Source organism: Petromyzon marinus, chromosome 56 (genome assembly GCF_048934315.1).
Source record: "Petromyzon marinus isolate PM22_M1 ecotype Great Lakes invasive population chromosome 56, UKy_Petmar_22M1.pri1.0, whole genome shotgun sequence".
Taxonomy (NCBI): domain Eukaryota; kingdom Metazoa; phylum Chordata; class Hyperoartia; order Petromyzontiformes; family Petromyzontidae; genus Petromyzon; species Petromyzon marinus.
In genome coordinates, this window is record NC_133722.1 from 7,101,824 (window position 1) to 7,173,912 (window position 72,089).

At 51.3% G+C, this 72,089-nt stretch overlaps 1 protein-coding gene across 1 annotated transcript; it reads right to left on the reverse strand.

Annotated features, from left to right (window-relative positions):
- Positions 1-6,326: 6,326 nt before the first annotated feature.
- On the reverse strand, positions 6,327-50,054 carry EFTUD2 (elongation factor Tu GTP binding domain containing 2). The gene is made up of 28 exons (XM_032975640.2): positions 49,842-50,054; positions 47,106-47,238; positions 42,950-43,109; positions 42,550-42,628; positions 36,501-36,576; positions 34,077-34,142; positions 32,153-32,188; positions 30,733-30,823; positions 29,850-29,932; positions 28,425-28,591; positions 28,090-28,217; positions 27,471-27,534; positions 25,329-25,419; positions 24,602-24,737; positions 24,077-24,204; positions 23,288-23,481; positions 22,450-22,561; positions 21,103-21,243; positions 20,329-20,430; positions 19,411-19,493; positions 18,927-19,013; positions 17,818-17,944; positions 16,000-16,087; positions 15,267-15,385; positions 14,521-14,615; positions 12,606-12,759; positions 9,485-9,592; positions 6,327-7,287 (listed from the first exon to the last, which is right to left on the reverse strand). The coding sequence occupies exons 2-28, from the start codon at positions 47,211-47,213 to the stop codon at positions 7,192-7,194; spliced, it is 2,919 nt and encodes a 972-aa protein (XP_032831531.1). The 5' UTR covers positions 47,214-47,238; positions 49,842-50,054; the 3' UTR covers positions 6,327-7,191.
- Between the last annotated feature and the right edge of the window lie 22,035 nt (positions 50,055-72,089).

The following is a 72,089-nucleotide window of genomic DNA, read 5'->3' on the forward strand; positions in this document are numbered from 1 at the left end:
TCAATGGCCAGGGTCAACGGCGGCACCACGTGGTGTATTCCGCACAATATGCCCGACTGTGAGGGCGGGCACAAGCCGGCGTGAGTAGGTGAAACGTTGAGTTTTATAAGGGCACCACGGGGTGACCAGCCACTCCCCACCCAGCTCCACCCCTCCACCCCCCACCCAGCCCCACCCTCGCCACCCAGCCCCTCCCCACCCTCCCCTCCCTCCCCACCCTCCCCTCCCTCCCCTCCCTCCCCACCCAGCCCCTCCCTCCCCACCGAGCCCCTCCCCTCCTATTTTTGGATGCACGACGGACGGACACAATGATCCCCTGTGGGCTGGTGTATCGAGGAGGTTCCCACCAGTATAACAGCACCAGCAGCAGCGCCTGCTGTTGCATCGATGACCGCTGTTATTTTCCTTGAGTCTTCATTTGAATCGATTGGCGGTGACCATCGTGACCCGGGGGTGCCAAAACCTCCATAACTCCGAAACCAGAAGGCCTATGAAGACGGGAGATGTCACTGAGCCCGATACGCACGCCAAATACGGAAAAAAAACACGCACGCAAAACACCCATATAAAAGGGGGGCTGCTGGGGGATTTGTGCGTGGCAACGGCTGTTTATCGCTTGTTTTGAAAGTACATCGGGATGCTGGTCTGGCCATTCCCCGGCACGTTCTGCTTCTTACGGGGGCGGCCACCCTCCTTGTCTTTGGGAGCGAGACCACTTGGGAGGCAATGGCACATCGGGCGCTCTCTCTTGGTACGGCCGGCGGTCACGGTCGTGCTGGCGGGATCGACATCGTCGTCTTCGTCATCATCGCTCCCAGCGTCGCCCTCCGGCAAGACAGGCTGGTGGCACCAGCGATGCTCCCAGAAAAAAAAAAACCTTAAAACTATGCCCGGCCCAGCAATATTTTTGCGGTGACCCGGTCTACCGCCAATGGATTCATTTGTTGCGCTAGAAAGTAAAAGTTACGTTCGTAACGCATGAGAGAGAACCCCCATGAACGTCCACGATCGGAAGATGATGATTTCAAAGAGACGTATGCATGCTGAACCTCTTTCGCACCGTACATAGCCAACCGTGTTAATCGGAGCTGCGGTGCACGTACGTGTGTAAAAAGTTATTTCGCACCGTGCGTAACAAACCATTGCTAATCGGAGGTGCGGTGTGTGTACATGTGTTGAACTTCTGTCGCACCATACGTGACCAACCGTTGATATATAAATCGGAGGTGCGGTGTGTGTACATGTGTTGAACTTCTGTCGCACCATACGTGACCAACCGTTGATATATAAATCGGAGGTGCGGTGTGTGTACGTGTGTTGAACTTCTTTCACACCGTACGTAGCCAACCGTAGCTAATCGGAGGTGCGGTGTATGTACGTGTGGTTGAACTTCTTTCACACCGTACGTAGCCAACCGTTGCTAATCGGAGGTGCGCGGGCAGGACGGTAGTAAACTAAACACAACAAAAAAGCAGAGAGAAGGACTGGGTTAAGTGGATTGAGCATCGACAGAGGATGTGATGCGAGGAGAAAGCGGTTGGATTTGGTTTAAATATAAATAAAAAAAGAAAATCATAACAATAAAGTCAAAATATAATTGGGCGGCGAGGACGAGGATTTAATTCAACTGAAAACGCCGTCAAAAAGTCGGCGAAGGTAAAACGCAACTTGAAGAGACAAACGGACCGAGGCCACTACAACCGCAGGGTGTAAATCACAACTTGTATTCAGAGATAATCACGTCCTCTGATTAAAAAAAAACAGGTTACAGATGTCGTCCGGTACGAAACAACAACCACAATTATTTATCCAGCAAAGCCCTCACTCAGTCTCACGAGTTGAGTGTGGGGGGGGGGAGCGGTGGCTCACGGCCAACACCCAGTGACGATTAACTGAACCGGTCCACGGCCTCCTCCCCTAGGTCGACTCGGCCTCAAATGAGTAGCTTGTGCGGCGTGTAAACATCGCCACTGAGGAGACAAAGGCGGCCGGGCGTGGTGCTGGCCACCCACCCCCTCGTGTGCCGTGCCAGCCCTTATAGGTGCTTGCTAACAGCACTTGCCCCTACAATGTTAAGGCTACACGGGGGGAGGGGGATCTTTACCTTTGTGATATACACGTGGCAGGGTGGTGACGCAAGCGTGAGGATGTTCATGGCCAAGTTCCATTGCTTGACTTCGTGTGGCAGGAGAGCAGAGAAGCAGCACGGAGAGGACCCACCAGGCTGGATAGGGGAGGTTCGGGGGAGGTGGGGGGAGGTTCGGGGGAGGTGGTGGGAGGTTCGGGAGAGGTGGGGGGAGGTTCGGGGAGGTTCGGGGAGGTGGGGGGAGGTTCGGGGAGGTGGGGGGAGGTTTGGGGAGGTGGGGGGAGGTTCGGGGGAGGTGGGGGGAGGTTCGGGGGTAGATTTGGGGGGTGACCATGCAATGCCATCTCCCCGGCCACTTCGCAGCGACCTCCACACGCCTACAACACCTGGCCAGCCTACCCACTGCGACCTCTCAGAATCAAACTCCCCCTCCTCCTTATAGTCCCACATCTGACGAGAACGGGCATATGCTATGATTCGGAGTACGCTATAACATTGTTTTACTGAACACGGGAATTTGCTTGGACCTGAGCTAACTCATCTCTCGCTGTGCTAATGTACAGGGAGGCCCCCACAGATTAGGACACATCGGGTTATATTATAATGAATCTTAACAACTCACATGGGGAGTTTATTTGAACACATCTTTAATAATGTTAAAGATGCGTGCATGAATTCTCTTGAAATTACTGTAGGACTTTTTTTTTGTTCAAAGATCACAGGGCGTGATTTTTGAACGTTCGTATAATTAGAACTGCTTTGTGTATTCAGTTTCTTGTGCTTCCCCGCACCTACGATTAGCACGTACGGTGCTAAAGAAATTCAACATACATACACCTCACCTCCGATTAGCACGGTCGGCGAAGTACGGTGCGAAAGAAGTTCCACACAGGACAATGATGCTTCGTCTCCGTTCAGAATTCTTGGTCAGGCTTTGTAAACGACTGCTTTGAGGTGACCCCAGCAGGAATGAGATACTGATAATGGACACAATATGAACTTAAAAGTATAAGCAATGACAATGTTTTAATGCCAGTGTTAACGTTCAATGAAATAACCGTTCGTGTATGCTGACTTTTGGGCCACCATGTATATTATATATTCTTGTGGAGCCGATGGTTGCAGTATTAAAATACTTTATGAAGATGTGTATGACGCACGCACTGTTTATCTTAACCCATCGAGTAAAGCAACGGTTACTCCGGCATCGATGTCTTGAAACAACAAAATATTTGTCGCATCCGCTTTAAAACGTAACATTGTGTCAAAGCTAAGGCCGTTACCCGTACTAGAGGTTTTCTGGGTTAGATCGCGTAAATAGACGTGTCGTGAAACCCGCCACCACCCGACACAGCCGATCAGTAAGGTTCGCCACGTAAACGGAACGTGCCAATTCGTTACTAGTACAGCACATTGGCCACGTTCTGTTTATGTGCCAACCCTTACTAATTGGCTTAGTCCGGTGGTGGCGGGTTTAAGGACACATTGATATTTACGCGATCTAACCCAAAAAAAAACCTCTTATTATGGATAATATTGGTCAGGGGTGGAGCCAGGATTTCAGGCCGGGGTGACATTCAACAAATTTCAATTTCAAGAATGATTTAGAGAGAGTCAGGCTGTTGAACTAGACGCCATCGGTTTGGCGACACGCTCTGACAACGCAGTTGCACGGAGTCCGCCAGACCGAGTGTCGTACACTTACACGCAGAATGTCACCCCTGTCACCGCCCCTGGCTCCGCCCCTGATATTGGTCACGAGCCTCCTGCTACTGCGAGGTGTTAAACTAGCTAAGGCCGTTTTGTGGCATTTCATTAAACCGCTATTTAATAATAAAAAAAATATATAAAACACGTGTAAAATTACCGTACAACAAAATGGTGCCTTGATATTTAAATCGACACACAGGTCAACCCCTGGGTTTTCAAACACCAGCGAGACCCCCCCCCCCCACCCTTCTGGTAAGAACCCTCGGGAGAAACGCAAGACCCCGTGGCAGAGGGGGCAAGAATCCGAGAAAGCCCCAAGCAGCCTAGGCACAGGACCCACTCAACGACAGTCCGCACACGGGGGGGGCAAAGTCCCTCGGCTTCGCATCGCTCGCGGCGGCAGTGTTCACTCTGCGGCAGTGTTCACTCTGCGGCAGTGTTCACTCTGCGGCAGTGTTCACTCTGCGGCAGTGTTCACTCTGCGGCAGTGTTCACTCTGCGGCAGTGTTCACTCTGCGGCAGTGTTCACTCTGCGACGCGTTCTCGCGAATGGGTTCTTTTTGTTCCCCCCATTCGGGGGACACTTTTCGCACAACGCGGAGCGCGCACCGTTATAACATGGACCGTTATAACATGGACCGTTATAACACGGAACGCGCACCGTTATAACTTGCACCGTTATAACTTGCGCCGTTATAACTTGCACCGTTATAACACGGAGCGCGCACCGTTACAACGTGCACCGTTACAACTTGCACCGTTATAACTTGCACCGTTACAACTTGCACCGTTACAACTTGCACCGTTACAACTTGCACCGTTACAACTTGCACCGTTACAACTTGCACCGTTACAACTTGCACCGTTATAACTTGCACCGTCACAACTTGCACCGTCACAACTTGCACCGTTACAACTTGCACCGTCACAACTTTCACCGTTACAACTTGCACCGTTACAACTTGCACCGTTATAACTTGCACCGTTACAACTTGCACCGTTACAACTTGCACCGTTACAACTTGCACCGTTACAACTTGCACCGTTACAACTTGCACCGTTATAACAGTAATGCAGTTGCGGCGTACGCAGCTATTTGTCCCGCCGTCTCACTGTGCGGTGTGCGTAGTAGTGGTAGTATTACGTCGTTCCACGTTGCACGAAAAGCCTTCCCGAACGTTAGAACCCCGTTCTCGCCAAGGCGTGTTGTGGCGTGAACACTGAGCGTTGTGGCGTGAACACTGAGCGTTGTGGCGTGAACACTGAGCGTTAAGCGAGTTAACTTGGCGCACGCGGGAAAACGTGCCAGCATTGGGTCGTCGAAGAACTCGCCGATGCAGCGCACGTCAAGAAAATAAAGCAAGCGGGGCAGGCAGAAATAACGGCCCTTGATATTCATTCAAAGGTGGAACCACACCGCCCGTTTGAACAGCACGAGTTAAAACGTTCAAACTGTTGAGACGGGTTAAATTTCGATTTAAAGCTTTCGTGACTGCAAGGATTCATCTTCTTTGGTTCTTTCGGTAAAGTCACGCGGAATGAGAATAAAATAAAATAAAATTCTCACGACGTTTCGGCCGCAGGTTTGTTCCTTTCACCTGAAGGCCACTTGTGTTGTGGCGGAAACGTCGTGAGAATTTCATTGTTTTATTTTATTATTTTATTCTCATTCTACGTGACTTTACCGAAAGAACCAAAGAAGATGTTAAGACGGGATCAACAAAGAGGAGGCGAAGGTTCCAGCACATCCGTTTCTCAAAAAGAGAATGCATTTTTAATTGCGTAAAAAAACAACGTCCAACGAATGTCACCTTCACAAACCTCAACTGGCGGAGACGACCCCACCCCCCCCCCCCCCCGGCGTCAAGTGCGGTCGCGGCCCAAGCCGGCGTGCCGGTGCGCCCGCCCGCCCACGGGGTGCCAGAACGTTAATAAAAGACCGTCGCGCGAGGCCGAGCCGATGACCGCGCCACAATCCCCTGGTTCGATACCCCCCGCTCGCGAGGAAGTAACGCCGGGGACGCACGCACGCACGCGCGCGCGTGTGTGTGTGTGTGTGTAAACGCACACGTGTAGCGGTTAGCGCGCTGCGCGCTGAACCCGGGTTCGATTCCCGCTCACGGCCAACGCCAGTGACGATTATCTGAACCGTTCACCGGGCCTCCACTATGTCGACTCGGCCTCAAATGAGTACCTGGTGCGGTGTGTTAAACATCGCCACTGGGGAGACGAAGGAGGTCGGGCGTGGCGCTGGCCACCCACCACCTCGTGTGCCGTTCCGGCCTTCATAGGTGCTGCTCGCTAACAGCACTTGCCCCGACAGTCTGTTAAAAGGCTACACGGGGGATCATTGTGCAAACGCAGCGGCCATTTGTATTCACGGTGACAGCCTCCCGATGTTTGGTCCACGATGCTGGGCAGTCGAATCGATCGCTCCGCGTAGCAGTTTTGTCGTTCGGGCCACGAAGTCCGACGTTTCGCTCCGCGCGCCGGGCACTTTTTCGAGAAACCGACACCACGCAAGAACGACTAAAAACGAAACAATTTTTATTTTCCCAGGCGAGGCCCGCTGAGCTACAATAGCTCTTCTTGCAGAAGCGGCCTGACGATCACAAATGGCAGCTCAACAACAAAGTGGCTTATCGTCATCGTGTGGAAAATTATCGCGGCCAAATTATCTAAACGCATGATGTCTGAGCGCACGTCGATTCTAAATGGGGAGGGAAAAACTGCAGGACCCGGAGACAAAAAAATTTCACGCGACCAGGGGGAGAGAGAGAGAGAGACACGCAAACTCCAAATACACAGCAGGTGTCTGGGTCGGGATCGAACTCACGACCCCCTGTATACAAGGCGAGGTAGTCAACATCTCCTAGCCACCATGATGATGATGATGAGAGAGAAGCAAACTCCAAATATACAGCAGCAGCAGGCGTCAGGGTCGGGATCGAACCCACGACCTCCTGCACACCGGGCGAGGTCGTTAACATCTCCTAGCCACCGCGGTGCCCACAACACGCGATACAACACAGCCCCCCCAAAATCAACAATCGGAGGGGGCTAAACCTACGCTCACCTTGTGGATCTATTTCACTGCGGTTGCTGCTTTGCGCGATCGAGCGAAACGATGACGGACTGGAATCAGAGGCTACATACGGGGGGGGGGTGGGGGGGGTTGGTTCACCGCATGACGAGCTAATTTGCATCGCCGAATGACCACGTGACATCGGCTCCGGTAACGACACACACCGATTTACAAGTGAGCGACCGTTGCCGTGGAAAAAAACGAGTCGGGCGGAAAGAGGGGCGGGGGGGGTGGGTGGGTTTGGCGGATGACGCGGGGCGCACGCACGTTGAACGTCTCTCGCACCGCACGTAGGCCTGCCCACGGCCAATCACATCGGGTAGTTGAACATGACGTCCTGTTTGGCCAGCTCCAGCAACATGGGGTCGTCGAAGAACTTGCTGATGCTTACGTCCTCGCTCAGCCCCTGCGGAACGGGGGGACGGGGGGCGCGCCGCGGGGCACAGTGATTACAGTAGTGGTTACAGCAGTGGCTAGAGCAGTGATTACAGTAGTGGTTACAGCAGTGGCTAGACCAGTGGCTAGAGCAGTGGTTACAGTAGTGGTTACAGCAGTGGCTAGACCAGTGGCTAGAGCAGTGGCTAGAGCAGTGGCTAGAGCAGTGGCTAGAGCAGTGGCTAGAGCAGTGGCTAGACCAGTGGCTAGAGCAGTGGCTAGAGCAGTGGCTAGAGCAGTGGCTAGAGCAGTGGCTAGAGCAGTGGCTAGAGCAGTGGTTACAGCAGTGGCTAGAGCAGTGGCTAGAGCAGTGGCTAGAGCAGTGGCTAGAGCAGTGGCTAGACCAGTGGCTAGAGCAGTGGCTAGAGCAGTGGCTAGAGCAGTGGCTAGAGCAGTGGCTAGAGCAGTGGCTAGAGCAGTGGTTACAGCAGTGGCTAGAGCAGTGGCTAGAGCAGTGGCTAGACCAGTGGCTAGACCAGTGGCTAGAGCAGTGGCTAGAGCAGTGGCTAGAGCAGTGGCTAGAGCAGTGGCTAGACCAGTGGCTAGACCAGTGGCTAGAGCAGTGGCTAGACCAGTGGCTAGAGCAGTGGCTAGACCAGTGGCTAGAGCAGTGGCTAGAGCAGTGGCTAGAGCAGTGGCTAGAGCAGTGGCTAGAGCAGTGGCTAGAGCAGTGGCTAGACCAGTGGCTAGACCAGTGACTAGAGCAGTGGCTAAAGCAGTGGCTAGAGCAGTGACTAGAGCAGTGGCTAGAGCAGTGGCTAGACCAGTGACTAGAGCAGTGGCTAGAGCAGTGGCTAGAGCAGTGGCTAGAGCAGTGGCTAAAGCAGTGGCTAGAGCAGTGACTAGAGCAGTGGCTAGAGCAGTGGCTAGAGCAGTGGCTAGAGCAGTGGCTAGAGCAGTGGCTAGAGCAGTGGCTAGAGCAGTGGCTAGAGCAGTGGCTAGAGCAGTGGCTAGAGCAGTGGCTAGAGCAGTGGTTACAGCAGTGGCTAGAGCAGTGGCTAGAGCAGTGGCTAGAGCAGTGGCTAGAGCAGTGGCTAGAGCAGTGGCTAGAGCAGTGGCTAGAGCAGTGGCTAGAGCAGTGACTAGAGCAGTGGCTAGAGCAGTGGCTAGAGCAGTGGCTAGAGCAGTGGCTAGAGCAGTGGCTAGAGCAGTGACTAGAGCAGTGGCTAGAGTAGTGGCTAGAGCAGTGGCTAGAGCAGTGGCTAGAGCAGTGGCTAGAGCAGTGGCTAGAGCAGTGGCTAAAGCAGTGGCTAGAGCAGTGGCTAGAGCAGTGGCTAGAGCAGTGGCTAGAGCAGTGGCTAGAGTAGTGGCTAGAGCAGTGGCTAGAGCAGTGGCTAGAGCAGTGGCTAGAGCAGTGGCTAGAGCAGTGGCTAGAGCAGTGGCTAGAACAGTGGCTAGAGCAGTGGCTAGAGCAGTGGCTAGAGCAGTGGCTAGACCAGTGGCTAGAGCAGTGGTTCCTCTACTGAACCGGCGTGTCGTTTGTGCCACCAACCCCGCCTGGGGGGTGTGAGATGCCCCTTTCCGGGGGGGGGTTAGCGAGACATGGCCACATTTTTTTCAGAAGGTAAATCACCGAAAACACAAATTGGTGGGAGGGGATTTGGGCACCAGTTCAACCTCCTGGCGCGGCAGGTTGATACAAACGAGCCTACCTCTCCCTCGAGGAAGAGTAGGCCACATAGCCCTCGAGAAGCCCTTCAGCCAGCGGTGGCGTGCGCAAGCAATTGCAGTCCTGCCCATTTACCCGATCAAGGACACTCAGCTGTAAGCGTAGACCAGTGTTGTTCATTACAAGGGCCCGGGGGCTCACTAGCGGCCCCTGGTGGCCTTTAGTGCGGCCCCTGACGTGTGGCCCTACCCCCCCCCCACTCCCGACAATAAACAGCGACAACACACCACCACCCCATCATCGTGCTGCTGTCACAAACCCCGCAATGGTTTCAAATGGTGTGGCGGCCCTCCTCACTCGCACTGATGATGTGTCTCATCGGCGAAAGCGCCCCCCACCCCGCCACTCCCCCCCCCCCCCCCCCCACCTTTTGAAAGCGTAAGTGAAGACCGCCGGCGTAGACAGCTGCGTGAATTAAGACGCCCAACGTCCTCCTAATTGTTAGGCGGCGATGGAAAAAAATAAAACCCAGGAGACGCTCGCTGGCGCCCGCGCGTACCTTTCGGCGACGGGTCTTGATCATGAATTCCCTGGCGAGGTGAGGCGCCGGCTGTGGCTCCAGCGGACGGATCACGATGCTCTTGTCCAAGGGATCTCCCGGCACGATCTTCGCGTGTGCAAAAAAAAAAAATCAACGACAAAACACTTGGCGCCGAGTTTGACGCGTAGGCCTTTCGCGACCCAATATTATTCATAATGAAGGTTTTTTTTTTGGGGGGGGGGGGGGGGGGTGGGGGGTTTAGATCGCGCAAGTACAAATGTGTCGTTCGGCCAGAATTCTGGCAAAATCGCCAGATGTAATTACCAGCGAAACGTCACAGTATTCAAATTGTAAATGTTGTGGATTCACTCTCCTAACACACCGGTGGGCTGGAACTCAGGGGCGGAGCCAGGATTTCAGGCCGGGGTGACATTCAACAAATTTTAATATCAAGAATGATTTAGAGAGAGTCAGGCTGTTGAACTTAGACGCCATCGGTTGGCGACACGCTCTGACGATGCAGTTGCACGGAGTTCGCCAGACCGAGTGTCGTACACTTACACGCAGAATGTCGCCCCTGTCACCCCCCCTGGCTCCGCCCCTGGCTGAACTAGTAACTAATTGGCACGTTGACGTGACAAACCTTACTGGTTGGCTGTCAGGTGGTGGTGGTGGTGGGTTAACGACACATTTATACTTACGCGATACAACCAAAAAAGCGTTATGATCGACTTGGTGCTTACCTACTTAACTGGCCATTAAATAAGACATCAGTTCATCGATAAAAAATAAAGTAGGGGGTTTCCCCTCGATGTATGCGGCGGTAGTAGTTAGTAGTAGTAGATGCGTTCCAAAAGAAGACAGCTACCTGGCAAGTAGCGCACACAGTACATACACAGTACACATACACAGTACACAGCAGTACACACACAGTACATACAGCAGCACACACAGCAGTACACAGCAGTACACACACAGTGCACACACAGTACACAGTACACATACACAGTACACATACACAGTACACACAGCAGTACACACACAGTACATACAGCAGCACACACACAGTACACATACACAGTACGTACAGCAGCACACACAGAGTACACACAGCAGCACACACAGAGTACACACAGCAGTGCACACAGTACACACAGCAGTGCACACACAGCACACACAGTACACAGCAGTACACACACAGTACACATACACAGCAGCACGCACACAGTACATACAGCAGCACACACACAGTACACAGCAGTACACACACAGTACACATACACAGTACACACACAGTACACATACACAGTACATACAGCAGCACACACACAGTACACAGCAGCACACACACAGTACACATACACAGTACATACAGCAGCACACACACAGTACACAGCAGTACATATAGCAGTACACACACAGTACATACACAGTACACACAGCAGCACACACACAGTACATACAGCAGCACACACAGTACACATACATGGTATACACACAGTACACATACACAGTACATACAGCAGCACACACACAGTACACAGCAGAACACACACAGTACACATACACAGTACACACAGCAGCACACACACAGTACATACAGCAGCACACACAGTACACAGCAGTACACACACAGTACACACACAGTACACACACAGTACACACAGTGCGCACACAGTACACACATCAGTGCACACACAGCACACACAGTACACACAGCAGTGCATACGCACAGTACACACAGCAGCACACACACAGTACACATACACAGTACATACAGCAGCACACACAGTACACATACACAGTACATACAGCAGCACACACAGTACACATACACAGTACATACAGCAGCACACACACAGTACATACACAGTACATACAGCAGCACACACAGTACATACAGCAGCACACACACAGTACACAGCAGTACACACACAGTACACATACACAGTACATACAGCAGCACACACACAGTACACAGCAGTACACATACACAGTACATACAGCAGCACACACACAGTACACATACACAGTACATACAGCAGCACACACACAGTACATACAGCAGCACACACACAGTACACAGCAGCACACACACAGTACACATACACAGTACATACAGCAGCACACACACAGTACATACATCAGCACACACAGTACACAGCAGTACACACACACAGTACACATACACAGTACACACAGCAGTACGCACAGCAATTACACACAGACCACATGGTACACACACAGTGTAAACACGGTACGCACAAAGTATAAGCTCTACACACACAGTACACATACAGTACACACACAGTACACGCAGTACACATACATAGAACATAGAGTAAACACGGTACACAGAGTACAAGCATTACACACACCGTACACACACGCACGGTTCACATGCAGTACACACAGTACGCAGTGTTGTCCCACATCCTGCAATTTTTTGGAATTACGTCAAGGGAATATTTAATGTCCACTGTGAAACAGACGGTGTGCATTCCAGCTGAATGCACAAACAGCGAGAACCAAGGCAGCTTGCTGGCAGTAACCTATTTTCACACGGTGGTGTGTCATTTTCCGTTGGTGTTCACAAATCCGACCAAAGCTGTTGTATGTGTATATATGTTGAACTTCTTCGCAACCGTACGTAGCCAACCGTGATAATTCGGAGGTGCGGGGGAAGGACAACAAACTAAACACAAAAAGCAGTTCCAAAGAAAGTGAGTTCTCAATCCCGATTATTTAAGTGCACAGCTCCGAAAATCGGAGGAGCGTTCCAGACGGCCGCAGAAGCGCATCTGAAAGCGCAGCGCGATGCGGTGACCGCCGTCTTTGTTCGATGGCCGAGCCAAAATCCGCTGCCGCCGCCGCCGCCGCCGCTGCTGCCGCGAGGACGACCGGAGTGTCACGTGACGGGTTTTTATTGCTCCTTGACGAGATCGGCGAGGTACCGTGGTTCACAACTTTTGCGCGCAATGAGCGCGCAAAGATTTTTTTTTGTTTGTCGAGCACGCTTGTCATCGTAATAACTTGGGGGACGTGAAATCGACGGTGAGGTAGGGACCTCCAAAGCGGAGCAGTGCAGCGACGGCGGGGGAACGCGTTGCGACACGCGCTGACGCGGCACGGCCGTTACCTGCCAGTGGTGGAACACGGACAGGCAGAAGGCCTGCCCCTGCGTGTGCGTCCGAAGGTCGGTCTCGAACCCGAACGAGTCGATGGCGGGGATGAAAGCCTTGATGGTGTAGAGCGGCGAGCCGGGGATGGGCGCGTCCTGCGTCACGTGGCCTCTGCGCGCAGGCGGGCAAAACGAAACGGGCGTTTTAACCTCCTGACCGCGGTCGCCCTGGATCACGCGGGGTTGGGGAGGGGGGAGGTACTATGGTGTTCCTTGAGTGGAGCGAGCGGCATTGCTACTCTCGAGCCCGGGCCGCCCCCCCCCGCCAAGCGACGTCACAGAAATATATCGAGCAAGCGACGAATGAGAAGGCCTGTGTCGTTGGGTTTTAGCGGGAGGTGTTGTTGTTGTTGCACGCCCCCCCCCCCTCCCCACCCCCATGTGAAAACGAGTTATTGTGCCAACCCTCCACACCCAGGGGAGATCCCGATGGAATGCGGTTTTCATTTAAACTCTCAATTCAATTAAAGCGATAACTTTCACGACGACGGGAAAACCAATCGCCCGGCTGCACACGGCGGAGGCTCATCAATAAACAAAGCGAAGCACGCTGAGGCACGGCAGCGATCACAAGGCGTGACCACCACCTCCGATCCACACAGTAGATAGGTCGCCACGGTGGCAAGATGTCACTACCTCGCCTGGTATACAGGAGGTTGTGGTTTTGATTCCGACCCTTTAGTTCACTTTATTTTTAAGTACCCTGTGAGCTATGTCGGGTTGTATATTTGGAGTCTGCGTGTCTCTCTCTCTCCCCGTGGTGGCGTGGATTTTTCTCCGGGTCCTCTGGTCTTTTCCCCTCCACATTTAGAATCAACATCACCACGCGTTTTTGACTATTTGGCTGCTAAAAATTCGCACGTGACAAGCCACTTCGTTGAGCTATCATTTGCGGCACAAGTCGCCTTTGCAAAAAGAGCCTTACCGGGTAAAAACATTTTTTTTATATATATAGATAGCTTGTATTTTTAGAAAGGATATGATCTGTGTCTATATCGTGCACCAAGCTCTCGCTCTCTCCGTGCGAGGAAAGGCGACGGAGCCCATCGCATCGTTTCAATCGTACTAAATCTTTTAATTGTCGTGCCACCGTCCAAACGCGTCGCAAACGCTGGCCGGCCAGACGTCCTTGTAAGAGGGGGGGCCGGCGGGAGTACTCCACGCGACCTGCCCATCGCCCAAACCGTGGCGTACCCACTCCTCCCGCTGGGGGGGAACCGAGGGAGGAGGACGAGGCGGGGAGGGGATGGATGGAGGGACGGAGGGGTATTTAATGGAGAAACTTGCGTCGTTCTTTCAACTGCCTGCCGCTCCCCGAGAGATTAATTTAAATTCGACGAACTCTGGATTGCAAGTCCACGGCAGCAACCCGCACCAGGTTGGTACACAGACACACACGTGTGTGTGTGTGTGTGCGTATATAAAATGAAGATTGCAATTTAAAACACAGGGTGTGGGGGGGGGAGGGTGCCACCAGCCCCTTCCCTGTACCACCTGATGCTACGTACGTATACATGTTGAACTCTTTTCGCACCGTACGTAGCCAACCGTGCTAATTGGAGGTGCGGGGGAAGGACAGCAAACTAAACAGAAAAAGCAGTTCGAAATTAACACTGCCATGAAAACATTTGAATAATTTATTAAGGTAATAATTCATGTATTGTCATTATGTAAAAAAAAAAAACTTAATTTTAAAGATGACATTCAATAATGGAAATAAAATCGACTAAAGACGACCGTCTGCGCCAAAGAATCACGCGCGCATCAGTGCGAACGGGAAGTCAGTTTTTTTGTTAACGTTCGTTAAAATAAACGTGGCAACACCGCGTCCCGAACTTCTGGGCCGCCACGCTACGCCGCGGTGAGAACATGCCTTCGCCGAGCCAGCACTGTGTAGACGGCAGACACGCAGTCGGCCGGGGCCTGCACCTCCACGAAGTAGTAGGGCTCCATGAGACGCGGCGTCGCCTGCAAACAAGACGCGGCGGGTGAACCGCGGGTTACAGGGCCCACCCAACGCGCGCGGGTTATCGCACTTCAAACTCGCGCACGTGACCTGCATGGGTGTTGAGCTTCTCTGGACACCGTTACGTAGCCAACCGTGCTAATCGGAGGTGCGGGGGGGGGGGAAGGACAACAAAACTAACACACGCAAAGTAGTTAGAAATAAATGAGTTTTCAATCGAGATGATTTCCAAGTGCATGGCTCCCAGGGGATTCCTAATATCGGAATGAAGAGAGCGTTCCAGACGGCCGCAGCAGCGGTGCTTTCGCAGAACACGGCGCGGGTTGTAATAATCATAATACTTTGCTTGATACGGCGTCATTCGTGCTAATAAGCATGCCACAACGCTGTAACGTTAATTATACATGAGGGTCAAATCCTGTGTGCGGCCACTATCAAGCAAAATTAAAACCCGGCTACGACCAAGTGAAATAAAAAAATGAATCAACAAATGAAGAAACAGCACCAGATAAAAAAAAAAAGCGCAAACGACGATAGCAGCAGCAGCAGCAGCAGCAAGCCGCGCCGACCGTCGTGCGGAGGACAGCGTCCAACGTCAAGTTGGCGCGGACGACTTATTCGGCAGGGGAGGGGACACACGCGCGGGCACGCACCATGAGGAACGCCGAGTAGACAACCCGGCGCGCCGTCGGGATGATCTGACCGCCGCCCCGGTGCAGCGGCTCGTTGGCGATGACCGCATCCAGGATCTTAAACTTCACGTTGCGGATCGCTGAGCGCCGGACAAAACACGCGCACGAGCAGCACGCGGCACCGCGTTAGCATCGCTCCCTTCGCAGCCGCCGGCTGCTCCTTTGGTCGTCCGCTCCGACCCGAAGGGCTGTTTCACGCGTAGCGTTACGGTTCAAGCAAAGCGTGAGTAAAAAAAACAAGCACTTAAAAAATTGATAACGAAAAAAACCCCACCAATGCATGGCTAAAGAAACTGGTCACCGATTAATTTATTTACATTTGTTGCCGTCCCAAAAACCAGCGGCTCATCTTTGCCACGCACAAAACGAAAGAAGGCAACGAAGACTGCTGCCAAGCCAACCAAAGGGGAGGGGGGTGGGCCCAGAGGACCGGTTCAGATAATTATCGTCACCGATGTCGGCCGTGCGTGGGTGACCCGAACCCCCATAACCACCCCCCCCCACACCGCCTCGACAAATCGTCGCGATTCAGGGGGGGGGGGGGGGGGGAGGTCGCGATTTCATTCCAAGGATGGACTCCTCCCTAGCAACGCGGCGAATGGTAGCGCCTCTCGGAGGGGGTGCAGCAGAAGGGGTGCCCCGGTGAGGTGGGCGGCCCGGCTGGACGGGGCGGAGGAGGAGGTTGGTGACTCACGCTCGTCGCAGAGCGGGCCCTCGCGAGTGCCCCACTGAAAGCCCTGCACGATGCTGTCCTTCACCGAGCCCAGCAGTGCCTTGTCCACCTGCACCCGCGCGGAACCACAGACACAGGGTCAAAGTAAAAGACAACCGCCCCCCCCCCAACTCCCCCCCCCCGGTGTGGGGGCAAGTGCTGTCGAGCGAGCACCCGCCAAGGGCGGCGGCGGCGGCACGGCACGCGAAAAGTCGGTGTCGTCCGGGCACCGCGCCATGGACGCCTTCGTCTCCCGAGTGGCGACGCTTCAAACACTGCACCGGGTACTCGCGTGGAAGGTGGGGAGCGCGGCCGTTCGGCACTCGCGTTGATCGCGAGTGGGAATCGAACCCGGGCGATTCAAACCCTCGCCGGCGATTCCACGAACTGTCACGACCTAATTTAAGGGTCCGCGGTTCGTTTCAAGAATTCGTTATGCTCTTTCGCGATGCGACGGATGGTAGCGCCTCTAGTGGCTGCACGGGCCACGTAAGCCCGTTACATGCAGTGTAGAAAAACAGAGAATCTGATCTTTTGCAAATTGATGCACGTCCCATGAGCCTTAAAATCGACGCGATTCGATGCTTGTTACACCGCTGTAAAATGTACCTTAAAATACAAACTTCACAACATTTATTTTATAAAGATAACAGCAAATCAAAGGAGGTGTTCTGCTCTTGGGTGGGGAGGGGAGGGACGGTGTTCACCTCCCATTTATAGACTTCAGCTACTGGTGGAATTTCCTCATAACAGTAAAACCTTGGATTGCGGGTAACTTGGTCTGCGAGTGTTTTGCAAGACGAGCAAAATTTTTAAATAAATATACATTTCATAAACGAGCGAGGTCTTGCAATACGAGTAGTGTACGTGTACGCTTTGTCTGCCGAGCGTCACGTGATCGCAACTGATGTACGAGTGCTTTGATATACGAGTGCTTTGGATTACAAACACGTTTCCGGAACGAATTATGCTCGCAATCCAAGGTTTTACTGTATTATGACAGCGGACAAGTCAGTCCATGGGACTACAGATTTAGTTTGTTGTCCTTCCCTCGCACCTCCGATTAGCAAGGTTGGCGACATACGGTGTGAAATAAGTTCAACATACATACATACATAGGCTCACACAGAGACCCAGACTCACACAGACCCATAGATTCACGCTTTTACCCATAGACCACATCGAGACCGATAGATGCACATAGAGACCCCCATAGACTGATATACATATACACCCCCGCAGAATTCACATGGGTGAACCAACTCTCTTGCCATCACGTGCCATGCCCTACAATAACCCACTGTGTGCCACCTAGGCCGGGTACAGGAACAGCCCTGCAAGAATGAACACACTCGCGCTGAATGACGGCGTCAATCTGTAGCTGTGTGGGACAGTGTAGTATTTGGCTGCTGTAAATTTCCACACGGCGAAGAGCCACTTCGTTGAACCATCATTTGTGATAGCCAGGTCGGTTCTGAAAAAGAGTTATGTAGATCGCTCAGTGGGCCTTACCTGGTAAAATAAAAAAACAAACTACGGCACAGCACTGCGCCGTTAATCGCCAACCGGCTTTTGGAAAACAGCCCTTTTATTAAGCGAATATTCGTAGCGACCTCAGCCTAGGCCTAAACATCATCCAAAACCAAACCGATGGCTCAATACGGTGGAGGGGGGAGGGTTTCGCCACTTCTGCGCCGGAACGCCCCAAGCCAAAGAATAAACGCGCGTGTCTTCTTCACGTGCAAACGCACAAAAGCCGAAATGTAGAATTTTGACTCTGAACACAAGTGGACGCAGCACCTCTGAAGGCAGGGTGTCGTCCACCAGGATGTTGGGCCCAGTGGTGTCGGGGCCGAAGGCCCAGATGGACCGGGCGGCGAGCAGATCCCAATCGTACTTGGTCTGGAAAAACTCTCCGAGCTTCTTCCTGCGGGGGGGGGAGCCAGGAGGCGACGGTTAATCACCTGCATGTGTGCGTACGCGTGTGTATGCACGCGATTGTGTACGTGTGTGTACTTGTGTGCGAGTACGTGCGTGTGCGTGCGTACGCAGGGGGCACAGATGGTGCCATGGCACCTGGTTCTGTTCCGTGACCTCCTGCCAGCGGCCGTTCGACACTTCACGTGGCCTTAAAGTTCACAAAGCCTGGCACAAAGCGCTGTGGTGACGTCACCGCCACTTCGTGGCGAACGGCGGTTGTTGTTGTTGTTGTACGTGTGCGCGTGTAGGGAGCGGTAGTGCAGCGGTTAGCGCGCTGCGCCACGAGCCTGGTCGACCCGCCGTTCGATTCCCGCTCGCGGCCACCAACAGCAGTGACGATTATCTGAACCGGTCCTGGGCACTTCCCTATAGCTCGACTCGGGCTCAAATGAGTAACCAGTGGTGGTGCGGTGTGTAAACATCGCCACTGGGGGGGAGACATGGCGGCGTTCCCGCTACGCGGGGGGTTAGCACGCACACAGTAAACCCCATCATTTGTGGCCAGGTCACTACTGAAAAATAAGTTAATACCTCAGCGGGCTTTGGCAGGTAAGATAAAAAAAAATTGCTTGTTTTATTCGTCTAGATTTTCTTAAAGTGAAAAAGAAGTCAAGACGGTGAGAGGTCGCTTCTGAAAAATAACTCAAGGCTCCAGCGGGCTTTACCTGGTAAAATAAATACATTGGGATTTAAAGCTTTCGTGACTACAGTTTTGGTTCAATTGAAAAAAAAAATCCTTTTTGCTTACCTTTCCTACACTTTGCACTCCTCCTGTGTTTCTGTACTGTTTGTTGTTGTAACGCTCCGACCCCGTGACCTGACTGGACCGTCTGTGACAAAGAGCCTCGTAGCTCATCGGATTCGATTCCTCCAGCATAAATATCCTCATTTTGATTCTGAAACCCAGACGCCTTCGGCAAGCGCGCTACCTGTTCCAGGTGATTTGCACCACCTCGTTCTCAATGTCCTCAGCCAAGCCTTTCTCCAGCGGCTCGGCAATCATTGTGATCTTGTTCCTGCGAAAGCAACGATCCACACACGTCAGCAAACAACCACGCCCGCGGAGTTGCTCCGGGTGCTCCGGTTCCCTCCCCACACGTAAAGCACTCATTAACTGTCCGATAATTACAGCTGAACATACACGCAGTGGGCCCCAGAGCTTGGGCGATTTGTTGGTGCCGGCTCATCTTCAGGCTGACGCCTTCCCACTTCGCCTGTGGTTCCTCCAACCTCGCGCCCCTGAGTCGTTGCTCTCTCTCTCTCTTTCTTCGAGAGCGAACGAATAATACTTGTCGGCATCATGCTACAACAAGTTCAGATTATTATTGTTATTTAGAAGCGCCGTGAATTCTAATAATGCTCAGGCCGCGCGAGTGCCACCTGTGCAACCTCGCTTGGGGGGGGAGGACTTACTTTTTGTTGGGAGTCTCAGCAAAGCACTTCAAGGAGGAGGTCTCCACCACGGTCTCACAGAAAGAAACGACAGGATCAGCAACCTGGGGAAGGAGGTGGACGTAACCTTCAGCACACAGCACAGTACAGGAGATCTAAAAATATATAAATATGTTTTAATTTAAGCCCTGTGTCAGAAGCGACCTGGCTATCACAAGCGATAGCTCAACGAAGTGGCGGCTTATCAACGTGTGGAAATTTGAAGCGGCCAAATGCTATAAACACGCGATGTCGATTCTAAACGTGGAGGGGAAAAAAATGTCGACGCGACCACCGGGAGAACGTGCAAACTCCAAATATACAGCAAGGGGTCAGGGTTAGGATCGAACACACGACCTCCTGTATACCGGGGCGAGGTAGTTAACATCTCCTAGCCACCGCGATCGGTTGCGGGCAACAGACCAGAGGAGAAACTCGCTTAAATTACATGCACACAGTGAAATTTATCATGCTTTTAACATTATTCCGTGGAGAATATTTAAACTTGTTAATGCATGGCGATGATCGTGACTGTAACGATTTACCCCCCCTCCCACTGGGTCCGATCGCTCTCGGAGCGCCTAGACCAACGGGCTTGGTGCAATCAAAGATAAAATAAACACGACAAGCCGTTTGCCGATTCAGCCGCACGTTGACAAGTTTCAAATAATAATGCCCACAGCAGAATCGAGACCCTGAGATCTTGTGGGAGAGAGGACAGAGTTCTAGATTCTGGGGTCTGTTACACCGACAGGAAACAGCTTGGATCCCCCCCCACCCCCCACGCCATCGACCGAAGCCTCTGTGAACCGGCAAAACGCAGCGAAGATTCGCATCACCACATCTTAAAGACGCTTCCGTTCACACAGCCAGCGGTGCGACGGTCGCCAAAACGCAAACCTTGATGTCGATCTCGGAGTACATCTTGCGAAGGTCGTGCATCACGCAGTCCAGGTAGAGCTCCCCCGTGCCCAGGATGATGTGCTCCCCCGACTCCTCCACCTGCGCGCGACGGCGAGCAGAGCTGTCAACTCACGTCGGCACGCCCGATCCCGCTTTTCCACTGGCACATCCGAGTCGAGCCGAGCCGAGCCAGCGCAGGGCGCTCACGGTAACGAGGTGGGGGTAGTGGGTTTTCCACTGGCCATCTGCCATGTGCCGAGGGCCAGAACTAGACCATGATTCAATGGCTTCGCCAGACATTCAAATCTGGCTCAGGGTGGTGGGGTGGGGCCAAGCAGGGCCAAGAGGGAGGCTAACGACGGGTTTGTCGCGAGCGACGTCAGGCACCGAGTTACGGTTTAATGGCTTCGCGAGACATCTGAATCTGACTCGGGGATGTGGCCAAGCAGGGCCAGGAGGCAGGCTAACGACGAGTCGGTCGCAAGTGACGTCAGCCTGTACGGCGGCGAAGACGAGGCGCGACCCGCTTCAGCCGCACGTCCCCGGTCGTTTATCGCGGGTGACGGCGGTGGCGCGGCTCGGCCTTCTGCACGTGGAAAAACGAACCTGGCGCCGACTGAGCTACAACTGGGCTGGGCTCGGCACGGGCCTGGCGCGGTTCGGTTGTTATGCAGTGGAAAAAGAGATGTGAAAGAAAAATGACAGCTTTACATTTCGCGGGGAATGCCGTGGAGGAGCAGCAAGCGCCCTCTCCCGAGTGAGGACGTGTACCTTGGTCGTGAGGACGGGATAACTCTTGTTGACCTTACGCAGGCCGTCCAACATCTTCGGCAGCTCCGACGGGTTCACGGGCTCGACGGCAATCTTGATGACAGACGACGTGTTGAATTTGAGCGGCCGGAAGATCTGGGCCTGGTCGCGCGAGCACAAGGGGGAAAGGGATCGTATCCTCATGACCAAAGCCCTTCGCAGACAACCCCCGCCCCCCTCAAATGCAGTGGGGGTTTCTCAACATTTGCGGTACGGCCGTGGTATGTATGAATGTATGCATTTATGTAGCCAACCGTGAGAATCGGAGGCGGACGGAGGGGGGGGGGGGGAAGGACAACAAACTAAACACAAAAAGCAGGTTCTAAAGAAATGAGTTTTCATTCCATATTTCAAAGTACATGGCTCCCAGTGGCTTCCTAACATCGGAAGGAAGAGTGTCTCCAGACGGCCGCAGAAGCGCATCTCAAAGCGGGCGATGCGGTCGCCACCGTTCCTTTGTTTGATGGCCAGCCAAAAACCACCGCTGCTGCGAGGATGCCCCGGAGTGTCGCGCGATGATAGTATATGCCCCTTGACGAGATCGGCAAGGTATTGTGGTTCACTCGTGGCAAGCCACTTTTGTGTGTGATCAGTGCAGGTGAACCAGCGGTGGAGAAAGAAGAGAAAGAAAACAGCAAAGTCTTCTTGGTTCTTTCGGTAAAGTCACGTAGAAGGGAAATAATCTCCATATATATAGAAGGCAAAGTTGTGAATATGTGTGTCTTCAAAATGTTTAGCGTACTTCCCGACATGCAACAAACTGCAAATTTGCCATGTGGGTACTTTCCAGACTGTACACCATGCAAAAATTATAAAAAGCTTTTTTTTTGGGGGGGGAGCTCAATAGTGACCTCAAATCTGTCACGTGACCCGCGCATGTAAAAGCGTAACGCATTGTAGTGTAGCGGTTAGCACGCCGCGCTACGAACCCGGCGACCCGAGTTCAATTCCCGCTCACGGTGACGATTATTTGAACCGGTCCTGGGCCTACCCTAGGTCGACTCAGCCTCAAAACGGGTAACTGTTGCGGTGTGAACATCGCCACTGGGGAGACAAAGGCGGCCGGGTGTGGTGATTCCAAGTCCCGGGCGAAGCCGGGTAGTACAGCTCGTGAAAGAATAAAAAATAAAAAAATAAAATTCTCACGACGAGTGCGATTGCAACGCAAGCGGATCGTCATCAGGTGTGAAAACCGCGGCGAGAATTTTGTTTTTTAAAAGTCGCGTTTTTTTCTTAACGTATTAAAAAAAAAATAGCCAAAAGCTTCAATTCGGAGAGCACTGCGATGAGAACAAAGGCGGTGGATACCTCGTCAGTGCCCGTGGGCTCTGTGATTGTAGCCGTCTTCACAATGGGCTGATCCACGCCTTCGATGAGGACCCAGTTTCCAGCCGGGACTCTGCTCACTTCAATGCGGTACCTGGACACGGCAACCCATCGTCAACACTGTGCGCACAAAGATAAAGACTAAAGATTCCACCCCGCCCACCCCCGCCCCCCGCCGCCACCCAGTATAGCCTTCACAGACTCTTGGGGCAAGTGCTGTTAAGCGAGCACCTATGAAGGCCTGCACGGCAGACGAGGGGGTGGGTGGCCAGCACCACGCCCGGCCGAATTTGATCTCCCGAGCGCCGATGTTTACACACCGTGCCAGGTACTCATTTGAGGCTGAGTTGACCTACGGCAGACCCAGCACTGGCGTTGACTGTGAGCGGGAATCGAACCCGGGTCGTCAGATTCGTAGCGCAGCGCGCTAACCGCTACACTAAAGCCACACACACCCACCCGCACACAAAGATAAAGATCCCCCGTGTAGCCTCAACAGACTATAGGGGCAAGTGCTGTTGGCGAGCACCTATAAAGGCCGGAACGGTACGCGAGGGGGTGGGTGGCCAACACCACGCCCGACCGCCTTTGTCTCCCCATTCACAATGTTTACACACCGCACCAGGTACTCACTCGTGGTTGAGTCGACCTAGGGCAGGCCCGGGACCGGTTAAGATAATCGTCGCTGGTGTTGGCCGTGTGAGCGGGAATCGAACCCGGGCCGCCGGGCGCACAGCGCGGCGCGCTAACCGCTACACCGCCGCTCCCCACCCACACACACACACCCCCAAACGCACACCGATTCCCCGTCCCCGCCCACCTCGCCACGGAGATCCAGAGGCGCCCGACGGCGCAGATGCGCGAGTCCTCCTCGTCCTCCAGCGTGTAGTTCTCCCCGAGCACGCGGGCATCCTGCCCCGCGTGCAGCGTGCCGCCGAGCACGCGGCCAAACGCGTGGAAGTGCACGCCGTCCTCCGTGCTGTACATCTTGGTCGTGTGGCACATGAGAGGGCCCTGCCGTCAGGATAGGGGGGGGGGGGGGACACGCGAGCACACGTGTGTGCACTTCTAAATTATTTTGCACCGCACGTAGCCGACCGCGATAATCGGAAGGAGCGGGAGAAGGACAGCAAACTATACACACACACACACACAATGAGCAGTTATGAATAAATGAGTTGATGTATGTAAAGAAATAACGCGCGTCAAAGGCAGGAGAGGTGAGACGCTTGAATCTTGAATGACGTTTTAATTCTGAACGTCCGCATGATGACGACGACGAGGATGACGACGACGACGATGATGACGACGAAGATGACGACGACGATGATGATGACGACGAAGATGACGACGACGAGGATGATGACGACGAAGATGACGACGAAGATGACGACGACGATGATGATGACGACGAGGATGACGACGACGACGATGATGACGACGAAGATGACGACGACGATGATGATGACGACGAAGATGACGACGACGAGGATGATGACGACGAAGATGACGACGAAGATGACGACGACGATGATGATGACGACGAGGATGACGACGACGACGACGACGACGACGACGACGACGACGCGCGAAGCTCAGGCTCACTCACGTCGGGGTCACAGTCCAGCATGGCGTCGGCCAGCTCCGTGTCCAGGGGGCCCGTGTAGGTGTGCTCAATCTTGGTGCGCGCGCCGGCCTGCGGCGACGGCACGTGCTCCACGCACATGTCCACCAGCCCTGCGCGCACGGTCAACGCGTAAACGCCGGCTCACTCCGCAACGCCAGCGACGCCGCGTCGGCCACAACGCGTCTCCGCTAGGTCGCCGGTGAGCCGCGAGGGCGCGGCGTGACCGTGCCAGCTGCGCGGCGTCTCAATTCGTTCACCGCGAGCACACCGCGAGCACACCGCGAGCACACCGCGAGCACACCGCGAGCACACCGCGAGCACACCGCGAGCACACCGCGAGCACACCGCGGCACCGACGCGCGCCTCGACCCGTTCAGTGCGCGCGACGTCAGCGGCACGGCCCAGGCTCCGCAGTGGAAGAGGTTTTCACGTGCCATAGTGTGGGCCCTGCGGCGTGGGCTACGTGTCATTATTTGTTTCGTTGCACACGAGGGAACAGAGCGTTACCGGTCATGTCGCCGAAGAACCGCTTGCAGACGAGGCGCAGGAGGGGGCGGATGTTCATCTTGAGCTCCTCTTTGGTGAGATGCACGCCGAGCTCCTCCAGCGTCCGCGGAAGCAGCACATCCACATCTCCCACCACCTGGACAGCATTCACGTCCCATTCATTCAATCATTCCGTCAACGAGGGACCGCTGTGCCAAACGCGTGACCCTCTCGAGAACGGCGACATCGACTCCCTGCCCAGCGGGTCCTCCGGTTTTTCCCTCCCCCATTCAGAATCGACGTGCGTTTTGGAGAATTTGGCCGCTGTACATTTCCACGCGATAGGCCACTTCGTCGAGCTATCGTTTGTGGGCCTTATCTAATTATGCAGCCCATGGTGGCCTGGTCTAAGTGTCTCTAGGACGGGGGGTCGCCAACATGGGGCTCCGGAGCAGCACAAGGCTCTTCAAAGGACCGCTCCGTCACGTTATTTATCTCCCGTATTCACCGCGTGGCTTCAAAAATAGGCCCTCCTTGTCATTTTGGATGCAGGCCCCCCTGGCTCAAGGGGGGCTTCGCGTGGTGTCGTGGAGAGACGCGGTCGGTGCACGAGCACCGAGGAGAGCCGCTTCTAATGCGGCCCCCACCCAGGAGCGCCGCTCTCGGATGGGTTGCTGGCACAGAGCGAGGGGGGAAGACCCTGCGGCGCCAGCGGCGCCAGCGGCCGGCCGGGCGAGCGGGCGGGTACCTGCGAGAAGATCTTGTAGACCGGCTCGAGGACGAACTCCACGAAGCTGCGCTGAGCGTTGGTGTCCGGCTGCTTCTTGGTGAAGCGCCGCCTGGCACGGGGATCGGCAACGGATCAGCGTCCGTTCGCCGTCGGTCGCTCGCTCGCTCGCAGACCTCTCACTCGCAGACCGAAAACCGACACTCGCCAGCGCCGCCATCGTCACCTTCGGCTCGTTCGCGACGACGGGGCCGAACGACGCTCCACCCCGGGCCCTCGTCTTGTTGCTAGCGCGAGTGCTTCAACTCCATCACAATCGTTTCCCTCCAAGATGTTTTTTCCGCCGCTTCTGCCGACCTAAGTTTTCTGCCTTCAACCCACACCTCTCCGATTGGCACGGTTGGCTATGCACGGCGCGAAAGAAGTTCGACACACACACGTACATATTCCATTCTCTTTCTTCGGCCAAAGTATTTGGCGATGCTGCTGCTGCTTTGTTGCCAGTGGTGCACAACCGCAAACAACAAGAACGCCAAACGCAATCACCAATGACGCTGTGCGGCCTTAACAGGAAGCGTACGTATAACAATAATAATAATAGGCGACATTTCGGGCAATGGCCCTTCTCCACGGCACACCGGGAGGCCACCGCTCTGACCTCTCCGGCCTCTCGATGTGCCAAGATGATGAGGGGGTGCGGCGTTGCCCCGAAGCGTTGCCGACCGTGAACCTTTCCTTGGCGACGGACGTGTTGCGTCCCCTAACCCGAGCCGGCGTCTCTGCTCTCTTCTCCGTCGCTCTTACCACTGCGTCAATCAAGCCCGCTTTCTGTTCCGCCACTTGCATGAATTATGGTCAACGGTGACTTCCTGCCCAGATGAGCATTGCGGCATTGGTGCTCATCGCCTGCTTACAGCCCCACACAGAGCGAGGGGTGGAAATTCCACATTCCTACGGCGGAGCGAGCAAAGTATAATCGTACGCACGAATCGCCGCGCGTGTTATCGGTGTACAAATCGACGTGAATCTGCGGACCACCATTTTTGACGAGCGGCAGGGCAACGTGTAACGGCACGGAACACACAGTCTGCGACCAGCATACTACCGAGGACCCCTTTAAAGCCTCGAAGCCAAGAGCCCCTGAAAAGCAGTACCTGTCAAATGCAGGGTCCACCAGCAGCAGTGATGTCTAGCAAGGTGACACAAGCAAAATGTCCTTTCTCTGCCAGTTTAAGTTACCAAGCCACACCAACATCCCCCCCCCCCTATTCAAAGTGAGAAACGATGACCTAGTAGCCAAGCAGGTGACAGCCACTACAATTCGATGCAGAGAAACGCTCGTTCCTCCTTTCCAAACTATCAGATTCATAATATTTATTTATACTGCAGGAGGAATCCGATGAGCTATGAAGCTCTTTTACTGGTAGGAAACGTAGTGGACTGGAAGCCCAACCCGGGATTAATTCACAGGAGGCAGGGGATTAATTGTGTATGTCTGTGGATGTCTGTTCACGTGGGAGGGGTGTGGCTGGGTGGAGAGGGGAGGGTAGGGAGGGGCTGGGTGGGGAGGGTGGGAGGGGTGGGGCTGGGTGGGGTGGGGCTGGGTGGGGTGGGGCTGGTTGGGGAGGGGCTGGTCACCCCGTGGTGCCCTTATAAAACTCAACGTTTAACCTACTCACGCCGGCTTGTGCCCGCCCTCACAGTCGGGCATATTTGCGGAATACACCACGTGGTGGTGCCGCCGTTGACCCTGGCCATTGACCGAGCAACCCAACGTTCCTACCAGCTCCCTCCGCAGGAATGTGTTTTCACAGATGTCCAATCAGGGTACGCGGTAAGAACTTTACAACAACAAACAGTAACAAAAACACAATAGGAGTGCAAAGTACAAGCAAGGTAAACAAACCACCCAAACAAATACAACAACTAAACCATCCCCACCCCACCAGACAATGCCACACTGAGCTATTCACTTATTTGCACAAAAGCAACCTGGCCACAGACGATAGCTCAACAAAGCGGCTTATCATTTGGACATTTATAGCCGCAAAATAATCGGAAGCAGTGAACAAAGCCACTGTTCCCCCCCGCCCCCCCCCCCCGGCACCAGCCCCGTGGTGAAGCTGCACGCACGGACGGCTGTACCGGTGACAAAGGACTCACGTCTTGGGGTTGAAGTAAACGTCACCCCAGAGGCGTCTGGCAAACTCTTGGTAACTGACATCGCCTGTAAAAATCAAACAAAACGGTTTTCAACGGGATGCAAACGCACAACGGGCACTGTGTTCTATTTACAACGGGCCTGCGCGTTACAGGACCAAAGTTGAGGGCCCCATTGGCAGTGGTACAGACTGTTGGGGCAAGTGCTGTCAGCGAGCACCTATTAAGGCCGGCACGGTACACGAGGGGGTGGGTGTCCAGCACCACGTCCGACCGCCTTTGTCTCCCCAGCGGCGATGTTTACAAAACACCGCAACAGCTACTCATTTGAGGCCGAGTCGACCAGTGGGAGGCCCAGGACCGGTTCAGATATTTCGTCACTGGCGTTGGCCGCGAGTGGGAATCGAACTCGGGATCGCCGGGTTCGTAGCCTCAGCACGCCAAACACTACCCCACCGCTACGCCACCACACACGCACTCGGCTACACTCGTCAGCAGCACTGCCTTATAACAACAGCCGCATGGCAAACTTGCCACGGACGGACGGACCCCCCCCCCCCGCCCCACTCCACCTTGCGCGAGCAACGTTCGTTTTTTTAACAAAGCGGGGTGGGCGGCTCACCGTAGACGTCGGAGTAGATCTTGGCGAAGGAGCCGAGCGTGAAGCACACGCTGTACTCCGAGCTGGCGAAGCAGACGTTGCCCAGCAGTGGCGACACCACGAGGCCGTCCTCGCTCTCCGAGTACAAGCTGCGGCGGCGAAAAACGCACGACCACGTTAGCGCGTTGCAGAGAGACGCGGTGAAGATCGGCGCCGCGAGAGCGTCCGAGCACACCTTGACCCCTTCCCCGCTCCGTGACGTCTGCAAATTGCAGGGTGGGTCCCGTTCACCCCTGAGCCATTTGCTCGGGGCAAGCGGGCGGGCGGGTTTGACGCGCACGCACGACCCGACGCACCTCAGCAGGCTGTTGACCTCGTCCACAATGTGTCGCAACTTGAAGTAGGCGTCGGTGGGCGGCAGCTTGAGCTCCAGCACCAGCCGGTCGATCTTGTTGATGCACACGGTGATGGCGAGGCGCTCCTGGACCGCGTGCTTGATCAGCCGCTCGGTGTTGAGCATCACCTGGGGGGGCGGGGCGGCGGAGCGGAGTTGGCGCGACTGCCGGCAGGGGGGCCCCGAGATCGATTCCCGCTCGCGGCCACAAACGTCGGCGATGAAATATCCAGACCGGTCCCTCGGCCTCGCCTAGATCGACTCGGCCTCAAATGGGCTCCCTGTGCGATGCGTGGTAAACATCGCCACTGGGGAGACAAAGGCGGCCGGGCGCGGTGCTGGCCACCCACCCCGTCGCGTGCCGTGTCGGCCTTCATAGGTGCTGCTCGCTAACAGCGCTCGCCGCCTCAACAGTTTGTTACAGGCTACACGGGGGATCTTTATCTTTGTGTCGAGACCACGATGGACAAGTCAAACTCTGGGCCGTGTGCACTCCGAAGCGAGCGGTTGATCGGCTTGCGAGTCGCTTGCAACCGAATCACTGACATGTGTAAACCGGTTGCTCAACACGGTTGCTTGCAGTTCACATGGGGCACCAGGGCGGCAGTGATTCGCTGCTCAAACGAGCACCCAAGGTGGCGCTCACCTTCCGTTCACAGGCCGCCGTCGGGGGCGTTATATACGACATACTTCACCAGCTGTGTTAAGGACCGTGCTGCTGAACCATAATGCCATAGCAGGCGGTATGCACTGAATCAAGTATTGTAGTACTTCTAATCGGTGTGCTCCAGGTACATCGAGAGCTATATGTTAGAGAGGCATCCAAATACTCCGAAAAATAATAATCCAAATCTACCGCTTTCTGTAAATGATTGTAAATGTTGTAGTGGGTTTGCTCTCCAACACACAAGCGGTGTGCTGAACAAGTAACCAATTGGTATGTTTTGTTAACGTGACAACGCTTTGCCAATTGGTTGTGTCTGGTGGTGGTGGCGGTTTAACGGCAATTTGTATATCTGCGCGATCTAACCCCCCAAAAAAACCCCTCTATCATGGATAATATTGGTCGGGAAAGCCTATGCTTTATGTTAAACTGATGAGAGAAAAACGTTATCGCAACAGGAAAATGCGTGCAGGCCTAAAAAACAAATCGGCATTGACGAAAGCAGACGAAGCAGAGCGTTGCACGTGCCATTTGGTGGTCACGTGGACAATGGCACGCAAGGCATGATGGGAGTCGCCCCGCCTTATGACCGTTTGCGAGCATGCCTTTTTTTGTTTGTTCACGTTGTCAAGTACTGTTTAATGGCTAACGTTGCTTCATGAAGGCGAGTGAATAAGCACGCAATAGAATACAGGGTGCGTAACAAAAATATGTAAACCTCACCCCCTCTGCTGCGTCAATGAAGAGCACAACGCCGTCGCACAGCCTGAAGGAGGCCGTGGCTTCGTCGGAGAAATTGACGTGACCTGAAGGGAGAAAATGCCATTGTCATATTCAAATCCCACACAACAACCGCAAATTCGCCACTTAGTGGCGGTGACGTCACCACGACGCTTGTGCCAGGCTATGTGGACGTTGAGGCCACGTGAAGTGTCGAACGCCCGCTGGCAGGAGGTCACGGGCAGCAGACCCAGGTGCCACGGGTCGACTGACTGAGATGACTGGCTGATGCACCACCTGTGCCCCCTACTGTGCCAACCTGCTGTGCTTTAGCCACCCGGCGCTCCGCTCGTTGTTCTGAGCGTGAAGATGTTCAAACACCAAATAGACAACACCTTTTGCAAGGCATCAAGTCTGCATTTACCGCACATGCTTGTGGTAAAACGTGTAAACAAACGTGCTTTCATAATGTACGCATTTGACTTTGAAACTGATCGGCCTGCACCAGAGACGGCCTCCTTCATGGCCTTGTCTCACCACCAGTGTTAGACGAGAGAACGCCAAAAAAAGCAAACAGCATAAAGGTCATGCAAATATCAAGGTATTAATAGTTCGGGTTCAGCAAATATTTGAACATCCTAACACCTGTAATTGTTGCCGGACAGGCTAAAGCCGATACATTTCCCATCATTTTCACGAGCAAACTGCCCTTCCGCCAAAAAACGGTCCCGTAGAAAAAACAAAACCGGAAACACACAAAACAACAACCGCACCACACGCGGAAATTGAAAAAAAAAAACCCATTCCCATTTGTACCGCGCACCGCAGAGTTTCGCGAACCGCGACAACGCGGGCAACCGCAGGCGGCGGCGACCGCATCGCTCACCCGGCGTGTCCATGATGTTGAAGAGGAAGGATTTCCCCTTCGAGTCGGGCAGCACCATGGTCACCGGAGTGCTCTTGATGCTCACCCCTCTCTGGGCAGAGAGCGACACGGCCACGCGAAACACTTCAAATGTCTACGCCAACGCGTTGCACCACGGCACAAGACTTTGGCAGCAAAATCGCCGCCGGCGTCGTCGTCGTCAACATCGGCCATGAGGATCACCTTTCGCCTTTGTTCTCTGGTCTGACACTGGTGCAGACTAGGCCATACAGAAGGCTGTAGCTCTGGCTTAAACTAATCAGTTTCAAAGGCAACGCGCAATATTATCAGAGAGCATTTCCGCTCACACGTTTCGCCACAAGCACGTGTGTTTAATGCACGCCTGACGTCTGTTTGGTGTGTGAACATTTTAAAACAAGTTTTATTGCCAGAAAGGGGCAAAGCCTATTCTTATTTTTTTTTTATCCTGGCAAAAGGGTCCCATAGAAATAGGACCACAAGGACGGATGATAGCAAGACGCAAACCCGAAGGCGAAACATCTCTCGTCGTCTTTCTAGGCCGTGTCCCAGACCGCCCGACACAAATGTAACGAACTGTGAAGAAATTACGGGCGAGGACCAAAGCACCTAATTGGCCCGTTCAAAATCGATCGTCACGCTTCCTGATTCGTGACAATCGCGTGGGGTGGTGACGTCACGGCACGGGGGTGGCCAAGTCCCCGCCGCTTGTCACGGGGGCGCCACGGTGGCAAGATGTTAATTACCTCGCCTGGTATACGGGAGGTCGTCGGTTCGATTCCGACCCTGCCACCTGCTGTATATTTTTAGTTCGCGTGTCTCTCTCTCTCTCTCTCTCCCCGTGGTCGCGTGGATTTTCTCTCTGGGTCCTCCGTCATTTCCTTCCACGTTTAAAATCAATATCATGCGTTTAGAGTATTTAGCTGCTGCTATAAATTTCCACATGATGATAAGCCCACTTCGTTGAGCTATCATTTGTGATAGCCAGGCTGCTTCGGAGAAAGAGCTTCATAGCTCAGTGGGCCTTACCTGGTAAAATAAAAACTTAGTAATCGCCAACACCTACTGCTAAACCCTGGCAGGAACCTCTCGAGTTAAATTAAAAGGTTTGAGAGCCTCAACGAAGATTTCCTGCGTTAACAAGCGTAATCAATCAGATATATGTGATTGAAACGTACGCACATATGCTGAACTTCTTTCGCACCGTACGGATACAACCGTGCTAATCGGAGGTGCGGGGTTAATGTTGAACTTCTTTTGCACCCTACGTAGTCAACCGTGCTAGTCGAAATGCTGGGAGGGGGAGACCACAAGGTATGAACCAAAGCTCTGGGTGGTGAAAATCTCCGCGGGGCGTCTGTCGGTCGTTGTGAAAAGACAATCGGGCGTGCACGCTCGTTACCTCTTGCTCCGTGAACAGCGTGTCTGTGTACCGCAGCTGCACACACAAACGACACAACGACACACAGACGCGTCAATACAAATAAAGTCAGCATCGATTAAAGGACTGCAGTTTGACGCGGCACAAATAGCCACGTCAACTGCGTCTAAAGAACGCACAAATTGCTAGGCGGCGTGATGATACTGGCCGACGTAAAAAAAAAAACATATATACGCCTAACGTTTTTAAGATTTTTTTTTTTTACTATTAACAACACATACGGTCGAAAGCAAACTCCACCCACGTGCCTCGAATGCCACGACTCCAGCAGAGTGCTGTTGTTCTTTTGCGGACATTTGTTTAGCGACCAAACGTTCATCCCGATTGTGCGATCGGCTTCGCACGCGCCGAGACGGAGAATCAATTCACCTCTCTACGAGACCAGTGGCGACCCTTTGCGTTAGTGTAGAAGAAGAGCCCACGGAAGAGGATATCACAGAGCTACGGCTCGCCTCACTTCAAGTGACCTCCAGTCCATACAGTTGGGGGGGGGGGTGGGGGGTGGCACGCTTCATCGCCCGCTCTGCGTATGGCAGTAATGCCCGTCTCACGACGGCAAGACCAATCGCGTCATTCTCAAAAGAGCTGGAAATGAGCCAAATTACACGCCAAAGGAAATATAACGCGCTAGATATTTCGGCGCAATCATAGGTGACCGGGGCGAGACAATCAGCCACCTACAACACTCCAGCTGGGTTATCTTAAAGAGACCCGACACAGGTGAGAGCGAATACAGAATTTCCATGTGCATGCGCACCGCCAAACTCTGTGGGAGTCAACTTGGTGATCTACTTAATGGCCCACAGCACATCTCCGGCAAACACAATCACTCGGAGAAACCACGGGGAGAATTTGGTAGGGCAACGTCACAGCGTGACCTAGTTCTGTCTGATCAATGAAAAAGTTCGTTGAAGACTTAGTTTGACGATCAAAAATTTTATCGGTCGGCTCACTGCAACCTGTGGGGCAGTCATGTGACCTCCGCGATCCGACGCAAAACATGGGTCGGCAACAGAAGTAATGAGGGAAATTTTTCGGGGGAATTCGTAAAAAAAAAAAAAACCTCAACATTTCAAGAGCTGCATTGCACTGTGGTGAATACGAGAGACGGTGGTCTCCTTCATGAACAACGGTGGCAAAGCCGCTCCCTCACAGAGCCGCATGCGGTTCCGGAGCCGCGGGTGGCCGGACCCCTGGACCAGAAAGCGTCCATCCCAGTTGCTCGCCAGGAGCGGCAACAAACCAGATCTGCCCACATACGGGAAACCGAAATCTTTTAAGAGTAACAAAAAATGCGTGACGGCCATTGGAAGTGACAACTCGTGGCAAACGATCGCCCTACGCTGCCCCCAGGTTGTTATGGCCGCCTTCAGGGACCAGGGTGTTTGCGTAGGGCCATCAAAATGTTTGTGGAGGCCCAGGGCAATATGCCAAATGTGTCCTCTTCTGAAGTCCCCTTGGCCCTTTCTGAGGCCCCCTTCGGACTTGAGGCCTGGAACAAACTGCCGCCCCCCCCCACCCCAACTCACCCTTCCCCCACCCCACCACCGCCAGCACCCCTCCACCCCACCCCCGACTAAACCTCCGACTTTTCGATTTAAAGCTTTCGTGACTGCAAGGATTCATCTTCTTTGGTTCTTTCGGTAAAGTCACGTAGAATGAGAATAATGATGAAGGCCGCTTGTGTTGTGGCCGAAACGTCGTGAGAATATTATTGTGTTATTTTATTTTATCAATTTATTATTTTATTCTCATTCTACGTGACTTTACCGAAAGAACCAAAGAAGATAAACCTCCGACTTTTGTAGCCACACGAGGATGCTGGGCTCAAGCGTTCTAATGCGGGGGGGGGGGGGGGGAGGAAGGCAAATATCGAGGCGCTCACATCCTTGTCATCTCTCTTGCGGATTTCAGGATGCGTTTGCTCGATCAAGCAGTCCACGAACGAAGTCTGCAATTGACAGAGAAGGTTGTGACGCGCGCTCCGCACAGGTCAACAGAATGTTCCGCGAGCCGACAAAACTAATTTCTATGCCCGGCGAATTCCTGCCCTGAGGCTGTTGGGATCTACGGATGAAACGCGCCCTGCAAATGTTAATTATTGCTCTTATATGAGGCAGGCAGGTACGGCTTGATGAATTCCATCCACCGTGCTAAGCAATTGACGAACAAAAACCACGGGCAACAACACGAGTGGAAAAATGTTACAATGTTCAAAGCGATTAATTTTACTTGTAAATCCTGCTGAAACGCAACGGGCCGAACGTTACAAGAGATGTCGCGGGCCGAGGCGAGTGCCAGACCCCGTTGGTAATCTGGCGGCTCGAACGACATTGCCCAACGTGGGCAGAATAAAATATTGACCGCTGCGTAACAACACGACAGTCAATGAAGGATGCCGGGAATTATTTTTTTTTTTAAACACGCTTTCATGAAATGTACCGTACTGGTAATGGAAGAACTCCACGACTCCAGGAAGTGGCCCCGAAGCTTGCCACAACGTAAGGGGACCGTGGCCAATTACAGCCAACGTCAGTTGACCGTGGTCAATTAGACCCAAGCCGAAACATAACATATAAAAAATAATGTTTAAAAATATATATTTTTTTATGATAGAATATAGTATTGTCATCAGTATGACATAAGTATACCAAGTTTGCAGTCGATACCACATTGGGAAGTGGGTTAAAATTGAGTTACAAGATTTGAGGATACAACAACGACAATAACGACAAAGGGAGTTAAATGAAAGCGTGTAAAAAGACACAGCTCAACAAACTCACTGCTGCCCTTAACAGCTCCTCACGAACGTCACACCATGTAAATCTAATCACAATCCAGGGGCATCATAAGCAGACCATCTCATAAGCAGCTCATGCATGTGTCATCATTATGATCGTCGTCAATCCACTGCTGGATGAAGGGCCCCCCCCTCTCAAGCTGCCCGCCATCTCTCGCGATCCTGCCATGTCAGTTAATCCACGGAGCACCTGCAAAGTGGGCCCATTTCACCGCTCCATCTTGACAAAGTTGCACCTCCTCTCAGGACACGTTCCATGCCTTGGCTGCCACTCGTTATTATCCTCGACCATCGTCCACCGTCCACGCCTACTCGTAAAAAGTGTCCTGCCTAATTTGACCCGTAGATGGCTTTCGCGACCAATAATATTCATAATCAAGGTTTTTTTTGGGGGGGTTAGGTCGCCTAAGTATAAATGTGTCATTCACCCGCCACTACCCGACACTGCCAACCAGAATAAGGGTTTGTCATGGCACTTGAATTATCCTCGACCATAGTCCACCGTCCATGCCTACTCGTAAAAAGTGTCCTGCCCAATTTGACCCGTAGATGGCTTTCGCGACCAATAATATTCATAATCAAGGTTTTTTTTGAGGGGGTTAGGTCGCCTAAGTATAAATGTGTCATTCACCCGCCACTACCCGACACTGCCAACCAGAATAAGGGTTTGTCATGTAAACAAAATTTACTTCAGCACACCGGTGCGTTGGAGAGTAAATCCATAACAATTCTGGCAAAGTCGCCCGATGATGCGGAATGTAATTACCGGCGAAATATCACAGTACTCAAATTGTAAATGTTGTGGATTTACTCTCCAACACACAGCCAACTGGTGGGCTGAACTGGAAACTAATTGGCACGTCTTCTTTACGTGACGAATCTTACCGGTTGGCTGCGTCTGGTGGTGGCGGATTAACGACACATTTATACTCACGCGATCGAACCCAAAAATAAAACCTTTACGTCCTGCCCAAGCCAACTTCACTGTTCTCCCAATGCAACTGACGCATCGTGATAATCTCACTGCCCTTTGCAACGTCGGTCAGTAACGCCGCAAGGCAACGGCGGCGGCGCCGGCCGCGGCCTCGCGACTTAACCGCAGTTAACGTCCCGACGGATGAAGACAGAGGACGGACGATGACGTTTTCGGCGACGTTGAGTGTTGGGGGAAGGGTGGGGCGGGTTGAGGCGAGGGCAAAAATCAGGTCGCGGTGTTAATAAAGCGGCGACGTGTTGGCGAAACGGACGTTAAAAAGAAAAGGGGGTAGAGACGTAAATCCGCGGCATTACTGAATTTCCCTAGCCGAGGGTTTGTGTTGGTTGGGGGGGGAGGGGTCGTGGGGGAAGGGGGGTGTTATTTTTCCATGACGCAGGTGTCCAAACACGTCTTCACTGTTAATAAAGTGACGACACGTGTTTGCGAAACGTGGGGAGAGCCGGGGGTTTGTGGAGGGTGAGGAATGGTGGGTGGAGGTGGGTGGGGGTGGGTGGTGGTGGGGGGAGTGTTACCTTTCCGTGATGCAGGTGCCCGCACACCGCTATGTTCCTGATGAGGTCAGGGCTGTCCATCAGATCGGCCAAAAACCTGCAGGAAAGAATCACCCACAGCCAGCGCGGTTAAACTACGCACAGGACTGCACTTTCTTTTGAAACGGACCGGTGCTCGCGAACCGCTGTTCACGTCGCGAATCAATCCCAAACGGACACGCGCAAAATAATACACACGTATATCTATATCTATATAGAGACGTGCACACACTTTGCAGCAGCATCGGTTGTTTCGCGCAGCTTCTGCCGTTCAGGGCGGTCGTGTGCCCAACCGTTTGCTCGAACCGCAACTCTAAACTCTCCCGCGTTAAGCCCAACCAGGTGTTGTCATCTGCCTGCGCGGAGATTACTCAATCGCACTTCACGCATCGGTTGGCGTGGGCTGCCGAGCTTCCGAGCTCTTGACAAAAGATCGGGTGGAAAATTCTTCAAAAAGTGGTGGGCAGGGGGGGGGGAGGGATTGTGAATAATAACAAATTGTTGTTAAACCGACTGGCATTGAAAAAAACACAGGCACTGGCGAGAAGCCCACAGGGCGACGAGCCGGTCGACTTATCCAACCGTGGCAGCGCGGGGTAAAATAAAAAAAAAACGCCGTTGCTTCGGCGATCGCAACTTTCTCCTCAATGCACAGGACGCAGACTTCAAAACAGCTTTTTTGTCGCGCAAAGCAAAGGGCACATGACACATCGCGGGTTCACAGAGTTCCCCTTGCTGTGCACGGGAAGCCTCGTCGTCTTAAAGACGTATTAAACGCCGGCTAGAAAAACCGAGCCCGCACGTCGCACCTCGCGCATGCGGACACGGCACGAGCGGACGGGGGACACTTTGTGTCGTTGGAAGTGGAGTCCAAGTCGCGGGGGGGGGGGGGGGGTGGGGTGGTGGTGGGGAGACAATGGCGCTGCCAAACAGCTGTGAGAATTGAACTGCGGAGAACTTACAAAGGGACCGGGGAGAGAGTCGAATTCGCTCGAGCGACCCCGGGTCACGAGAACGACGCGAGAAGGGCGAAGACAAAATTTACCGCAAGGAAGTTAAAAAAAAAAAGCTAAATCACAAACGTGAGCAAACTCAACTTTATTCTCTACATCAGGGGTGTCCAAAGTTTTTTTTTAGTGAGGGCCAAATACAGAAAAATAAACAAAAGGCCGGGCCACACACTAGAGGTGACATATTGACGCGTGAATACTGCGTGTATTTCTAACTCACCTATAATGTGAAGAGCATTGCACTCGGTGGGAGCAGTGATGCTGTCCTTTGGATCGAAGGATGGCTGACATGTCAGGAGAAAGTTTGGTGGTTGAGACACGAAGGACTTCACAGAGATGGCTATCAGTCATTCTGGTTCTCAGTCTGCTTTTGTTCTGATTTAACAGAGAAAATGTTTGTTCACATATGCATGTTGAGCCGAACAGGCTCATCATTCTTTTTGCGTGGCGTCTCATTCAGAGGAAACTTGGCATTATCCAAAATCTGATAGAAGTCAGGGAGGGAGAGAAGCTGATGTTGACTCTTCAGAGAATCATCACATTGCATTTCAATCAGTTCTAACTGCAGACTCTCTTCCACTTCTTCTGCATCCACCAGGAAGGGGGTCGAGAACAGCTTGATTTGTTTTTCAATGACAGAAAAATCTTGGAAACGCTGGTTGAATTCTGTCACGAGAGATACAATCACAGACACATATTTCTCCTTTTTAGCAGAAAGGTCGGCCTTTGGAAAAGCAGACTTGATTTCAGACAGCGCAGGGAAGTGTGCAGCATTAAAGCTCCGTAGTTGTGTCTCAAACAGGCGGAGCTTTACACAGAAGGCTTTCATGTGCGCATACAAGTGTGGCACCAGCTGTTCTTTGCCTTGTAGGTTCTTGTTCAGTGTATTCAGATGATGAGTAAGATCAACTAAAAATGCCAGGTCTGCCAGCCACAGAGGGTCACTCAGTTCATGAAGAGGTCGGCCCTTCTCTTTCAAAAACTGGTCGATTTCCGATCTCAGCGAATAAAACCGCTGCAGCACAGAGCCGCGGCTGAGCCAGCGCACACCAGAGTGGTAGAGTACATCCCCCGTATTCAGCATCCACATCAGATTGGAAAGCTTGAAATTCTCTGTGGTACAGTCCTCTAGCTTGCTTTATGAAATCACCGTCTGAGAACGGTTTGCCGTGCTGGGCAATAAGTTTAGTGACTTCACAGCTTGCTGTTGTGGCGTTTTCCTGCATTTTGTTAGCACGAAAAAAAATAGTTGTTGAGCTTGCAGGCTAGCCGCCATTTGCTTGACTTTCTGTGTTCGTTCAGCACCGGTGTCGGATGTGCAGCTCTGATGTTTGGTCTCATAGTGCCGACGGACATTATACTCTTTCATCACAGGAACATCTTCACTGCAAATCAAACAGACACACTTTCCGTTGATTTCTTTGAAAAAATATTCATTTTCCCACCGTGTTTGAAATCTTCTACACTCACTTGCTATTTTGCGTTTCTTCGGTGCTGCCATTTCTGGTGACTCGCGGTAAAAGTTTTTCTTTGCTTAATTTTGTTCAGTGGAGAAGCACGGTTTTCCGTGGCTGGCTCCATCTAGTGTTTAAACTGAGAAGTGCAACAGAATTGAGCTCAAGCTTCTTGTGCGGGCCATGTTCAATTATGTTTTCAGAATTTGCTGCGGGCCAATAAAAACTGGACCACGGGCCGCAGTTGGCCCGCGGGCCGTAGGTTGGACACCCCTGCTCTACATGATGATCCCAAAGATGCCCTGACAATATTAATCTACTGGGCTAGGGACGAGCGAGGCGCAATCACCCCTTCATACACCTGTCAACCGCACTCTGAATCCCGGTCACACACCTTCCATATAACAATGCGGGGTCTCTTTAATTGATCAATTGGTAGAGCTATATATCAACAAAAACAAAGGAAGGCAAAGATCCACCGCATAGCCTTAACAGACTGTCGGGGCAAGTGCTGTTAGCGAGCACCTATGAAGGCCCGCACGGCACACGAGGGGGGGTGGGTTGCCAGCAACCACGCCCGGTCACCTTTGTTTCCCCAGTGGCGATGTTTACACACCGCACCAGGTACATTATTTGAGGCCGTGTCGACCTAGGAGAAGCCCAGGACCGGTTCAGATAATCGTCACTGGTGTTGGCCGTGTGCGGGAATCGAACCCGGGTCATAGTGCAGCACTAGAGCTCCCCATATATAGGAGGGCGCGCCCACACACAGAAGCACACACATCAACTTTCAATTCCAAGTACACGCAATAAAATTATCTGCAAATTGGATTTCCCAGCAGGGCGTTATTGATCCACGAACCAAACCGAATTATTGCCGGGCGGCGAAGCACGACTTTTTGGCTAAATTCAATGTTATTAAAAATGTCGCTTTCAACGACATTAATATACACGCACGCACGTGCCGTCCCGTTGAATTTCTTCCTCCCCCCCCCCACCAGCCAAGGCTCTCCCCCAAGCTGTCAACAGTTTAAGCGAGAGACACAAGCCCCAAATGTCTCGTCTCGCGAGAAAGCCACGCAATTGTTTTGTGGCCTCTGGGCACAATTTCCAACACAATAATCTACACCCCCCCCCCACCCACCCACCACCACCACCACGCTGCCGCAGGGGAAAAGCATGCATTTAAGTGGAGTTGTTTGGGGGTTTTCAAAGCCAGCGTGATCCCTTTTACATCTGTCACCACCGTCTGTGTGATTCATAATACGAACGTGTTTTTTTGCCGCCGTGGCTAGGAGATGTTAGCTACCTCGCCTGGTATACAGGAGGTCGTGGGTTCGAACCCGACCCTGACGCCTGCTGTATATTTGGGTTTGCGTATCCCTCTCATCATCATCACGGTGGCTAGGAGATGTTAACTACTTCGTCTGGTATACAGGAGGTCGTGGGTTCGATCCAGACCGGAACCCCAACGCCTGTATATTTTTAAGTTGACGTGTCTCTCTCTCCCAGTGGTAGCGTGGATTTTTCTCCGGGTGTTATTTTTCCCCGTCCACATTTAGAATCAACGTCACGCATTTAGACTATTTGGCCGCGATAGACTTCCACACGATGATAAGCCCACCTCGTTGAGCTATCATTTGCGATAGCCAGGTCGCTTATGAAAAACAGCTATGCAGCAGCTGAGTGGGGCCTTACCTGGTACAATAAAAAAAATATATATGTATCCATGATACGGTCAGGCGACGCGTACACACACACACACACGACATGAGATTTAATTTTATTTAAAGCTTTCGTGACTGCAGTGATTCATATTCTTCGGTAAAGTCACGGTGAAGGGAAACAATAAAATAATAAAATATATATAAAACAATTAAATTCTCACGACGCTGGTTTTCACACCTGATGATGACTGCTTGTGTTGCAGTCGAAACGTCGTGAGAATTTTATTGTTTTATATATTTTTTTATTGTTTCCCTTCCACGTGACTTTACCGAAAGAACTAAGAATGAGATTTATCTTCTTTGGTTCTTTCGGTAAAGTCACGTAGAATGAGAATAAAATATTATTCTCAATGAAATATTATTCTCATTCTACGTGACTTTACCGAAAGAACCAAAGAAGATGAATCCTTGCAATCACGAAAGCTTTAAATCGAAATATGAGATTTATTATTGAGAGACCGCTGCCATCTGGTGACCGCGCACGAGCCCGACGCTCAAAAGGGATGACGAGCGGCTCGCGTTAACTCGCCGAGGAGATGAAAAAACACCCGCGCCCGCCACCCCCCCCCCCCCTTTTGCTCGGTTTCCAATACGAAGTAGGAGAATTGGCTCGACTTATAAAGGCAACTGCTCGCTCGTGCCACCGCTGGTGGAAGGGCCTCCTCAAGAGGCAACTGTCGAGAGCGCCCCCCCACCATCCCCCCCGCACCATTTCCCCACGCACCATCTCCCCCCCCACCCCCGAGGGAGTATTAACAATAAAAAACCATTTTCAACACGCAAATACTTTTTTTGTAAAGTGGACGAGTTCGTGTCCGATCGCAACTCACTAAGAAGAGCGATCGAGCGTACGGCCTACGCTTCCCCGTGGCGAGCGCAGACGTCTCCCGAGGGAGTTCTGGGATGGGAAAACTTCAAAATGGGGACCTTTTTGCCAGCATCAACGTATGAAAAAAATAAGCATTGGTTTTACCCTTTCGGGCAGCAAAACAGGAGTTGTATTAAGACGTTCAAACACCAAGTAGAAACTTTTTGCAAGGAATCAAGTTCGCATTAACAACACGCACGGTACTTATGGTGAACGTGCAAAATAACATGCGCCGATAAACGTAAGAAATGCATCGTCTTTGAGTCCTTGCTAAATGTTTCCAATTTGGTATTTGGACATCCCAACCCCTTCTAGATTTGAAGCTTTCGTGACCGCAAGGATACATTCTCTTTGGTTCTATTCGGTAAAGTCACGTAGCTAAAAAAATTTAAACAACAAAAATCACGACGTTTCGGCCACAAGCTTCACTCCAACGCTGTCCGCTGGACAGGTTGGTCCCTTCACCTGATGAAGGCCGCTTGTGTTGTGGCCGAAACGTCGTGATTTTTGTTGTTTTAATTTTTTACCTACGTGACTTTACCGAATAGAACCAAAGAGAATGGATCCTAACCCCTGTTTTATTTTCAGAAAGGAAAAAGTCAGTTCGACTTTCAAAACCGCCACCGTCCTGCGCCAACCAGAGGCCACGTGGAGAGATGGGGCGGTATATGTCTGTGGATATCCACTTCCGCGGGCACGTTTCCTCGAACGCGCGGAGGGCGTTGCAAACGATCCCAAACGGATTGGTCGGGTGAGGCTCTGCGCAATGAAATGACATTCTCAAGAATTTCCACTGCTAACCGACAGCGAGGGAGACAACCGTGCGCCCATGTCATCGATTCGTGCAAATGCGTCACACTTCGCCTCTTGATGCGCCGTCAACAGCACAATCCGGATGGAATTGGGCAGGGAAAATGATGAAAAGATTGAAGCGGAAACCCGGTAAATTGAGTCTTTAAAGCGGAGCCTTACTCCATTTCGTAGACTGTGGGCGGCAGCTCCTGCTCCACCATGCTGAACTTCTTCGTTTTCACGGGTTTGATGATTGGCTCTGCAGGGCACATTTGCACAAGCGCAAAGGCACGCACGTACGCACGCATGAACCACACGGCACGACCTGAGCCCCTGAACTTCTTCCCTCCCCTTCCCTACCCTCTAGGCATCCCTCTATTGTGACCCCCTTCCCTCCCGACCCCAACGCACCTCTCTATCATGACCACCTCTCACTACCCCTCCCTATCCCCTACACACCCCTCTATAGTGATCCCCTCCCCCTACACACCCTCCCCTGTGGTCACCCATTCCTCATACCTTGCATGCCCCTCTTTGATTGCTAACAGCCACTAACCAGCGATCGCTAACAGCCACTAACCAGTGAGTGGCTGCGTGTCCTCTTCCTGCACCACAGTCTCCACCTCTGGTCCGTACACCTCCTCAGCGGTGGGGTAGTACTTCTTATCCTCATGCAGCACCACCTCCATCCCCACGGGCTCCTCTTCACCGTCACCTGCCTCCTCCTCATCCTCTTCAGCCTAAGGACGAAACAACGGGAACGTTATTATTCAGCATTTTCCCACAATTGTATTTTTTTCATTGTTTACCGGCCCAGGGCTGTATTATAAACAGGTGACGAGCATCCGGCCATAACGTAAGCAAGAAATCACTTGGATTTGTATTATTATTATGATGCAGAAGCAGTGAGGGGACATCTGCTGGGATATGCGCGGTGGTGGGGGGGGGGGGGGCAACAGCTCTTGAGTGGGGGGCAGGAAACGTTGATGATGCTGGGAGGTGGAAGCTGCGGAGCGGCTGCCTTGGGGGGGACGGAGTCATGGGGAGGTGGATAATGGATGCGACCGCCCCCACTACCCCGGGCATGCGCGACACGCCACGCATCATGTCCCGCGGAGCCCGCTTGAGCACACACACACACGCACACGCCTGCTGTCTCGCGCGGCGAAACGTGCACGCAACAGCGGCTGCCCGAGTTTGTTGTTGTTGTTGTAACCGCCGTCATGCGGAACGGGACGCGGGACGCAATTGCCCGTGTGTCGTTTGTGTTGTCGTTACGTTTCCGTTTTATAATGCCGGGTTTTCCGACCGCGACGCGCAGGAATCTCGGCGATGTGAAATGGACGCGCAAGGCGCTTGCAAAGTTCCTGCGTTGCGTCCCAAGGGCTAAAAGGGGGGCTGAAGGGGGGGCGACGACCTTGACGCAGCGGACCCACTTCGTGTCGCTGTCATGCGCGTGGTGTGCGAACCCGCCGACACGGCGAATACAGAACCAGAGCCTTTAATTACACCGTAGAGGAATCCGCTGAGCTGTGAAGCTCTTTTTCACAGACGTCCAGTAGGGGCGGGTCGGAGAGTTGCAACACCACACAGTGCAAAGACGCAATAGGCGTGCAAAGTATAGGAAAGGTGGGAAAATCACTCATTAAAAATACCCCAAAATTTTTTTTACTATTTTTTTTATTTTACCAGGTAAAGCCCACTGAGCTAATCGCTTATTTTTCAGGAGCAACCGGGCCATCACAAAGTATAGTTCAACAAAGTGACTTCTTGGAAATGTATAACAGCCAAAGAGAGTCGAAGGCCTGATGATCAGTGACGCCAACGACGGCAAAACTTTTCGCGCCTCCAAGTCATTTTCGCTCCTCGACAGTGAGCGAATACTGTGTGAGTCACACAAGTTGAGATTATTATGACTACTACTACTACTTTGGTACCACCAATTTAGAGTGACATAATAATAACCCGCCCCAATTCAAATGGCTGTCACATCATTCAGTGTTATTGGCCATTAAACGAAATTGGAACTCCTTCAGTTACGCGCCACCTCATCCATAATGTCCCCCCCATGCGGTCGACTGGCGCCGTGACTCCCGGGCTACGGAGAACAGAAAATTCATTCAAAGGACGAGTAATTAATTAGAGAACGAAGCACATGAAGATTTACATAACTAATTATGAGGTCCATGTAATTACCTGTCACCACACAACAGGACCTGCCATTGAGAAATATTCATTACATGTCAGTAAAACTTTACAAGTCATCTTCTTTGGTTCTTTCGGTAAAGTCACGTAGAATGAGAATAAAATAATAAATTAATAAAATAACACAAGAAAATTCTCACGACGTTTCGGCCACAACACAAGTGGCCTTCATCAGGTGAAAGGAACAGACCTGTCGGGACGACAGAACATTGAAGCTCTGTCGTCCCGACAGGTCTGTTCCTTTCACCTGAAGAAGGCCACTTGTGTTGTGGCCGAAACGTCGTGAGAATTTTATTGTGTTATTTTATTTTATTAATTTATTATTTTATTCTCATTCTACGTGACTTTACCGAAAGAGCCAAAGAAGATGAATCCTTGCAGTCACGAAAGCTTTAAATCGAAATTTACAAGTCATATTGGTCAAATGGTTTAGTTTAGCCAGATATTTTTAATGTAGTATAGAGTTATACTTAAAATTTTAATATATATTGTATTATGATTGTTAATGTGATCTAACATCAAAATAGGTTTTTTTGCACATTTGTGCACGCAGCATAAACAAATGGTGCTTTTACTTGAAGATTTGATTGTTTTTGTAGGGGATGTTTCAATTTGCGTACAGTAAATTTTAAATGTATTTTGTAATTTGATTGTTTGTTGTGCTTGCACCCGAATCAAGAGCCAAATGGCTCACAGGGTCATTCCAAATCAATGAAACTGAAAACTGAAATATCTGGCTCATGGCCAATAAAAGGGCAATGCTATAGAACCGTGGGGGGCCAGTGCTCTGCGAGCACCACCACAAAAAAAGGTCACAAGATATCAAATGTAGTCCAAAAGGTACAAGTGCTTTTTTTTTTGCTCGAATGAGCATTGGAAGGGCCGTGCAATCTTCCACCATTGTTAACTTCCCCACGAAGTGGTACGTAGTTTATCGACCACAGGGGGATGATGGACTATCAACCCCCCACCACCACCCAACAGGATTTGAATCTGCAACCTTTCGATTGAGTCACTTCCTCTACCACTCAGCCACCTGTCAGCTTAAAATATTCGAGTACATACCACATTTGTAAATTGCTCTTTTTATTGCCATGATCATTGGACTTGTAATAACCATGCATCTCTCCTGGCGTTTAAAGACGGTTCCTTCCCAATCAGTCTTTAATGGGAAATTGGATTTCCTGAGTGGTCATTAGGAATATAATTGCTTTTGAACTATACCCTATTACACAGATGAAGTGTATGTTACTGGAATTAATTTATACATTTAAAACATTACTGTACGCTATTATTTAATTCATGTTGTTAATCTGTTGTTGAATATTTATTAATGTCGCTCCGATTTTCTTTTTTTATATATATATGCTAGATGTTTACTACGTTACTTAGCGTCAAGAGCACTGAATCGGCACTGGTGATGTCTCAAGTTCGAGCCCAGATGACAACACCCGAGGCCAAACTGGTTTTAACCAGGTCGCCAATGACTGGAAGAAAAATAAACATTACTTTAGTTTTATTCACTTTAACCTACTTGTATCAGCTCATCAGGGACTCAAAAGGTTCACGATCTTGTACTAGATTTTGTACAAAATCTGAAGAAAAAACCACGCCAATTTGTGACCAACGTGCAGCCAATTCCACAACAAAATATGCACCCATTCCACCACGACTTTACGACGCAGTTGTGAATTAGTAACAAAGTGGGCAAGGTGAGGGAGGAACCATCGATGGCCATTGTGAGGTCACATCAATCACACTTTGGGGGCATGGTATATCCATTTACTCATCTTACTAAACTAAAAACTAAACTTTTTATTTTATTTTACCAGGTAAAGCCCCATTGAGCTATATAGCTTATTTCCCCCGAAGCGACCTGGCCACAAATAAGAGCCCACACAAGTATTATTGATGAATTTGCTCAGTGTTTTTTGTGAATTGTACTTTACTTAGATTTGTTTTGTTGTTGCTAACATCAGTAGTGAGTAATATCTGAATCGGTCCAGGGTTCAGCCTTTTACCAACCCGCGATGAGCAGTGTGAAAAGGTTTATTTTTATTTTACCAGCTAAGGCCCACTGAGCTACATAGCTCTTTTTCAGAAGCGACCTGGCCAAAAATGATAATTCAACTAAGCGGCTTATCGTGTGGAAATGTATAGCAGCCAAATACTCTTAAGCATATGTTGACTCTAAATGTAGAGGAAACATAGGGAGGACCCAGAGAAAAATCAAGACGACCACGGGGAGAGACACACAAACTAAAAATATACAGCAGAAGCCAGGGTCGGGATTGAACCCACGGCCTCCTGTATACCAGGCGAGGTCGTTAACATCTCACCACGGGGATAGAGAGAGAGAGATGCAAACTCACAATATACACCAGACGCCAGGGTCAGGATTGAACCCACGGCCTCCTGTATACCAGGCGAGGGAGTTAACATCTCGCCACCGTGGTGCCCGTTGCCTTTGGTCACCGGCACCACTCAATGCAGTTTAACATTTAACCCCCCCCCCCCCCGCACACAGTCACCTCGTCTCTTGGCTGGTCATCTCGTTCGACCTCATCATCCTCCTCGTCGTCCGAGTCCAGCTCCGGCCCGATGTAATTGCCAAACTCATCATAGAGGTCTGTGTCCATGCTGGCGGCTGCTAATCAGGACGCCCTGCAGTTGGGGGGAGGGGGTATGGGTGAAGAGCGGCAAAATTATTTACAATTGCAAGCACTGCGACTATAATTAAATCTTGACTTAAAGCTTTCGTGACTGCAGGAATTCATATTCTTTGGGTCTTTCGGTAAAGTCACGTAGATAGGTTCAAATTAATAAAAATAAAATTAATAAAAACTACGACGTTTCGATCACAACATCATAAGCGATCGTCCTCCTGATGACGATCGCTTGTGTTGTGATCGAAACGTAGTTTTTTTTTATTAATTTGAACCTATCTACATGACTTTACCGAAAGACCCAAAGAATACAATTAAATCACAACAAAATCGCAAAGTGCACAACCAGTTGACAAAGCACTGCAAAGTCTTTATATCAGACAACTTGACAATACAGACAGAATGCATACGTGTGGATTTAAGCAGCATTTTGTAGTTCTATAAAATCAAGAAAGAGGCCTCTTGGGTAACAGTCTCCCATTTGTAAATTCGCCATTCCTATGGCCGGTGCCCGCCGTTCATAGGACAAACACGAAAATAGGAACACATGGCTGTCCATAAAATGCAATGAGTAATTGTGCAATACTGGGTTGTATAATGTAAGAATGGCATAATACAGCACCATATAATGTATGGTAAAGAATTTGAAATGTATCACACGTGCGAAGGGGTGATGTATGGAAATAGAAAAAGGTAGGGAAAGGTTAAAGTAAAAAAAAATGGGAAATGTATGGAACACGAATGGAGAATCTGGCGCAAAGGGTCAGCAAAGTTGAGGATGTATGTTGACCTTCTTTCGCACCGTACGTAGCCAACCGTAATAATCGGAGGTGCGGAGGATAGGGAGGAAAGGGCTACATCAGGGCTTCGACGCTGCTGCAAAGACGAGCAAGCAGCGTCTGTTTTCACAATGGAGTGGGAGTGGTCACGCAGAAGTCACGTGGTTTCAAGGGAGGCTTGTGCCAATTTTAGATCGAGATTGTATGTAAACTATATAATGTAGCATTGCACTCGATATTTTGCGAAATACGGCATTGTATAATGCTATTAAGCGTTGTGTGGTGTAATTTATAATTGTACTATGTATTTAAATTTAACCGGGCATTGTATAATACAAGTGTTGCGTAATGTATCTGTAAATAAAATACAATACAGTATAGAATATAGCATTATGTAATATAGTAACAACACATTAATTCGTGACGCAGTCTGACGTATACGACACAAAAAGAACTGTTATTACTTTGACTTGTGCAAAAATGCAACTGCATAACGCCATTCAGAGTTATGTAATGTGATCGATATGAGACATTGTGCAAAGTAGTACTATAGCCTCCGTATAATGCAGCATAGCCGATCACCAAAATCACCCAGCATGGGCGTGATGTCGTCTGTCCTCGCAAGCTAAGCAAGGAATTTGGCCTGGCCAGGGCATGGTGATCGTCACATTTCAGTCGATGGGTGCAGGCGACGTCGTGGGCAGGTGGATATGGGAGGGGAAGAACAAATGCGGTATCATATCTGTCAACTCCTTATCAGTGTCCCTGCCTTATTACAGACCAATTCAGACAGTATTGGTCACCCCGTGACCCCTTATAAATCTCAACGCTCATCCTACAAAGTCACTATACACTGCTCTACTATGCACTACATTACTATACACTACACTATTACAAACCTGTCAACCCCTTATCAGTGTCCCTACCTTATTAGACCAAGTCAGACATTAATGGTCACCCCGTGTCCTTTATAAATCTCAACGTTCATCCTACAAAGTCCCATCACAAGGGAGAAACACAAAAAAATGTCAAATTTTCTTGCTGTGGTTTTCACACCTGATGATGATTGCTCGTGTTGCAGTCGAAACGTCGTGAGAATTGTATTGTTTTATATTTTTATTATTTTATTATTTCCCTTCTACGTGGTGACTTTACCGAAAGAACCAAGAATACGAATCCCTGCAGTCACGAAAGCTTTAAATAAAAAAAACAAATACATTTCTTTTGCCCGTATTGAAACGGCTGTTCCCCACATGAACCTCCAAACTTAAACAAAAACATTTCCCTGGACAAGAATGCGGGGTAAAACCGTACGGGGTTGACAGGTACACGGCAACATCCATCGCTGCTTCGATCTACACTCGTCCGTAAAACACCTTCACCAAACGGCGCACTATTGACCAGCGCAGTGGAAGTCACGTAGAATGAGAATAAAATAATAAATTGATAAAATAAAATAACACAATTTATTATTTTATTCTCATTCTACGTGACTTTACCGAAAGAACCAAAGAAGATGAATCATTGCAGTCACGAAAGCTTTAAATCGAAATTTCAGCGCAGTGAAGTTTAGTGTCAAACAACCCCAGGACGTACGGAAGCCCCCTTTCATCCAGCTGTGGATTCTTTTTTTACTTTAAAAAAACCACAACCCCACCCCCCCCCCCCCCGGGGCCTGTACATGTATCATATACCGTAGCGTGTGCTTTAAAAATAAAACTGTAATTGTTTACAACAGCCCGATCCTTGTGGTGGAGCGAATTGGCGGAAACCGTGGCCAAGCGAAGCCTGCACCAGGCCCATGCGAGCGCGGCCCGCGTACCAACGGGGGCGTTTCGGCTCCTGCGACGAGGTTGAGAGGAAGAGACGAGGAGGGCGGACGAGGTGGAGAAGAGGAGCGAGGATGAGGAGAAGTAGGAAGAAGACGTGGCGGCAAGAGAAGAAGGAGCCGGCGAGAAACGGCGCCTGGCTGTGTTGAGCACCGTGGATACCACGCTGTCTACGGCGCGTCGGAAGGGGAGCGGGTGGGGGGGAGACCCACGCGGAACGCGATTGTAAAATAGCGAACAGCATACTGACGGTCCCCGGGTTGCGGGAGACCCGACTTACGGAAGCCCGACCTTATGGAAATGCTGATCCAAAATGGGACCTTTTTTGTTTTTGCCAGTATCAAAGTATGAAAAAATAAGAATAGTTTTTTTTACTCTTTCTGGCAATCAAACAGGTGTTAAGATGTTCAAACAACAAATCATGTCTGCATTAATCACACGTACTTGTGGTGAACATGCAAACAAAATATCCTCCGATATTAGATTTGACTTTGCAACTAATTGGTCTATACCAGAGACAGCCTTCTTTACACGTGATTCCTTGCAAAAAGTTTATATTCAGTGTTTGAACATCTTCACACCTGTTTTTCTTTGCAAGAAAGGATAAAACCTATTCTTATTTTCTCATACTTTGATACAGGAAAAATAAGTCCCATTTTGTAGCTGCTCACCCCGAGCTATAAATTCCCTGATAGTGCATTGTCTTTGTATTGATCGCCTTTTGACGGCGTTCTCTGGCCCTGCACTGGTGAGACTAGGCCCTAAGGAAATTCTCCCATAAATCATGTTTGCGTAAGTTACGTAAACGCAAGTAGTGCATCGCGGTGAGTTTTCTCATTAAAACCGTGGAGCGAGACGTAAGACGGGTAGCCTTACGCCTCACTCGGATTAATGTAATTTATCTTGATTTGGGGGGGGGGGGGGGGAATTGTCCAGTTTCCGACATACGGAAAATTCGGGTTACGGATCATTCTCGGGAACCTATCCCTTCCGTAACCTGGGGACTGTCTGTACTGTCGAGATGCACCCACACTATTATTCTCGCGCAGTGACGGCAGCAGCAACTGCGTTCAGGAGCTCGGCGACAACGATGTTAAAGTCTGCAAGCCGCTACGAGGGGGCTTCGGGAGAGACGACGTTCGTGGAGTTTTTTTCTCGCAGCGCACGCTACAGCCGTTTAACTCTATGGGTCCATAGTTTGGATAGCATGGCCACAATTGCACTGCTGTGGCTTGTGTCTTCATTGTATCTCTGTGGGTCTCTATGGGTTCACTACGTATCTCTATGGGTCTCTGTGTCAATGTATCCCTGTGTGTGTCTCTATGGATTTACTATATGGGTCCATAGTTTGCGTTGCATGGCCACAATCGGACTACTGTGGCTTGTCTTCAATGTATCTCTATGGGTTTCTATGGGTTTACTATGTATCTCTATGGGTCTCTGTGTGAAGCATCTGCATCTCTATGGATTTACTATTTTAGGTCCATAGTTTGTATTGCATGGACGTAATCGCACTACCGTTGCCTGTGTCTAAATTCATCTGTATGGGTCTCTATGGGTTTACTACGTATCTCTATGGGTCTCTGTGTAAATGTATCTCTGTGTCTGTGAGTTTACTATGTGGGTCCATAGTTTGCGTTGCAAAGCCACAGTCGCACGGCTGTGGCCTGTGGATTTTATTTCCCATTCAGAAATATCGCTCCTCCTCCTCCTCTCTCCACTATTTGTCAACCCTGCGTCCAACGGGACGTGTAAAAATACGCTCGCGTTGACAAATGCATAAATATATTTGTACTTGTCAGTCAGCAAGCCTGCGTCCTTTATCTAACCAGATGAAATAAACCCTGCACTGAGACACATTTGCAAGGGCGGCCGGAGTTGCACGCGCGTGCGTGCGCGCAGAGACAGGCACGTCACATGATTCTCCACGGCGAAGATCAATCCTTGGTCTTATCTTATTTCTCTCTCTTTCTGCGTCAGCCTCCCCCACACCCTACCTCCTCCTCCTCCTCTCTGTACCTTGAAGGTTGACACCCTCTGACAGCAAACGGCCGTCTTCAGACCGTGCTTGCTGAAAAGGTCAAACACAGCGTATTGGTGCAGCCCGCGGCGATGAAACTCCGATGCATCCCTCACGGTACCCCACGGTGCCATTCGCTGAAGTCGCCCCGGGCACGCCAGAGACAAAGATCCCCCGTATAGCCTGTAACAGACTGTTGGGGCAAGGGCTGTCAGCGAGCAGCAGCACCTATTGAGGCCGGCGCGGTAGGCGAAAGGGGGTGGGGTGGCCAGCACCAAGCCCGGCCGCCTTTGTCTCCCCCAGTGGCGATGTTTATACAGTCGCGCCGGGCTACTCGTTTGAGGCTGAGTCGACCTAGGGGAGGCCCAGGACCGGTTCAAACAATCGTCACTGGGTGTTGGCCGTGAGCGTGAAATGGATTCGGGCAACGCACACGGGCAGTTACCACTTATACACGTAAAACTAAACTATAAACATGTTTTATATCAGGTAAGATCCACTGAGATACATAGCCCTCTTTCATAAGCGACCTGACGATCACAGATGATGGCTCAGCGAAGTGGCTTTTCACGTGGAAATGTATGAGCAGCCAAACACTCCAAATGTGCGATGTTGATTCTAAATGTGGAGGTGAAAACCCGGAAAAAATTCCACGCGACCACGGGGAGAGAGAGAGAGACACGCAAACTCAAAATATACAGCAGGCGTCAGGGTCGGGATCGAACACGCGACCTCCTGTACACCAGGCGAGGAAGTTGACATCTCCTAGCCACCGTGATGATGAGAGAGAGAGAAACGCAAACTCCAAATATACAGCGGGAGGCAGGGTCGGAATCGAACCCAGGACCTCCTGTACACCACGCGAGGTAGTTAACATCTCACCACGGAGAGAGAGAGAGAGAGACACGCAAACTCAAAATATATAGCGGGAGGCAGGGTCGGGATCGAACCCACGACCTCCTGTGTACCAGGTGAGGTAGTTAACATCTCACCACGTGCCTGCTTTCGCCAGACAGGCAGACGTCTTGCATTTCAAAGACCCTTCCAGTTCACTTTGATCTCACGGTCACCGTGACTGTTCTTCCCTCTCTCTTATCTCTCTCTTATCTACCAGATTTATCTCAGCCATGTTTAAACTATTCATACGTTTATACTTCTATCAAGGTTGCTGATCACAGGCCCAAAGAATCCAGACGTCAAGGGAGCCAGCCACAAACAGCACTATCTACTGGGCATCTTTGACAAAGAGCGTTATAGCTCGTGTGATTCCTCCGGTATAAATATTCTGTTGTGGGTATGATAGATAAAGAGTTACTAACCACGCTTGGATTACTGATACTTTATATATATAATTTGAACCAAAAAGTTGTTCGGTGTCGAGAAGTAGAAGATAGAAAGAAAGAAAGAAAATATATTACATTCTACAGGATTGCTCCTTGGCGGTGTTGCCTATCAAGCTCATCACACCCTGGGCCTCGGTTGAAGTTCTCCCCTGCGGAGCCCAGGGGGTGCTTTTTTTTGTCGCCACAAAACAAACAAAACAAAAAAAATCCAGAAAAGCAACGCGACAGACGTCACAATTAGTCGGCGTCAAACGGACGCGACAAAGAGTTGGAGGGCGACTTCAGACCGCCGGGCGCGACCGCGCGCTTCGGGGCCAAGAGTCTTCACGAGACGCCTTTAAATCAGCGTGACACTTGGGGTCGGGACCGCTTCTTCCTTACACCCGACCTTCTGTCTCACGGCGGAAGTTTCCGCCGAGGATCACGGTTGGGTTTTTATTTCGGTTGGTTTTGCTCCGCTCGGCTTCGCGTGCGAAACGGTTCAGCGGCTAGGGAGCGGTGTTTTGTTCGCGTCGGTCCTGGAGAGATCATTGCGATTGCCGGATTATGCTAGCAGCACAAGTGGTTACATATGTAGTAGCTGCTGCTACTACTACACGTGTTGTAGTAGCTACGGGCCCCGCACTTTCAAGCGCCCCGCGCTAAATGCTTTCAAGCTATGAATTCGCGGTTCAGTGATTCTGCACTTGCTCTATTACTATAGTACTATACCGCCTTCAACATTTATGAACGACCGGGTGTTTAAGGTTCGCGATTTGTCGCATTATCTGGCCGTATAGCAAATGAAAAAATACAATAACTTTACTATGCAAGTTAAACATTTGTGTTTTGATATTTATATGTGTTTTTTATTATTATTATTATTTAGGGTCCCTTTATAACAGATGCTACAGGCCTCGCACTTAGCTGAATCCGGCACTGCTCTTCGGATGCATCTGCGTTGTGCGCACGAATTTAGAAATCCCGCGGGAGTGTCTGGACAGAGGGCGAGTGCATCGGGTTGCCAACTTCACTAATCGTTGGACCTTTTTGCCGGTATCAAAGTATGAAAATAAGAAGAGGTTTTACCAGTGCCGGATTAAGCTAGGTGCGGGGGCCTGTAGCGTATGATGTTATAAAGGGGCCCTACATTTTTTTTTTAAACATAAACATTAAAACATACTCTTTGGTTCTTTCGGTAATGTCACGTAGGTATAAAAAAAATCACGATGTGATTGTTTTCTACCTACGGTGACGTTACCGAAAGAACCAAAGAGTATGGATCCCTTCAGTCACGAAAACTTCAAATCTAGAATAAACATTAAAAACACATTTTTACTTGCATAGTAAAGTAATTGTATTTTTTCATTTGCTATACGATGGGCAGATCGCGTGTGTCGTTGGGCTAAATGTGGGTATAGCCCCCTCCGATTAGCAACGGTTGGCTACGTACGGTGCGAAAGAAGTTCAACATTCACCTCTTCCAAGACGTCTGACTAAAAATGTATTTGGTTAAAATGTTTTTTTTTTATCTTTGGTTACTTTCAAACGTCTTTCTCACGTCTTCTTTCCTCGGTTGATGGTGTACTCTGTCCGCCTTACCATGGCATAGCGCCCTGAGAACGATCGTTTAAGGTGCGCCTACACGTGCACAATTCCGCGAGCACGTTAACAACCCCTCCTCTTATCTCTTCATTGGCTACTGCTCAAAATTCCGATTGGATTTTAAGATGCTGCTTATTAACCTACATGGCTTTAAAAGGGCTCAACCCCATGTTACTTGCAGGAACAAACACATTTATAGATTCCATCAAGGCCCTTAAGATCTGCTGATCTCCAATGGCTCAGCACTCCCAGATCTCTAGGTTGCGCCCTTGTGGTGATCGGGCTTTTGTTAGGGTGGCACCCAAGCTATAGAAGCGCCTTGCCACTTGAAATTAGGCGATAAGGGTCGGTAGATATTTTTAAGTCTGCTTTGAAAACTCATCTCTTTAAAGTGGCTTTCCCTCTTTATTTCGGTCGGTTTGCCCCCAGCTCTGTTTTTATTTCCTGCTTTTCATGCATTACGCATTGGGATCCTAGAATGGAATGCACTATTATACATTTGAATTATTATTCTTAGAGCGGCATGTCTACAACAAGCCTGACTCTGCCGATGAGACCCAGGTGGTCGAAATCCGTCCAGAGTGTGGTTCGCTTCATGCTTCTGAATGATATCGGTGTGCGAAGCCAACAGGCTTGACGGACTGTGAACTTCTTTTAATTTGCCGCCTGGCCTCACCCGCAGTGAGCTGTGACCGTGCGTGTGGAGACCCACCAATAGGGCAGAGGAGCGACGCTCACAACAATGAGCGGAGCGCCAAGCGGATTAAACGCAGCAAGTTGGCACAGTGGGAGGTACAGCTGGTGGTGCATCTACCGGTCATCTCGGTCAGCCAACCCATGGCACCTGCAGGGTCTGTCTCGAGACCTCCTCCTGCACCTAGCCTGGCACAGTAGGGGGTACAGCTGGTGGTGCATCTGCTGGTCATCTCAGTCAGCCAACCCATGGCACCTGCAGGGTCGGTCTAGAGACCTCCTTATGCACCTAGCCTGGCACAGTAGGGGGTACAGCTGGTGGTGCATCTGCCGGTCATCTCAGTCAGCCAACCCATGGCACCTGCAGGGTCTGTCTCGAGACCTCCTCCTGCACCTAGCCTGGCACAGTAGGGGGTACAGCTGGTGGTGCATCTACCGGTCATCTCAATCAGCCAACCCATGGCACCTGCAGGGTCTGTCTCGAGACCTCCTCCTGCACCTAGCCTGGCACAGTAGGGGGTACAGCTGGTGGTGCATCTGCTGGTCATCTCAGTCAGCCAACCCATGGCACCTGCAGGGTCGGTCTAGAGACCTCCTCATGCACCTAGCCTGGCACAGTAGGGGGTACAGCTGGTGGTGCATCTGCCGGTCATCTCAGTCAGCCAACCCATGGCACCTGCAGGGTCTGTCTCGAGACCTCCTCCTGCACCTAGCCTGGCACAGTAGGGGGTACAGCTGGTGGTGCATCTACCGGTCATCTCAATCAGCCAACCCATGGCACCTGCAGGGTCTGTCTCGAGACCTCCTCATGCACCTAGCCTGGCACAGTAGGGGGTACAGCTGGTGGTGCATCTGCCGGTCATCTCAGCCAACCCATGGCACCTGCAGGGTCTGTCCCGAGACCTCATGCACCTAGCCTGGCACAGTAGGAGGTACAGCTATTGGTGCATTTACCGGTCATCTCAGCCAACCCATGGCACCTGCAGGGTCTGTCCCGAGACCTCATACACCTAGCCTGGCACAGTAGGAGGTACAGCTTGTGGTGCATCTGCCGGTCATTTCAGTCAGCCAACCCATGGCACCTGCAGGGTCTGTCCCGAGACCTCCTCCTGCACCTAGCCTGGCACAGAAGGGGTACAGCCGGTGGTGCATCTACCGGTCATCTCAATCAGCCAACCCATGGCACCTGCAGGGTCTGTCCCGAGACCTCATGCACCTAGCCTGGCACAGTAGGAGGTACAGCTGGTGATGCATCTGCCGGTCATCTCAGTCAGCCAACCCATGGCACCTGCAGAGTCTGTCCCGAGACCTCCTGTTGCACCTAGCCTGGCACAGTAGGAGGTACAGCTGGTGGTGCATCTGCCGGTCATCTCAGTCAGCCAACCAATGGCACCTGCAGGGTCTGTCCTGAGACCTCCTCCTGCACCTAGCCTGGCACAGTAGGGGTACAGCTGGTGGTGCATCTCCTGGTCATCTCAGTCAGCCAACCCATGGCACCTGCAGGGTCTGTTCCGAGACCTCATGCACCTAGCCTGGCACAGTAGGAGGTACAGCTGGTGGTGCATCTGCCGGTCATCTCAGTCAGCCAACCCATGGCACCTGCAGAGTCTGTCCCAAGACTTCCTGCTGCACCTAGCCTGGCACAGTAGGGGGTACAGCTGGTGGTGCATCTACCGGTCACCTCAGTCAGACAACTCATGGCACCTGCAGGGTCTGTCTCGAGACCTCCTCCTGCACCTAGCTTGGCACAGTAGGGGGTACAGCTGGTGGTGCATCTACCGGTCATCTGTCAGCCAACCCATGGCACCTGCAGGGTCTGGTCCGAGACCTCCTGCACCTAGCCTGGCACAGTAGGGGGTACAGCTGGTGGTGCATCTACCGGTCATCTCAGTCATCCAACCCATGGCACCTGCAGGGTCTGTCCCGAGACCTCCTCCTGCACCTAGCCTGGCACAGTAGGGGGGTACAGCTGGTGGTGCATCTGCCGGTCATCTCAGTCACCCAACCCATGGCACCTGCAGGGTCTGTCCCGAGACCTCCTCCTGCACCTAGCCTGGCACAGGAAGGGGTATAGCTGGCGGTGCATCTACCGGTCATCTCAGTCAGTCAACCTATGGCACCTCCAGGGTCTGTCTCGAGTCCTCCTCATGCACCTAGCCTGGCACAGTAGGGGGTACAGCTGGTGGTGCATCTGCCGGTCATCTCAGTCAGCCAACCCATGGCACCTGCAGGGTCTGTCTCGAGACCTCCTCCTGCACCTAGCCTGGCACAGTAGGGGGTACAGCTGGTGGTGCATCTACCGGTCATCTCAGTCAGTCAACCCATGGCACCTGCAGGGTCTGTGTCGAGTCCTCCTCATGCACCTAGCCTGGCACAGTAGGGGGTACAGCTGGTGGTGCATCTACCGGTCATCTCAGTCAGCCAACCCATGGCACCTGCAGGGTCTGTCCCGAGACCTCCTCCTGCACCTCGCCTGGCACAGTAGGGGGGTACAGCTGGAGGTGCATCTACCGGTCATCTCAGTCAGCCAACCCATGGCACCTGCAGGGTCTGGTCCGAGACCTCCTGCACCTAGCCTGGCACAGTAGGGGGTACAGCTGGTGGTGCATCTACCGGTCATCTCAGTCATCCAACCCATGGCACCTGCAGGGTCTGTCCCGAGACCTCCTCCTGCACCTAGCCTGGCACAGTAGGGGGTACAGCTGGTGGTGCATCTGCCGGTAATCTCAGTCAGCCAACCCATGACACCTGCAGGGTCTGTCCCGAGACCTCCTCCTGCACCTAGCCTGGCACAGTAGGGGGGTACAGCTGGTGGTGCATCTACCGGTCATCTCAGTCAGCCAACCCATGGCACCTGCAGGGTCTGTCCCGAGACCTCCTCCTGCACCTAGCCTGGCACAGTAGGGGGGTACAGCTGGTGGTACATCTGCCGGTTATCTCAGTCAGCCAACCAATGGCACCTGCAGGGTCTGTCCTGAGACCTCATCCTGCACCTAGCCTGGCACAGTAGGGGTACAGCTGGTGGTGCATCTCCTGGTCATCTCAGTCAGCCAACCCGTGGCACCTGCAGGGTCTGTTCCGAGACCTCATGCACCTAGCCTGGCACAGTAGGAGGTACAGCTGGTGGTGCATCTGCCGGTCATCTCAGTCAGCCAACCCATGGCACCTGCAGAGTCTGTCCCAAGACTTTCTGCTGCACCTAGCCTGGCACAGTAGGGGGTACAGCTGGTGGTGCATCTACCGGTCACCTCAGTCAGACAACTCATGGCACCTGCAGGGTCTGTCTCGAGACCTCCTCCTGCACCTAGCTTGGCACAGTAGGGGGTACAGCTGGTGGTGCATCTACCGGTCATCTGTCAGCCAACCCATGGCACCTGCAGGGTCTGTCCCGAGACCTCCTGCACCTAGCCTGGCACAGTAGGGGGTACAGCTGGTGGTGCATCTACCGGTCATCTCTGTCAGCCAACCCATGGCACCTGCAGGGTCTGTCCCGAAACCTCCTCATGCACCTAGTCTGCCACAGTAGGGGGTACAGCTGGTGGTGCATCTACCGGTCAAATCAGTCGGTCAACCCATGAAACCTGCAGGGTCTGTCACGAGACCTCCTCCTGCACCTAACCTGGCACAGTAGGGGGGTACAGCTGGTGGTGCATCTGCCGGTCATCTCAGTCAGCCAACCCATGGCACCTGCAGGGTCTGTCCCGAGACCTCCTCCTGCACCTAGCCTGGCACAGCAGGGGGTATAGCTGGCGGTGCATCTACCGGTCATCTCAGTCAGTCAACCCATGGCACCTGCAGGGTCTGTGTCGAGTCCTCCTCATGCACCTAGCCTGGCACAGTAGGGGGTACAGCTGGTGGTGCATCTACCGGTCATCTCAGTCAGCCAACCCATGGCACTTGCAGGGTCTGTCCCGAGACCTCCTCCTGCACCTCGCCTGGCACAGTAGGGGGGTACAGCTGGTGGTGCATCTACCGGTCATCTCAGTCAGCCAACCCATGGCACCTGCAGGGTCTGGTCCGAGACCTCCTGCACCTAGCCTGGCACAGTAGGGGGTACAGCTGGTGGTGCATCTACCGGTCATCTCAGTCATCCAACCCATGGCACCTGCAGGGTCTGTCCCGAGACCTCCTCCTGCACCTAGCCTGGCACAGTAGGGGGGTACAGCTGGTGGTGCATCTGCCGGTCATCTCAGTCAGCCAACCCATGACACCTGCAGGGTCTGTCCCGAGACCTCCTCCTGCACCTAGCCTGGCACAGTAGGGGGGTACAGCTGGTGGTGCATCTACCGGTCATCTCAGTCAGCCAACTCATGGCACAAGCAGTGTCTCGAGACCTCTTGTCAGCGAGCCTTTGACACTTCATGTGGTAGCCTCAAAGTGTACCTGGCCTGGCACAGGCGCCGTGATGACTTCACCGTCACTTAGTGGCGAATTGCGGCTGCTGGTATTGGAGACCCACCGAATCGACTTGTGCTCACCTTGGTCTTTAGCCACGAGAAGAGGCGAGAGTCGAGCGGGATGCGCATTGGGGCAGCGCTGCCGTGTCGGGGCTGGCAATCGATGTAATCCGGCACCGTGGATGCAGCGATGGTTATTATTATAATATTTAAAAATGTAAATACCACTTTTCTTAGAGGGGCTATCTAGAGCTCAGCCTAGGTCAATCAGAAACTGCGCTGTGTACGGTATTAAAGTTCAACACAATAGCGGTACGAGTTATCGGTATGAAGCAGCGTGTTCTGCCCCACGGCAGATATGGGGGTGTGTTTACACAGGAACTTCCTGATATGATGATGTTGAGTTTGGTCACATGACCAAGAAGTTACGATTTAAGGTTCTCTAAGCCACGAGGCTTGGGTGTCAGCCATTACACAGACTGAAAAATGGAGGCACAATTAGCGTCTCAGTGAAGACGGGTGCATCTGTTCATTGTGGGACTTGAAGAGGCATTGTCTGTAAGTTCGTTTATGTTTTTATAATACTGGGAATGCTGTTATAATGTTAGGATTGCCGTTATAATGCTGTACAGTAAAACCTTGGATTGCGAGCATAATTCGTTCCGGAAACGTGTTTGTAATCCAAAGCACTCGTATATCAAAGCACTCGTATATCAGCTGTGATCACGTGACGCTCAGCAGACAAACATATACGTACTACTCGTATTGCAAGACCTCGCTCGTTTATCAAATTAATATTTATTTTTAAATGTTGCTCGTCTTGCAAACACTCGCAGACCAGGTTATTCGCAATCCAAGGTTTTACTGTAAAATGCCTTTATAATGGTGTTTGAATTGTTATGATAAATATGAGGCCGAGTTAACAACGATGCCTGCCACTTGCATTATTGTGAATGTTATTTGTAGTTGGATAAGTGAAGCCGGACTTGTGCTCATGTAACTTTAATGCATTCTTGAGAGCAAGGATGAAGATGTATCTCATCCACAGTTCAGTGTTATGTGCAGCGCTTTACATTTGTGCTGCAGTATGGTGATTACCCATAGTGACCTTACTTAACACAGTAGCTTATTCTCTTGTTGTATATCTTTTCAGTGCTAATGTAGGTGCCTGGTCCATCTAGGACCTATTATTGAGATTCATGTTATCTAAGACAATGTTACGATGCTGCAGTGTTCATTCATTGTATTGATATTGCAAGTATTACCCGATGCTGCATTTTGTGCCGTGTTTTTCCATCAGTTTTACTTCGTTCAAGTCATTAAATACGTTGGAGTCGGACGTTCACACTGGCTCTGAAAGTTTGTTGAATGCGAGGTTAACGACTCAGGTAGTGGTGCAACGCAGCGCACAGCGTGGCTGAGACACGGCGCTTTCTCAAACTTTGTGCTTTGGCCTGGGGATTGCTCGACCCATGAAAACATTCCCTCCGTGGGTCACCCCCAGCCACCCCCAGCCACCCCCAGCCACCCCCTGGTGACAATACGCATTCAACTTCTCTCTCTCTCTAAACAGCACTCATACAACATGATTCATGTTACCGGAACATGCAACAGTTTTTTTTACAGGGGCATTTATACCCTAGGGTTAGGGTAGTTGAATCAGTGGTAGTTTCATTAAATATCACGAGCCAAATATTAATTGAGGTCCGAAACAGAAGGTTTAATAAACGTTGTCGTTACTGTCCAGATCAAGCTGCGTTTGCATCACAACCACCATGGGCCACCCTGGAGAACGTCACAAACCCCTGGTGGTGTGGGGACCACACTTTGATAATCACTGTGGGTGTGAGGACCACGCTTTGATAACCCCTGGTGGTGTGAGGACCACACTTTAATAACCACTGGTGGTGTGAGGACCACACTTTGATAACCACTGGTGGTGTGAGGACCACACTTTAATAACCACTGGTGGTGTGAGGACCACGCTTTGATAACCACTGGGGGTGTGAGGACCACGCTTTGCTAACCACTGGTGGTGTGGGGACCACGCTTTGCTAACCACTGGTGGTGTGGGGACCACACTTTGATAACCACTGGGGGTGTGAGGACCACGCTTTGATAACCCCTGGTGGTGTGGGGACCACACTTTGATAACCACCGGGGGTGTGAGGACCACACTTTGATAACCACTGTGGGTGTGAGGACCACACTTTGATAACCACTGTGGGTGTGAGGACCACACTTTAATAACCACTGGTGGTGTGAGGACCACGCTTTGATAACCACTGGGGGTGTGACGACCACACTTTGATAACCCCTGGTGGTGTGAGGACCACGCTTTGATAACCACTGGTGGTGTGAGGACCACGCTTTGATAACCACTGGTGGTGTGAGGACCACACTTTGATAACCCCTGGTGGTGTGAGGACCACACTTTGATAACCACTGTGGGTGTGAGAACCACACTTTGATAACCACTGTGGGTGTGAGGACCACACTTTGATAACCACTGGTGGTGTGGGAACCACGCTTTGATAACCACCGGGGGTGTGAGGACCACACTTTGATAACCCCTGGTGGTGTGAGGACCACGCTTTGATAACCACTGGTGGTGTGAGGACCACGCTTTGATAACCACTGGTGGTGTGAGGACCACACTTTGATAACCCCTGGTGGTGTGAGGACCACACTTTGATAACCACTGTGGGTGTGAGAACCACACTTTGATAACCACTGTGGGTGTGAGGACCACACTTTGATAACCACTGGTGGTGTGGGAACCACGCTTTGATAACCACCGGGGGTGTGAGGACCACACTTTGATAACCCCTGGTGGTGTGAGGACCACGCTTTGATAACCACTGGTGGTGTGAGGACCACGCTTTGATAACCACTGGTGGTGTGAGGACCACACTTTGATAACCCCTGGTGGTGTGAGGACCACACTTTGATAACCACTGTGGGTGTGAGAACCACACTTTGATAACCACTGTGGGTGTGAGGACCACACTTTGATAACCACTGGTGGTGTGGGAACCACGCTTTGATAACCACCGGGGGTGTGAGGACCACGTTTTGCTAACCACTGTGGGTGTGGGGACCACACTTTGATAACCACTGGTATAAAGCGATCACTGCCTCCAGAAGGAACGCAGCTGCCCAATTAACGCGGGACTGTCCGGGTCAAACTGAGACGGGTGGCAACCTTTGCTTCTGCTCCATCCCACAAAACACTGGACAAAGATCCCCCAGGTAGGCAATGCAGACTCTTCGTTGGGGCCATTAGCGAGGGGACGCACGTGTCGACAAACGGCCGCACACCTTCCGCCCTGATGCTCCTCAGCGGGCCTCGTGTCACGCGCTGCGCTGATGGAGTTCGACCCGGGGAACCGTCGTTCATTCAAATATAAATCGATGTACCCCTTCCTTCCTTCCTTCCTCCCTTCCTTCAAGTTGCAATGCTGAAATCATTCATTGCGTTTAATTCATACCACGCGTTAACAAACGAACAACAACCTATAGGTTGTTTTTGTTCGATCGCGTAAATATATAAATGTGTCATTAAACCCGCCACCACCCGACACAGCCAATTTGTAAGGTTTGTCACGTAAACAGAACATGCCAATTCGTTACGAGTACAGCACACCAGCAATTACAACTAGCTTCATCCCCTTGAAATATTGAGTGGGCGGTTTATGTTTGTTTTGTTTACCGAATTCGAAATTAAACATTTCTCTACGTTATATTCTTGGTTGTTTCGGTAAAGTCACGTAGAAGGGAAACAATAAAATAATAAAAATATAAAACAATACAACTCACACGACGTTTCGACTGCAACACAAGCAATCATCATCAGGTGTGAAAACCACAGCAAGAACATTTTAAAAAAAGTGGCGGTTTTTTTAACGTTAGCACTTTTTTTCAAATTTTCTTGCTGTGGTTTTCACACCTGATGATGATTGCTTGTGTTGCAGTCGAAACGTCGTGAGAATTTTATTGTTTTATATTTTGTATTATTTTATTGTTTCCCTTCTACGTGACTTTACCGAAAGAACCAATAATATGAATCCCTGCAGTCACGAAAGCTTTAAATCAAAGTTTCTCTACGTTATTTTGGTTGCCTACCCCTGGGTGAGCCGATCGGCAGAGGGGGGTCGCGTGTGGCGGGGTCAAGTGTGGGGTTACTCCCAACCCTTACAAGGCGCAATGGGCCGGCGTGCAAGGGTCGAGACCAACGTCTCTGCAGCGGTGCACAAACAGCAAAACACACAACAAGCAGTTGTAAGGAAATGCGTTTTCAATCTGGGTGACTTAGAAGTGCACAGCCCCAGCGGCTTCCTGATATCGGAAGGGAGAGCGTTCCAGACGGCCACGGAAGCGGCGCACCTGAAAGCGCAGCGCGACGCGGTGACCACCGCCTTTGCTCGATGGCTCGCAGCCAAAAGCCGCCGCTGCTGCAGCTGCTGCTGCTGCTGCGAGGTTGACCGGCTTTCACGTGATGGTTTATGCTCCTTGACGAGATCAGCGAGGTTTTGCGATTCATTCGTGTCAAGCCCCTTGCGTGTCTGTGTGTGTCACGAGCGCGGCCTCACAGTGGATCCGTCCGGCAACCGGAAGCCAACGCAGCTCGACGAGCAACGGACGGTCACGGGGTCGGATCTTGCAGGAACCCGTCACGACCACGTGCCAGGGAATTCTGTACACGCCGCAGCTTGCACGTGGCGTTTTTTTGTTTGTTTGCCAGACGTCCCGTAGAGCAGCGAGTTGCAATAACCGAGCCTTGCCGAAACACGACCCAACACAGAGGTGGCTTGTCAGGAGCTCCCTCCCCTTGAGGCCTTTCAGCAGCGAGGGCAAATGAAGCCGAGAGACGGAGAGCATTGCTTTAGCCAGAGGCGGATCTAGGCACCCCCCAAGAGAGGGGGTGGGGGGTTGCGGGGGGGTGGGGGGGGGTCCCAAAATTGCAGTATTTTATTTTTTGTAAATCGAACCCCACATGAATAATGACAACAATGATAACACAGCCAATGCAGTTTAACACGTGGGCTTTCGCGACCAATATCATCCATAATACAGTTGTTTTGGGTTGGATCGCGTAAAAAATATCGATGTGTCGTTAAACCCGCCACCACCCGACACAGCCAACTAGTAACGGTTTGTCACGTAAACAGAACGCGGCCAATTCGTCACTGGTACAGCACCACCGTTTGTGTGTTGGAGAGCAAATCCACAACATTTACAATCTGAGTACACCCCGCCCCAAAAGAAGTGGTGGTGGGGGGCGGGGGGGCTCTTTAATTGTCCCTGGTAGCTATCAATGCATTGTTGCACCGTGGTGTGTGCCGCTCCCTGGCGCACGCGTTCGTGATGCGGTGACGCGCCTGGGTTCTCTAGGGGGTCCGTCCGGTCGCCTCCCCAACACGTGCCGTGTGGACAGACTCGCACGAATTGGTTGAGAACATCTTGACTTGCAAGAGGGCCGAGGAGCTTCTGAAATTGCCGGTGGCGCTCGCTCAACGCGTGGCTTCCGGTCGCCGCTTTCATTCCCCTCTCGCCTATGGTTACTCATCGGCCTCCCCGAGTCCTCTATTCGTGAGTGAGCGAGAGTGAGTTCTGAATGGCGCCACGGTGGTGAGGAGATGTTAACTGCCTCACCTGGTATACAGGAGGTCGTGGGTTCGATCCCGACCCTGACGCCTGTTGTATATTTGGAGTTTACGTGTCTCTCTCTCATCATTATCACGGTGGCGAGGAGATGTTAACTGCCTCGCCTGGTATACAGGAGGTCGTGGGTTCGATCTAGACCCTGACGCCTGCTGCTGTATATTTGGAGTTTGTATGTCTCTCGCTCTCTCCCCGTGGTCGTGTGCATTTTTCTCCGGGTCCTCCGGGTTTTCCCACACTTAAAAATCAACGTCACGCGTTTCGGGTAGTTGGCTTCTCATACAATTTCCGCGTGATGATGATAAGCCACTTCGTTGAGCTATCGTTAGTGAAAGCCAGGTCGCCTCTGAAACAGAGCTACATTGTATAGTTCAGTTGGCCTCATCTGGTAAAATAAAAAAACGTATATAGTTGATAGTTTAAGTTTAGAATCAAACCAACGATTGCAAGTTCAGTGTGCGTATAATCATCGCACGTTGGCAGCATCTGCGGTTTGTACTATTTTCTACACAGGACACATTCGAGGTGCGAGGGTTTATCGATTCGTATTGACTTTTAAGTTCACGATACGCGCGTAGAATTGCGCGCGTGTACAATAATTGGTGTGTTTTTATCCACCGTGTCGTTGCAAGCTGGGGGGGGGGGGGGAGCGCTGGCCCAGAAGTTGGTGCACTGCATCATGAACCCAGCTGGTAAAGTTCAATTGCCTGACACGGCTAACGACCACCATTATCAAATATTTATTTTCACCAAACTATGCACTGACCAGCGTGGTGAAGTATGGCCAAGCAGGACCCGCTGACCAAAATTCCATGCGGGAGGCTTCGCCCAGAAATAAATTTAACAAACGGCAGAAAATTAACATTATTTTTGTTCATTGAATTATTACAGCCAGGTCCTAATTTATCACTCAATATATTCCATAACGCTGCTAGGGCTGCCTTGGAGTAAGGATGGGTTATCGGCATAAGGCACTACCACGAGAATATAAGGTACACCCATCCATATCAATCCCATGTTTTTGTACCCTATATAATTGCGCCATGTCTATATTCCCATAATGATATGAACCGGATTATAGGGTACAGAGAGGGAAAATAATTCGACAATGGATTTGGCGTGGCCAAAATAATTCCCAGAGCATCGTGCTGAAACCCAATCACCGATCGTAGCAATAATAAAATATTCGCCCGGTTCACGTTTTCAACCGCGTACAGGCCAATCAATTGCAGTGCGTTTACCACGCGCAATCCGTCTGCGACGCCTTGCCTTGTCTGAAGAGAATTAACAATAGTGCAACATTCACGTGATGGTGGAGACGAGGTGAATGAAATACATGAGAGGAGGCGATGGGGGCTCGTTCAGCGGTGCGTTAAATCGGTGAAAGCGAAATCGACGACGGTAAATGACGATGAATGGAATGGAATGAATGGAATGAATGAGATGCGGTGTACCGTAATTGGGGCCCCTTCATTTGATCTCCCAAACAACAGAAGGGCATCCTTGAAATCTGCCGAAGGCACAGAAAATCCCATCACGAGAGAACAATAGCGCAACACACACACACAGAGAGCGAGAGAGTGACATCCCCCGCACCTGCACATCAAGAAGAAACCTCAGAATAAACATTCACCCCTCATGGATTTTCAGTTGTTGTTGTTGTTGTTCTCCGCTTCATTTTTTTGAGGCTGTCGTTCGCAAGTGCTGGGGGTGAGACAGGGGGGCACGTGGTAGAGCAGACATGAGTGGACTAATGGCCTGTTTGGATTGACAATGGATCGGCAGGGAGAAAGGAGGAGGAGGTAGGGGGGGGGGGACCCATTTGGTGACCATCATAGAGCCTGGCTGTCCGCATTCTTCAGTTCATTAAGAACCAAGTCACACTGTCTCTTACGTTCAAAATGTATTTCTTTATTTTACGATGCGCTTATCCGGTCAAAAGCCTGCTTGCGTAACAAAGTTGTTGTTGTTGTCGTGATTACATCAGCAGCGTAAGCAGGCAGGGCCCAAATCCACCATTGTCCAAGTAGCCAGAAACCAAGGGTTGCGAGTAAAGTTGCGATAGGTAAAAGTTGCGCAAGTGGCGTGAATTAGCGAGGGTTCGTAGTTCGTGCGAACGTGGCGAAAGAGACGATGGGAAGGGATTCCAAAGTGGAGCGGTGAGAGAGACGAAATGGAATGATGCGTAGTTGTGACTTGCAGTGTTGTGAGTGGGTGGGTGAGTGGGTGGGAGAGTGAATGTGTTGTGACTTGCAGTGTGGTGAGTGGGTGGGTGAGTGGGTGGGATAGTGAATGTGTTGTGACTTGCAGTGTGGTGAGTGGGTGGGAGAGTGAATGTGTTGTGACTTGCAATGTGGTGAGTGGGTGGGTGAGTGAGTGGGTGGGAGAGTGAATGTGTTGTGACTCGCAGTGTGGTGAGTGGGTGGGAGAGTGAATGTGTTGTGACTTTCAATGTGGTGAGTGGGTGGGTGAGTGGGTGGTTGGGAGAGTGAATGTGTTGTGACGCGACTTGCAGTGTGGTGAGTGGGTGGGAGAGTGAATGTGATGTGACCTGCAGTGTGGTGAGTGGGTGGGTGAGTGGGTGGGAGAGTGAATGTGATGTGACCTGCAATGTGGTGGGTGGGTGAGTGAGTGGGTGGGCGAGTGAATGTGATGTGACCTGCAGTGTGGTGAGTGGGTGGGTGAGTGGGTGGGAGAGTGAATGTGATGTGACCTGCAGTGTGGTGAGTGAATGGGTGGGTGAGTAAATGAGTGGGTGGGCGGGTGAGTAAGTGAGTGGGAGAGTGACTGTGATGTAACCTGCAATGTGGTGAGTTGGTGAGTGGGTGGGTGAGTGGGTGGGTGGGTGAGTGAGTGAGTGGGTGGGTGGGTGGGTGAGTGGGTGGGTGAGTGGGTGGGTGAGTGAGTGGGTGAGTAGGTGAGTGGGTGGGTGAGTGAGTGGGTGAGTGGGTGAGTGAGTAGGTGAGTGGGTGGGTGAGTGAGTGGGTGAGTGGGTGGGTGAGTAGGTGAGTGCGTGGGTGAGTGAGTGGGTGAGTGGGTGAGTGAGTGAGAAAGCGGGAGTGAGAGGGTGCTCGCGAATAGTACTTTCCCCAATAATCTCTCAGACTAAACGGTGGCTCTTAGTCAATCTTTCTGTATTATCTAGCAGTGGATAGACCGTTATTCATGATGATTATATCAGTAACAATAGTTACATGATGACTATGAGTAACAATACTTACAATTAGAATTATGATAGACCGTGACTCATGATGACAATATCTGTAACAATAATTACGATTAGAATTATGACAGACCGTGACTCATGATGACAATATCAGTAACAATAATTACAATTAGAAGTGTGGTCGGCTTGACCTGCGTCACTAACATGACAAAAATCAACAACAGAAAAAGGTCACCACATTTACGCCTCTCTATAAGGAACGAAACGGGTGGACTTCTCCACAAATCTGGCTGTCGCCTGATGAAGCCGGTTGTAATTACTGGCGAAACGTCGTACTCAAGATTGTATTATGGACAATTAAGTTAATCGAAATTGTCACGAAAAAACCCCACTTGCGTCACGTGATGAATGTAAAATCTTTTACAAACGTAAACTCTATGTGGAGAGGCAAAAACATTATTGTCGATGCTTACACAAGCAGGGTGTGGAGAGGCGTTCATCCAGCAGTGGAGAGACCACGGCTGATGATGACGACGATGATGATGGTGATGATGACGACGATGACGATGACGGCGATGATGATGATGATGACGATGATGATGATGACGACGACGACAATGATTACGACGACAATGATGATAATGATGACGATGATGATGACTACGACGATGATGACGACGATGATGATGATGACGACGATAATGATGACGACGACAATGATAACGTCGACGATGATGATGAGGATGATGACGATGACGACGACGATGATGATGATAATGATGACGACGATGACGACGACAATGACGCCGACGACGATGACTCTAGGATGCGTCTGTAATTCGGCTCTAAAAACAACACCAACAGCACCAACTACGACACCAACAACAAATTCAGCCGTCGAAATTAATGGCAACGTCTCAACGCCGAGAGACGTCTGAGCGAGTGCACAAATTGGGTTGAAGTCGCCCAAGGTCAACTGATCTCATCCGCCACCGCGGCGCTCGAGACGTGAGCAGACGATCCGAGCCAACAATTTATGTAAAGAGGCCATGGAACAAGGAGGAAGGGGGTGGTGCTAAAGTTGTCCGTGTTCATTTGCCGACAATTGTACACCACAATTGCTGCGATAAGGAGGGGGGGGGGCGGGGGGCCCGTTCGCGTAGATAAATATATAACGTGCCAACAATTTACTCTCTCTCTCTCTCTCTCCTCGCTATCGCTCTCTCTTTCTTTCGCATTTAACTGAGCGAGCGATGGAGCGAGCGCATTCGTTTAGTCGCTCTTTCGTCTCTCGCTCTCCTCCCGCGCGCCAATTGGATTTGACGACTGCTTATCGGAGCTCACCTGGCAGGTGGGATTGGGAGCATGGCCACGTGGAACTACATTTGAATTAAAACACAAATGGGGGGGGGGGTGGGGGGGGCCGGCGGTGGGGAAGAACCGGCAAGAGTAACCATCGCGGTAGCTTTTCGTTTTCCCCCACCTCCCCCCCCCCCCCCCGTTGGCCTATGATGCAGTTCAGCAAAATATACGCGAGAAACAGACACGAGAAATAGACGCGAAAAATAATACGCTAAAATAGACACGCTAAAAAATATACACCAAGAAAGACGGCAAAAAATATATACCGAAATAGACACAAAAAATAGACACCAAAAATAGACACCAAAAATAGACAGTAAAATAGACACTAAAACAGACACCAAAATAAACACCGAAACAGACACACAAAATAGACACCAAAAATAGACACCAAAATAGACACTAAAACAGACACTAAAACAGACACCAAAATAAACACCGAAACAGACACACAAAATAGACACCAAAAATACACCAAAAATAGACCTAAAATTAGACACCAAAATAAAAACTAAAATAGACACCGATAATCGACGCCAACAATAGACACGAGAAAAGGTTCCGCGACTTCTAAACTCCACTGCAAGAAGATCGCCAACGCCGCCTGCCTCTCCGCCCCGACGAGGTGCCAGAGTGGGCGAGATGTTAGCCACCTCGCCCGGTACACAGGTGGTCGTGGGTTCGATCCCACGCCACCGACGGCTGAGGCTTTGTATTTGGAGTTTGCACGTTTCTCTCTCTCTCTCTCACCCCGTGGTCGCGTGATTTTGTTCGTCCTCCGGGAGTTTTTCCCCTCCACATTTAGAATCAACGTCACGCGTTTCTAGTATTTGACCGCTGCCTATCAATGTACACGTGATGATGATGATGAGCCCACTTCGCAGATCTATCATTTTGTGGTGGCCAGGTCTCTTCTGAAACAGAGCTACGTAGCAGCTCAGCTCAATGTGGCCCTTACCTGGTAAAATAAACGCAACATTTAGTTTCGTTTCTGTTGTTGTTTTTCACAGTGCCGCCAATCGTCAAGAGGAAAAGCTGCGCGCCTCTGCTCCGCCACTTAGGATGCGACAAGACACACACACACACGTGCGTGCGTGCGCGCCTGTTCTTCTGTTGCTCGAGGCGACTGAGAGAGCGAGCGAGACAGAGACAGGCAGACAGACAGACAGAAGGGAAACGATAAACCGTGAAGATAGACGAGGCGGGCCCCGGAAAAAACGTAATGAGAAATGTCACATCGGATCATTCGCCGCTGACAATCGTGGAGGAGAGCGCGTGTCCCTTCCTCTCCTGCCTTGCCTGTTGAATGCCTCCATTACACCACCACCACCACCACCCCCTCCTCCTCCTCCTCTCTCCCCGTAACTGCACAAAGAGGCAAATGTCGCACGCGCGCACGCACGCACGACGCGACACGCGGAAGGAAATACGTGGGGGGTTTTTTTGTCTCAATTAAAACTAAAACTAAACACATTTTTTTTCTTATTTTACCCGGGTAATGCCTGCCCACTGAGCTGCATAGTAGTTGTGTCTTTTTCAGAAGAGGCATCGCCATTGCAAATGATCGCTCGAGCGAAATGGCTTATCATCATCATCATCATCATATTCTTGAGTCTTTCGGTAAAGTCACGTAGATTGGTACCGAAAGACCCAAGAATATTAATTCCTGCAGTCACGAAAGCTTTAAGTCAACATCATCACGTGGAAATGCATAAACAGCAGCCTAAACGACGCTCTAAACGCGTGATGTTGATTCGAAATGTGGAGGAGGTGGAAAAATCGGTGGCGCCCGGAGAAAATTTCACGCGAACACGGAGAGAGAGAGAGAGAGCGAGAGCTACACGCAAACTCCAAATACACAACCTCGCCTGGGATACATGAGGTCGTGGGTTGGATCGTGACGTCTCGCTGTATATTTTGAGCTTGCGGTGTCTCTCTCGCCGTGGTCGCGTGCATTTTTGTCGGAGTCTTCAGGTTTTTCCCCTCCACATTAGAGAATCAACACCACGCGT

What these genes read in the sequence shown, in the direction of transcription:
- EFTUD2 (XM_032975640.2), bottom strand. Translation starts at nt 47,213, where the DNA reads ATGGACACAGACCTCTATGATGAGTTTGGCAATTACATCGGGCCGGAG. An exon ending in ACAGTGCTGGCTCGGCGAAG is followed by an intron (nt 12,760 to 14,520) that starts GCATGTTCTCAC and finishes GCCTGCGCGCAG; the next exon opens with AGGCCACGTGACGCAGGACG. An exon ending in CCGTGTTCCACCACTGGCAG is followed by an intron (nt 9,593 to 12,605) that starts GTAACGGCCGTG and finishes GCACACGCGAAG; the next exon opens with ATCGTGCCGGGAGATCCCTT.